Raw genomic sequence first — 72,089 nt, 5'->3', positions numbered from 1 at the left:
GTTTTTAGTGAAAGTAGCACAAAAGATGCAGTTGGAAGAGCATTTTATACAATCTATTAAGGCAATATACCAGAAACAAACAGCACAAATAATAGTTAATGGTAGTCTCACAGAAACTTTTAAAATTGAGAAAGGAACAAGATAGGGATTACCCTTGTCTCCACTATAGTTTATTTTAACTTTGGAAGTGTTGCTGAATAAAATACGGGACTCGGATAACATACAGGGTATTAAGATTAGGCAACATGATTATAGATTACGAGCATTTGCAGATGATTTGGTTGTAACTTTAACCCAACCAGTTAATTCAGTTACAGGTTTAATGGATATAATTAGGCAATATGGTCAAGTGTCAGGGTTTAAAATAAATACAGGGAAAACAAAGATGATAGTTAAGAATATGAATACAAATCAAAAGAACTGGAAAGAGTAAGAGGATGCGAGATAGTGAAAAAAGGTTAAGGAATCTTTATTACAACGTCAAATGGGAAATTATACAAGTATAATTATGAATTGTTATGGCATAAAATACAGATAGAGATGGATAAGTGGAAAAAATTACAACTGTCTTTGTTGGGAAGAATAGCAGTAGTTAAAATGAATATTCTGCCCAAGTTTTTATTTCTCTTTCAAATGATACCAATACTTAAAAAGGATGCAAATTTGCAGGAATGGCAGAAAGGCATTAATAACTTTGTTTGGGTAAGGAAGAGACCGAGAGTTAAATTAAAAATAATGCAGGATACATGTGAAAGAGGAGATTTGAAATTGCCCAATCTAAAATTGTACTTTGAAGCAGTTGCTTTGTCAGCAATTAGTGACTGGATTAATTTAACAGATGAAAGAATATTGAATATTGAAGGGTATGATTTGTTATATGGTTGGCATGCCTACTTAGTTTATGAGAAGAAGATAGATAGGACTTTTAAAAGTCACATATTAAGGAATGCTCTTCTGCGTGTTTGGAAAAAATACCAATATAAATTGAATGGCAAGATACCCATGTGGGTAGTACCCAGACATGTGATAGAAAATATAAGTATAGAACAAAGACAGGATGTAATTACTTATAAAGAACTTCTGATTACAGAAAGAAATGTACTACAGTTAAAGCCTTTGAATATATTAAGAGAGGAAAGGGCAATTCAAACCTGGTTTCAGTATGTAAAGCTGCAGAATAGATGGAAAAAAGATCAGAAAATTGGTATTACACGAAGTGAAGAAAATTTGATAAAACAAATCAGGGACCAGAGTCAAATGCACATAAAATGGTTGTATAATATATTGATAGAAATAGACTCGGAGACAGAGTTAGTTAAAGATTGTATGATAAAATGGGCACAAAATTTTGAGGAACCAATAATGATGGAAACATGGGAAAGGATCTGGGTAAGAAATGTAAAATTTACACAAGCTCAAAATTTGAGAGAAAATTTTTATAAAATGTTTTATAGATGGCATTTGGATCCCAAAAAGTTAGCTTGTATGTACTCAAACTTACAACCCAAATGTTGGAGATGTGATTGTGTTGATGCTACCTATTTTCATGTTTGGTGGACTTGTAAAAAAGTTAAAGCATTTTGGATAAAAATATGGTGGATTATTCAAAATATTTTTTAAAAAAGGATAAAGTTTACTCCACAGTTGTTTTTGTTAGGTATAATTACAGATTGTATGGCTATAGAGACTAATTTGATTCTGAATTTAATAACTGAAGCAAGACTCTTGGTGGCGCAGTACTGGAAGAAGAAAGATTTACCTACTATTCAAGAATGGACATTAAAAGTAGTAAATTTAGCAGAAATGGCGAAAATTTCAGCATGTCTAAAGGACCATTCAAATGAGAGATATATGTTAGAATGGAGAAGATGGATTTATTATATTCAAGGCAAATATCGGACTAAAAAATTTCAAATAGCTTACGAATGATCAAAGAGATTTTATAAAGTACTTAAATTTAGTTTAGTAAAAGGGGAGTTAAAAGTTCAAGAGGGGGATAGGAGGCTATAGATAATTAGCTTATGTTAGCTTATGATTGTCAAATGTTATACCCTGTATTTTGCTCTGGGAAGCCGGGGGGGGGGGGAGGGAGGGCAAGGGGAGGGTTGGAAGGGAAGGAGGGAGGGGGAAGGGGAAATGTTTGTAAAACTTTTTAAAACTTTTCAATAAAAAAAAAAAGATCTGCTTATCATCGGCTCATCATCCCAAAACTGACAGCGGGACTGAAAAGGTCATTGGAATATTGGAGCAATACCTGCGCTGCTTTGTCAATCAACAACAGGACAATTGAACAGAGTATTTAGCAATCACGGAGTTTGCTTTTAATAATTCCCAGCACACCTCCACCCAAACCACCCCTTTCTTAGCCAATCTGGGCTATCACCTGCATTTCTTCCCGCTCACGTTCCTTCCAGCAGAGGATGAATTCTTGGCTGAGTTACAGGCCATTCATCAGCTAGTGAAACGATATCTCAACAAGGCCAACGACGATTATAAAAGGGTCGCAGACCACTCTCAGCAGGCAACACCACCGTTGGCTGTTGGGGATCATGTCTGGTTGTCAACAAAGCATCTCCCCTCAGACCGGCCACTGAGAAAACTGGACCATCGGTTCATTGGACCTTTCCCTGTAGAGGCGGTCATCAATCCAATGGCCTACCACCTGACCCTGTCTCGGTCTTTGAGAATACCAGTGTTTCACTGATCCCTCCTGGTTCCCAAACAGCCTACTTGTCCGCTCCGTCAACTTGACCGTCCTCAACCAGCACCCCGTGACAGAGATGGATCGCTCAAGTACAAGGTCGTGAGCATTCGAGACTCCCGGTGGTCGGTTCCAATACCTCATTGAGAGAAAGGGGTATGGGCCAGAAGACTTCACATGGGAGGATGCGGCATCTGTTCATGCTCCAGAACTTGTTCACGCCTTTCACGAGCAGTTCCCGTCCCGACCGCATCCAGATCGAAAGACTCAGAGGAAGGGCCCTGCAGTGAGAGATAGTGTTGTGACCTGCCAGCGGCCTGCATAGATTGTTGCTGATCCTGACGACAAGGAGGCTTCTGGGCTATCTGCCAACTCTTGTAATACTCTATCTTATCTGTGGAATTTCGGGCAGGTTGTTAAGAACGTTTTATTAACAGCCTGCATTTGCAAAAGCCTGCGTTTTGAAGAAAACTGAGTTTTGTTCGGAGTTTGTATGTGCTGTGTTCTTTGGGATCCATAGCTGGGGCAGAACACTACTGGATCAGGTGATCCAGTTCGAACCGGGAGCATTTCAGCACTGGGAGAAACCCATTACACTGCAGAATGATCTAAGTTGAAAAACTTGGTATTGATTTATTTTCATTGGAAATTTTTGCTTATTTTTTTTTTCTTAGTGGCCATTTTATCTTCCTCTTTATAGTGATGCGAGGAAACAGGAGAAAGGTCATTTGCATAAGAAACACTTTACCAAAATGAATGATAGATCACAACCTATGTGTATGTATGTGTATGTATGTATGTGTGAAAACATTGATCTACTTGCATATTGACCATCCTGTATGTGAAACTTCATTTTGAACAAACCTTGCTATATGTTTTTTAAAGTAGTCTCTTGACTTTAAGTGTTGCATATACTCTGGAAATTGTTGTAATTGATTCTGTCCATTATAACTTGAAATATTCTAAGAATGTGCAACTTTTCTCAATAGATGGCTGCACTTAAATTTTGAGTGGCAATGGAAGGATAGAATTAACTAAACAAAATTTTACTGACTTTCTATTTAGATTTAATTAAATATTACATGTTAACATTTATACACCTGAAGTTTCTAAAGCCTTCTAAAGTATAAATAAAGTGATGTGACATTGGGGTGTAGGATTATCCACTTGTGTTCTAACTGGCTAATAGTGATTGAATATCTAGAAACATGCCAGTTTGCCTGTTAGAATATTGGCAGGCAAGCAGAGATGGAAGAGTTTTTTGTTTAGGTATGAATTTACATGACATGATAAAATATATAAAATTGTGCACAGCATGGAAAGAAAAGATATAGAAAGTTTTTCTATAGTGCTTGTTACAGAAACTCTGCGCCATTCACTAAAAATAAATGTACGGACTGTAAGCTCTGATTAAAAAGGTGTTTCTGTATAGCGCATAGTTAAATCTACAGCCATGAGATAGAGTGTTAGCCACCAGTTTAGGAAGTTTTAAGAAGAGAGAGGGAAAATTAATAAAGGAACAGGTATTCTTGGTGGTATTTATTGTTGGTATATCATGCATTTGATATTTATGTTAACCATAAAGTTACTATTTGCTATAGTCCATCATTTAAATGTCACTCATTGTCAAGGCAAAAGACTATGACAAATGAATTCACCTCTTAAAATTCCAAGTCCAACAATAACACTTAAATAATTATAAATTAGTCTCCTGAACTAGCTTCTGGCTTGCAGACTTCATATCTTAAATGGCACTTGAGATGGAATCATAGTGGAAGAAGGCTTTCTTTTTGAAATCGTAGTGGAAGACTATGTGATTCTGGAATAGATAGGTCTTTGAGCTGAATAAGCAAACCTCAAATGATCATCTAAATTTGTGTGACTGAAAAATCCTGATATTTGATTTTGATGAATTGTCTAGGTATGGGTAATATTTAATTTGCCTCTGGAAATTAGTTTTGAAACTAAGTAATAGAAAAGAATAAAGTATTTGAAAAGTTTTCCTGAATATCCCTCCTTATGGTGGGAGGGGTTTACAAACTGCTACACTTCGGACCCTTTGGACCCCTTACCATGTTCCACTCACGCCCTCGCTGGTAGGAGAGACTGAGCACCATTTGAGAGAGCTGAGGAATTTCCTACATCCCAACGGAGAGGATAGAACATTGCTCCCGATAACTTTCTGTAATGGGACCGGCCGTCGTGAGAGGATGGTTGGTTATTAGCCTCCGTTGGAGAAAAAGAACATTGGACCTTCTCCCTGTCATGAGAGGACAGTGGAGTCCAGCCCTATAAATGGATATTTTGTGACCTTATGCTCAGTTATCCCTTGGACTATGATAGACTCCTGGACTGGCCTTCCTTTCCCATCTTTGGTTCGGTTGATGCTCCAAAAAGCCAATCTTCTCGCGCTGCGAGACTCCCCCCTCTTGCAGGCCTGGCCCTCCACGTTATCGAGGGCCTATCTTGATGACGGGCTTTGGGACCCCGAGAGATGGCATGCAGCGAAGAGGGGGTTGAGGGGTTTTTTAGCTAAATTTTTAAGGAAAATTTTAAGGGGACCCGGGAGGGAGGGAGGGGGTTGTAAAAGTGGACCTGGGGGGGTCCAGATAGAGACCGTGCTGGATGATGGGTCAATTAGCTGCAGCAGAGGGGTCGTGAAAGGAAACTTAACTGGGAAGCAGGGGGACGACAGGAAGGGCTGTGTAATTGAAATAATGAGTGGGAGGGACAGGTATGACGGGCGCAGGGGGTCATATCAAGTGTCGGGGGTGCGCACACGCTGTCTCCGAGTGATTGCGCACTCCGGCCCCCAATGCGTGACTCGTGTCCTGGGTTGTGTAGAGCCTCAGGCCCAGGGTCCGCGGCTGATGTTGTGTAATGCCAGGTCAGTGGTTAATAAAGCCCTCCTCATTTATGATCTTATTTTGGAGGGGGGTGCGGACCTGGCAGGTATTACGGAGACCTGGTTGGGCCAAGAGGGGGGGGTCCCCCTTGTTGAGATGTGCCCACCAGGTTTCCGTGCATTTCATCAGCCAAGGGCCCAGGGGAGGGGTGGGGGAGTGGCGGTGATTATTAGGGAAAGTCTTTGTCTGAGGGAGACCACTGTTCCTCAGATAGCCGGATGTGAGTCCCTTTGTGTGAAGTGGGGCCGTGGGGTGCAGATGGGTTTGCTGACTGCGTACCTGGCTCCCTGCCACGTGGCAGCGACCCTGCCCGAGCTACTCGACGTCATTGCCGGGGTGGCGGTTGATACCCCCAGACTTATTGTCATGGGGGATTTCAACCTTCCATCCGTGGGTGAGGCGTCAGAGGTGGCTCGGGAGTTCATGGCTTCCATGACGGCCATGGACCTGACCCAGTTAGTTCAAGGCCCCACTCACATAGGGGGACACACTCTGGACCTGATTTTTGTCTCTGGTCAGTGGTTGAATGATCTTGGTAGAGGGGACTTAGATATCAAACCCTTGTCATGGACAGATCATTCGCTCCTTCAATTAGACTTTCCTACCGCTGGCCCCCACCACAGGGAGACGGAACCGACTAGATGGTTCCATCCCAGGTGCCTGATGGACCCCGAAAGGTTCCTGACGGAGCTTGGGCCGTTTCCTGAGAATCTAACACACGACTTGACTGAAGAGCTGGTGGCCGCCTGGGAAAGGGCGGCCGCTGGAGCTTTGGACTGGGTCGTGCCTTTGCGGCCTCTGACCTGATGCCGATCTCAATTGGCTCCTTGGTTCTCTGAGAAGCTGAGAGAGATGAAGCGTCGGAAAAGACACCTAGAGAGCATCTGGAGGACTAGTCAATCCGATTTCGACCGGACACAGGTGAGGTCTTATATCAAGTAAAAAGACTGGAATACTGAATGCAGAAAGTTTTGATCTTGAATTTGGATGGCATGCTTATTTATTTTATGACGACAAAGTAGATAAAGTATTTAAAAGTCATATACTTAGAGAATCTTTGATGAGAGTTTGGAAGAAGCACCGACTCAAATGGGATTACAAAATACCGTTATGGCTGGATCTTGGTCATACTATGTGGAATACAAATATAATGTCACTCGGGGGGTTTTTATATAAAGAGGTTCTTTTCACAGATGCGGGCAGATGGCAGCTGAAGACATTACAGACACTGTTGGATGAAGGAATTAATTTAACTTGGTTACAATATAATCAACTACAATTGAGATGGAAAGAGGACCAAAAAACTGGTATTATGTTGCATGAGGAAGAATTGGTTAGACATATAAGAGAGAAAGGTCCAATGCATATTAAAAGGCTTTATAATGTTTTGCTAGAAAGGGATTCAGAAACTGAATTAGTTAAAGATTGTATGATTAAGTGGGCACAAAATTTTGAAGAACCAGTGATGTTGGAAACATGGGAAAAAATTTGGGTTCAGAATGTTAAATTTACACAGTCGCAGAACCTGAGGGAAAACTTTTATAAAATGTTTTATAGATGGCATTTAGATCCTAAAAAGTTGTCATGTATGTACCCTAATGTTCAGCCAAAATGTTGGAGATGCGAATGTTTGGATGCTACGTATTATCATGTTTGGTGGACCTGTAGGAAAGTTAAGGCTTTTTGGATAAAAATATGGTGGGTCATGCAGAATGTTTTGAAGAAAAAAATTCAATTCTCTCCACAATTGTTTTTATTGGGTATAGTTAAGGGTTTTACACGGGGTGAAATAAAACTAATATTGTATATGATAACAGCAGCAAGATTGTTGATAGGTAAATATTGGAAGAATGAAGCTTTGCCTACTATCGAGGAATGGACTTTGAAGATGGCTAGTTTTGCAGAGATGGCGAAGATTTCAGCATACTTAAAGGATTGTTCACAAGAGACTTATGAATGGGAATGGAAAAGGTGGATAGAATATGTTCAGAACAAATACCAAACTAGAAAGTATCAAATAGCTTTTATTTGAAAATAATGTATTAGAAATATCTTAATGTAAAGAGAAAAAGAGGAAAAATTATATAGGGGGAGGGATGGGTTCAGGTTTATATATCAGTGTTATTAGTTATGAGTACATAATAGGGAAGTCTGGGGGGGGGAGGATTAGGGAGGGTTAGGGAGGACGGGAAGTTTGGGGAGGGAGGTGGGGGGGTGAAAAAAAGGGGTGAAAATGTAATTGTAAAACTTTTGCAATAAAAAAAAAAAAAGACCTACCTAGTGGCAATAAAAGCGGCAAAATCTAACCATTTTTCCGCTCTTATTGCATCTGCAGAGAACCGCCCAGCCGCCCTGTTTAGAGTGACCCATTCCCTTCTTCGGGGGGGAGTGTGGGAAGATCCCTTGCAGGGTCGGGCTGAGGATTTTGTGCAATTCCTGCACGATAAAGTCGCTCGGATTCGGGATGGCTTGGACTCCGATTGGAAGAGTCCACGGGAGGAGACGAGGGCAGGTCTTGAGAATGTTATCTGGGAGGAGTTTGATCCTGTGACTCCCGAGGATGTGGACAGGGTTCTGGGTAAGACTAGTGCCGCCACGTGTTTATTGGACCCGTGTCCCTCCTGGTTGGTACTGGCCTCCCGGGAGGTGACACGAGGCTGGCTCCAGGGGATTGTAAGTGCTTCTCTGAGTGAGAGTGCCTTTCCTGCCACCTTGAAAGAGGTGGTAGTGAGGCCCCTCCTCAAGAAGCCTTCCCTGGACCCGGCTGAATTAGCCAACTATCGTCCAGTCTCCAACCTTCATTTTGTGGCGAAGGTTGTTGAGAGTGCGGTGGCACGACAACTTCCCCAGCACCTGAATGAAGCTATTTATCTAGACCCATACCAGTCAGACTTCAGGCAGGGATACAGCACAGAAACGGCATTGGTCGCGTTGGTGGATGATCTCTGGAGGGCTCGGGACAGGGGCTGCTCCTCTGCCCTAGTCCTATTAGATCTCTCAGTGGCTTTTGATACCATCGACCATGGTATCATGCTGCAGCGGTTGAGGGGGTTAGGAATAGGGGGCACCGTTCTGCGGTGGTTCTCCTCCTTCCTCTCCGACCGTTCGCAGTTTGTGTTGGCAGGGGGACAGAGGTCGACCTCGAGGCGTCTCGCATGGGGAGTGCTGCAAGGGTCAGTCCTCTCGCCCCTCCTGTTCAACATTTATGTGAAGCCGCTGGGTGAGATCATCCGTGGTTTTGGGGTGAAGTGTCATCTGTACGCTGATGATACTCAGCTGTACATCTCCACCCCGGACCACCCCAATGATGCCCTTGATGTGATGTCTCGCTGCCTGGAGGCCGTGCGGGTCTGGATGGGGAGGAACAGGCTCAGACTCAACCCCTCCAAGACCGAGTGGCTGTGGCTTCCGGCACCCCGATATAGTCAACAGGTGCCATCGTTGACTATTGGGGGTGAATCTTTGCCCCCCACGGAGAGGGCTCGCAATCTGGGTGTCCTCCTGGACGCACGGCTGTCTTTAGAAGAGCATATGACGGCCGTGGCCAGGGGGGCCTTTTATCAGGTTCGCCTGATCCGCCAGTTGCAGCCCTTTCTGGACCGGGATGCCTTGCGCACGGTCACTCATGCCCTTGTCACCTCCCGGCTGGACTATTGTAATGCTCTCTACATGGGGCTCCCCTTGAAGAGCACTCGGAGGCTCCAAGTGGTCCAGAATGCGGCCGCGCGGGTGGTTATGGGCGCAACCCGCTGTGCCCGCGTGACACCCCTCCTGCGCGAGCTGCACTGGCTTCCGGTGGTCTTCCGGGTGCGATTCAAGGTGTTGGTTACCACCTTTAAAGCGCTCCATGGCATAGGACCCGGGTACCTTTGAGACCGTCTTCTGCCACCAATAGCCTCCCACCGACCAATCCGCTCCCACAGAGAGGGTCTCCTCAGGGTGCCATCGGCCAAGTTATGTCGGCTGGCGACACCCAGGGGGAGGGCCTTCTCTGTGGGAGCCCCAGCCCTGTGGAATGAACTGCCCCCGGAAATACATAAGATCTCCTACCTCCATGTGTTTCGCTGCGCACTGAAGACCCTGTTGTTCCGCCAGGCCGGGCTATCAACATAATAGTTTTAAATTGGGGTATTTTAAATTTCTGGGGTTTTAATTGAGCCAAATTTATTTAATCATTTTAAATTTTAATTGTTGTTTTGGCTTGTGTTTTTAAATAGGTTGTACACCGCCCTGAGTCCTTCAGAAGAAGGGCGGTATAGAAATAAAATTATTATTATTATTATTATTATTATTATTATTATTATTATTATTATTATTATTATTATTATTATTAGTATTAGTATTAGTATTATTAGTATTATTAGTATTATTATTATTATTATTTAATATACCAGCTGAATTACTGTACTAAATAGGAAACTTTCAGAAACATATTGGCTTTTCAATACCTTTTAATATATATTCTTTTTATCTAAAATATATTTTGTTCACTCATTTTAACAATTATAAAAACATGTAATAAGTTTTGGAGACTTTTCCTTAGATACTGAATATTGTACTAACTATGGGTTGTATACAAGTTGCTAGGTTGGAAAAAAATAAATCAGAGTCTTAGAGCCTTTGAGTAGGGAAAAATGTTCTGGCCTTGAAATTTAGAATTACAAAGATTACATATAAATGAAGATTTATATAGCCATGTATTGTTACGATCATTCTGAATTGCCACACTTTGAGTAAAAACAGATTTAACAAAGAAAAAAAATTGTGCAAAGTGACAATTGTAAAAACAGAGCTGCTATTGTTTGTCACAATTGAAAGCAGCATAATAAACCTTTCCTACCCTAAAGAATTAGCTGCAGTTCCTTAAAGAGTTTATTTCTCATCCACTTGACTCACCTACAGTATTCTACAATTCTAAAGAACATTATAGTGCCCTTTATATTTCTAGAGATGCAACTGTGCCCAGATCCCAAAATATTTGCAACAGAATAATACATTCCTGAATTATAATAATACAGTATTCTTTCCATATTTATTAACAGTGTCAACTTAACAGCACCTATTTCCTACTGAGGAAATGTCACTTGGAATTATTGTGGGGCTAATGTTGGAGAAGAATAATTTTAATTTGTTGAAAAAGTAAAAGCACCAGCCCTGACAAAGTTCTGCATGGCCTTGTCACTTGCCTTATTACTATGGCCATCACAACTCATACAGTTATAAAAAATAACGTAGTATTAGTTGCTGATTACATTATGTATGAACTGTCCAAAGGGAAATGTTCTATATTTCAAGGTGATTCCCTAATGGATGTCCTTCTTTCCCATAACAAGTTCCAAATATTTTGAATCCTGATATTAATTTGAAGGTTGCTGCTCCCTTTTTATTTGGTAGATGTCAGTAATAGAAGTTGATTCTCATTCTAATTTGCCGTCTGATTCAAGGTTTATCTGAATTCATGGTGAGGCCAATCCAAGTTTTTCATCATTATCAGCATTACGCAGTTGAGAACATATGGAATTGTTTGATCTGTTTCCTATACCTTCCCATTTTTTCATAAATCAGATTACTTTTGGGGGAGTGAAATTTCATCTTTCAGCAAACACTGGCAACTTTGGACCTACATGTTCCTTTTGCAAATTCAGTGCTACTCAATATACCACTGTACTGCCAAAGTTCTTTGTTGATTTTTTTTTTTTTTAGATTTCTGGAATGGACATCACAGTAAAACTCACTCACCTGTCCCTTTAAATTACATATCTTTCCCATACTTAATTGATATCATAGAATGAGCGACATGATACAATTTCAAAGTACAGATATTGGTAATTCAAACATCCTCACCCCTGCATATTCTGAAAGGCAAGAAGAGAGGAGGAAAATAATGTGATTTCCTTTTATATGCATCATGTCTGGATGGTATGCCTAACCTATATCTGCATACAACATGTTAATTAAGCACAGTTTTCAGATTTAAGCAAATTAAGTTCATTCAAAAGAATAAATGACAAACCAAACACATTGCCTGAAAGTGACAATACATTAGGCCATTAGCCAATAAACCACATTGTCAGGGTGCACTAACAGGCATGGGAGTCTAAGCTGTACTATCACTGGGTTAATTACTTTCACTATTGGGAACGGCCCTACGAACTTAGGTCCAAGTTTTTTACACGCCAATTTTAGCTTGAGATACTTGGTTGACAGGTATATGCTGTCTCCCACCTGGAAGGGAGGCTGGGGGGGGGAGCAGTGCTTGTCTGCCTGCTTTTTCTATGACTTGGCTGCTTCCACTAGAGCTGGCTTCATAGCTTGATGGATAGCAAATCCATCCATTCTGCCAGGGTCATAGATGAAGGTGGCCCTCAGGGCAGCTCAGGCATGGGGACAAACTCTATACTGCTGGCAATCTGGAAAGGTGTCAGTCCAGTGCTACTGTGCACTGCGTTGTTGTAAGCAACCTGTGCGAAGGGCAGCAAGTCTGCCCAACTGGAGTGCTGATAGTCCACATATCATCTTAAGTATTGCTCCACCATGGCATTCATATGTTCAACCACTCCATTCGTACTAGGATGAAAAGTTGAGCTAAGCCCCTGGGTCGATCCCATCAACCTCAAGAACTCTCTCCAGAACTTTGTGGTGAATTGGACACCTCGGTCGGAGATGATTCTACAGGGCATTCCATGCAGCTGGTACCCTTGCTTTATAAACATCTTGGCTAGCTTTCTAGCTGAGGGCAACCCCGAGCAGACAGTTAAGTGGGCTTGCTTCAAAAATACATCAATCGCAGTCCAAATGACTGTGTTTTCTCCACTTTCTGGGAGTTTGACTATAAAGTCCATGGCTATTTCCTCCCAGGGCCAGCACGGACTGCCACTTGTTGGAGAACCCCGGGGGGTTCCCCCGGTCTCATCTTCATGATTACACATGTGGTGCAGCTCTTGATGCAATCCTCCAAATCTGCCTTCCTCCTTGGCCACCAGAACTGTGTCCGGTTAAATACAAGGTCTTCCTTCTCCCACACTGCCCACCGCCTCTCAGTGTCTGTGAGCTTTTTGGACATGTATACACAGGGTTGCAGCTGGCTCTGGGGGTTTTGCTGCAAGAGCACTGCTGCCATGGCCATGTCACTGGCGTCAGCTTGAACGTCAAATGGCAGCTTGGGGTCAGGCTGCTGAAGGATGGGCTCCTTTATGAAGAGCCTCTTCAGTTTTTTTAAATGCTCACTGACAGTCCAGAGACCAAGCCAGTGGTTGGCTCGGCCGTGGTTCTCCCCCCCCCATTTTCAGTAACTCCATGAGGGGCAGAGCAACCTCAGCAAAAACCTGGATAAACTGCCTGTAAAAGTTGGCAAACCCCAGCAAAATCTGGAGCTGCTTGCAAGTACTCGGGGGCTGCCAGTCCAGCCAGTTTGACACTCAGTAGCCCAGGTAGTCTAGGGAGGTCTGGTGGAATTTGCATTTTGACAGCTTCACATATAGCTTAGCTGCCAGGAGTTTTTTCAAGACTTGGCACACACTAGATATGCTCCTCCATCGTCTCCCTGAAAATGAGAATGTTGTTCAGATAGACTAAGATCACCTTGTAGAGATGCCCATGCAGTACTTTGTTGATCAGCTGCATGAAGACGGTGGGGGCTCCCTGTAGTCCAAATGGCATGACTTTAAATTGGAACCTGCCTAATGGCCAGTTAAAGGCGGTCTACCATTCATCTCCCTCTTTGATCCACACCTGGTAGTATTCTTCCCTTAGGTCTAGCTTGGTGAACACATTATCCTTTGCCAGGTGGTTTAGCATGTCATTCATCAGGGGCAGGGGATAGGTGTTTTCCATTCACATGTGCTGATTCCACAAAAATCTATGCAAAGCCTCATCCCCCCGTCTTTCTTTTCTTTAAAAAATGCAGGGGCGGCCACCCAAGATTTGGCTGGCTGGATAAATGTCGATGTATTTTCTCAGCTCAGCCATCTCTCTGGGGATCATGGAATACATCTTCAGCTTTGGCAGCTTAGTAACTGGCACGAATTCTAGTTGGTGGGCCGGTGAGGGAGGGAGGGAGGTAAGGTGTTGCATTCATGTTTGTTGAATGCATCAGCCAGGTCCATATACTCCTTGAGCACCCAGGGGCAGCCCGGTGGCACATTGGTGGCAGCCACTACCATCTCATCTGGTTTGGGGCTGTTTGGTGGCTTTAACGACTGAGCCTTGTCCTGGAAGGAAGGTGACAGTGGCCACACTCCTATCCTTAGCTTTCGGTAGCCATCTTCTCACATGATGGCAGATCCCCACTTGTCCAACCAGACAAGTCCCAGAATAACTGATTCCATCATCTTTGGTGCCACTACAAAGTGTATGAGCTCCCAATAGTGACCCATTACCAACTGCACTAGCTATGTGACTAGAGTGGCAGGGGCTCCACCTATTAATGTCCCATCAACTTGCTCAAAGCATATGGGGCACACCTGGGCGCTGTGCCTTGTCACTTCATTCTTGTATTTGCCAGCTGCGCTTGAATTCTAAGACTTACGGTAGATGCTGGGCACTTTATCTCTAAGCTACTGTGCATGTCCACATTCTTTCTCACTTTCTTTTTTTTCTTTTGTTCATCTGCCAGAACTTCTGCCGGCAAGACAGGGAAGTTTGCCAAGATGTAATTAATAGCTAGTAAGATTGTTTTTTACTTCTTTATAATAAAATGTGTTTTATTAGAATGTATCTCGGGTTTATTTTCTTAAAGTATACTTCAAGGAAAACCCACGGTCCATCTCTAATTAAGTGCAATTACCCCAAAGGGAATGGGATTAATTGCCACCCTGACACGTGGTAGCAGAGGTCGGTTTGGAAGTGTTGTGACTCTGACCCCCGAGCCCATCTTATCAGAGGGAGAAGACTCTGAAGGTGAAGGAGAGGAGTTAGCCAGGCCTCCCTCTCCAGGACCCTCCTCTCTGGCAATGCCTCAGGTGTCTCCTGAGGGAGAAGAGATTGGCCAGGAGCCAGGTATCTCTGAACAGTTGCAGTCAGACAGTGATGGAAATAAGTCTTGGCTGGATCCACGCCAGCGTTGGAGAGACAAGCGCACACAGCAGAAAATCTCTGGCGGGCCAGAGATTAAGATGAGTCACTGGGCCACACCCCACAGGGGATAAAAGGGGGTGTGGTGGCCATTCAGGCTCTGTGACGGACAAAACTAAACAACTAGTGAGTCACATTGTATCTCTGAAACTACGTTATCTGCCTGCCTTGGATTTAATACGGACTGGACTTGACAATTCTTTGACTTTGTGTATTTGTTTTGGTTTATCTGATGGAGGAGGAACACCTCCCTCTGTGAGTAAAGTTCTTGGCCAGCAGCTACTGGGTTGCTGCCAATCCTGTTATCAAAGGAATTTATTGTCTGCAAGTTTTATTTAACTCCTGGATGACTGTTTGTGTGCATGTGTGAGACGGGGACAGAACAACGCCCTGCCAGACTTAGCGGATGTGGACTGTGAGCCCCCTCAGCACCTGATTCTGGACACCCGGGTTTTGTTGGCCAACCGGTTGGAGGGGCTTCAGGCGCATGCGCTGGTGGACTCGGGGGCCACAACGAATTTCATGGACCAGGCCTTTGTGGCCCATTTTAAGGTCCCCTTTGTTCTGGTAGACCCTCCGTTGAGGGTCGAGACTATCGATGGGCAGGAACTCATGGCGGGGCCCATTAAATTCGCTACCCAGCCTTTGTGCCTCGCCATTGGGATGCACGAGAAGGTGATCCAGTTCTACGTTACAGCAGACCTTCATTTCCCATTGGTCCTGGGGATGGCCTGGCTTCAGGCCCACGATCCTCAGGTGGCATGGTCGAGAAATGCCATCTCTTTCCCAAGTCTGCAGTGTGTCGACCACTTCTGCCACACATGTGCTGGCCAGGACGTCTCCACCCCTGCCGTCTCCTTGCCTCCTGAACTGATGCCCTTCGCCGACGTGTTCAGTGAAAAGGAGGCGGACCGATTACCCCTGCACCGACCCTACGACTGCCCGGTGGATCTGCTGCCCAATGTGCCACTGCCCGCGGGACGCCTGTATTCCATGTCAGAGCCCGAGTTGGCCGCCCTATGGGACTTCTTGGACAAGAACTTGGCCCAAGGGTTCATCCGGCCTTCACCCTCCCCTCTCTCGGCCCCATCCTTTTTGTGAAGAAGAAGACGGGGCATTTACGCCTGTGCTGTGATTACCGCTGATTGAATGCTATCACAGTGCGGAATCGCTACCCCCTGCCGCTCATCCCGGAGCTGATGGAGCAGTTGCGGGAGGCCTCAATATTCACCAAGCTCGATCTCCAAGGGGCCTACAACCTGGTGTGCATGCGAGAGGGGGATGAGTAGAAGACAGCGTTTGGCACCCGATACGGCCATTTCGAGTACACCATAATGCCGTTCGGGTTGACCAATGCCCCCGCAGTTTTCCAGCATCTGATGAATGACGTGTTCCGGGACTTGTTGGACTGGTTTGTGGTGATCTACCTGGACGATATCTTGATTTATTCCTGGTCCCAGAAAAGCCACCTCCAGCATGTCTGCCAGGTCCTGCAGCGCCTGCGGGAGCACCAACTCTATGCAAAGTTGGAGAAATGCCTCTTCTTCCAGACTTCCATAGAGTTCCTTGGGCACATCATCTCCCCCGAAGGCATTGCTATGGACCCATGCAAGGTGAAGGCCTTGTGTAGTTGGGAAAACCCTCGTCGGGTGAAGGACATCCAGCGTCTGCTGGGGTTCACCAACTACTACTGGACCTTCATCCCAGGCTTCGCCACCCTGACCTTGTCGCTGACCCACCTCCTTCGGAAGAAGGTCCCGTTCCAGTGGGGTCCCCCGCAGCAGCAGGCATTCAAGGTCCTCAAGCAAGCTTTTGTTATGGAACCTGTCCTGAGGCACCCCATGATCGTCTGTTCATGGTAGAGACGGATGCATCCAATGTGGCGATTGGGGCAGTGCTGCTACAGGCCCCGGTGGATGGCGGCACTCTTTTTCCCTGTGCTTATTACTCACAGAAACTCAATCCTTCCGAGCGCAACTGCACCATCTGGGAAAAGGAGTTGCTGGCTATCAAGGCCACGTTTGAGGCTTGGTGGCATCACCTCGAGGGGGCCCGACACCAGGTGGAGGTGCGGACGGACCATCGGAACCTGGAGCACCTCATGACCACCAGGAAGTTGAACCAGCAGCAGATCCGGTGGTCGTTGTTTTTCACCCATTTCAACTTCCACATCACCTACGTCCCAAGTGGCCACAACCAGAGAGCAGATGCTCTATCCTGCAAGCCGGAGTACTTCTGCACTAAGGATTCTCTTCCTCCATGGATGGTGGTGCAAGCGGAATCCTTGGCCGCGGTCCAGGATCTGACGGACTTGCGGGCTCAGGTGCTGGAAGCGCAGTGCCGGGATGACTGGTCGCAGCAGCGGAAAGTGGAAGTCAACCCCGCTTCCCATTGACTTTGGAGGAGGGCTTGCTGAAGCACCGGGGCCAGTTGTACATGCCCACCAGTCCACTCCGAGCCCTCGTCATGAACCAGTGCCATGACAACCCCGCGGCGGGACACTTCGGCTTCTTCAAAACTCTAAACCTGGTGACACGGACTTTTTGGTGGCCTCGAGTACGGCACGATGTGCACGCGTACATGACGTCCTGTGTGATGTGCCGACAGGCCTGCCTCCTGGACTCCTCCAGCTGCTGCCGACACCGGAGAGACCGTGGGGAGTCCATGGACTTCCTGACGGACCTGCCACCGTCCGCTACGTTTACGACCGTCCTTGTGGTGGTGGATATGCTCACGAAAATGGCACATTTTATTCCGTGCCGTGGACTGCCATCGGCCTGCACCATAGCCCGTCTGTTCCTGCAACACATCTTCTGCCTCCATGGCCTGCCGGACAGGGTAGTTTCGGACCGCGGGGCCCAATTCACGGCCCGCTTCTGGAAAAGCCTGATGGCCACGTTGGAGGTGCAGGTGTGCCTGTTGTTGGCGCATCATCCGGAGACTGACAGAGGAACAGAGAAGGTCACCGGCATCCTAAAACAGTACCTCTGCTGTTTCGTAAACCAGCAGCAGGACAACTGTGCCGAGTACCTTCCCCTGGCGGAGTTTGCCTTTAATAACTCCCAACACATCTCCACCCAGATGACCCCGTTCCATGCCAACATAGGATACCATCCACGGCTTTTCCCTTTGTCAATCTCAGATTCCCCTGTTCCCGAGACCCAGGACTTCCTCTTGGAACTGCAGGCAGTGTAGCAATTGGTGCATTGGCAGCTGATCCAGGTGAAAGAGGACTATAAACGGGTCGCCGACCGCTCTTGATGGGCAACGCCACCATTGGAAGTTGGAGATCGGGTGTGGCTGTCCACGAAACACCTCCCCACGGACTGGCCGGTGAAGAAACTGGACCAACGCTTTATCGGTCCCTTCCCCGTCGAGACGGTCATCAGCCCGGTGGCCTTCTGGTTGACTCTACCACGCTCCATGTGGCTCCACCCTGTTTTCCATTGGTCCCTCCTGGTCCCTGAGGCCCCGTCATGCCATCTCCGATGCCCGATGACGCCTGCCCCCCCAACCACAGTCGATGAGGATGACTCCACGACATATTTTTTAAAAATATGACAGAATACGACAGAAATTTTTTAAAATTTTTAAATGTTTAATTGGTTTGTGGTTTTTTAAATTTTGGGCCAAATTTATATAGATTTTAATTGTTTTTAATATTTGTATTTCATGTTTTTAATTCTGGCTGTGCACCGCCCTGAGTCCTCAGGGAGAAGGGCGGTATATAAATTGAAAATAAATAAATAAATAAAAATACGAGGTGGACAGCATCCGGGACTCCCATTGGCTGAAGGGGCGTTTTCAATATCTCATCGCTTGGAAGGGATATGGGCCCGAGGATTTCTCCTGGGTGGATGCTTCTTCCGTTCAGGCCCCTGACCTGGTACGGGCCTTTCACAACCAGTTCCTGTCCCGACCACATCCCGACCATCAGACTCGGGGGAAGGGCCCTGCTGTGGAGGATAGTGTTGTGACTCCGACCCCTGAGCCCATCTTATTGGAGAGAGAAGACTCTGAAGGTGAAGGAGAGGAGTTGGCCAGGCCTCCCTCTCCAGGACCCTCCTCTCTGGCAATGCCTCAGGTGTCTCCCGAGGGAGAAGAGATTGGCCAGGAGCCAGGTATCTCCGAACAGTCGCAGTCGGACAGTGATGGAGATAAGTCTTGGATGGATCCATGCCAGTGTCAGAGAGACAAGCACACGCAGCAGAAAAGGAGGCATGCCAGAGATTAAGCTGAGTCACTGGACCACATCCCACAGGGGATAAAAGGGGGTGTGGTGGCCATTCAGGCTCTGTGATGGACAAAACTAAACAACTAGCGAGTCGCATTGTATCTCTGAAACTACATTATCTGCCTGCCTTGAATTTAATACGGACTGGACTTGACAATTCTTTGACTTTGTGTATTTGTTTTGGTTTATCTGACGGAGGAGGAACACCTCCCTCTGTGAGTAAAGTTCTTGGCCAGCAGTTACTGGGTTGCTGCCAATCCTGTTATCGAAGGAATTTATTGTCTGCAAGTTTTATTTAACCCCTGGCTGACTGTTTGTGTGCGTGTGTGAGACGGGGACAGAACAGGAATTATGGCTTTTTTCTTAGCTAGTTACTTTAACTGATAAGCGAATAGGCTATTTAGGCAATTAGTTTTCGGTGACTGAGGAACGCTGATTATTTTTTGCAAATATGCTGAGAAAGAAAAAGATCAAAACAAAATACAGAACACAGTCTGCTGAAGAGATAGCTATCTCTGATGAAGAAGCGAAAAGAATTTTACACAGGCTTTCAACTTTTCAAACACTGCTTGCTTCAGCAACCAGACTGGAGGAAGGTGCTGTTGGAGGTGATGTTGGGGGAGCCGCTCTTGAAGAAGACGTGCTGAGATCAGTGACACCCACTTATGTTTCTTCATGCCCCCAGTTAATTACTAAAGAAGTTCCTATTGAAGCCCAGGAATTTGAAATGCTTGGTGCAAGGCCAAAGTTTTCACAAACGGCTGAGCATTTTTCCTCCCATACACAGAGAGAAGTAATCTATTATTCTCCTCAAAGCTCGAAGCTCACCCAGTGTGAACAAGCTATAAAAAGCTATCATGATCAAATAGAATTTTTTGAATGTGAGCTATACCAGGCAAAAATGGTTTTATCTATGCTTGAGTCAGATAAGAAAGAGTCTCATGTTTTTCAAACCACTAAAACCTCCATCTTGCCTTCTTCTCCAAAGCCTAAGACACACCCCCTAGAAGATATTGTGTCAGGCAAATCAGAACAGAGAGCTGTGTACACGTCACAATTGTCACATGACGTTCTCTCTTCTCAAATTACACATCATGCCACGAAGGCAGAAAAGTTATCTGAGCTGCCTGAAACTAAAGGTGCAGCACCATCTGCTGGCGAAAGTAATTTACTAGAAAAAGCTGAAATGCATCGCAGTTTGCAAGAACAACTACAAGTATTACATCAGATTTTATCACACATGTCCCTAATTCACTCAGATATTCAGACTGCAATGCCACAAGTGTCTCCACAGAATCAATATTCAGCACCCCCTGGTAGTGCTGGTGTCCTTTTAGATGGAGCACAACAATGCTTAATGCAGCAAAGGCAAATGTCTGCATCTCCAGCAGGCCATGTTAATATTGCAACTCAAGCACAAGGGGCAGCTGGAGCACAACAACCACAGGTGCATGCACAACACCCACAAATTCAAATACAGCAGCAGATTCCAATGCAGCAGCAAATACCACAAGTGTTTTTACCAGCACCTCTAATGCATGTTCCTCAACAGGCCTCTTCTATTGTTCCACTAGCTGGTGAGTCGAAATTAAAGCGATCAGGACAGAATTATAAGGCCTGGGTCAGTGAGATTGGATTGTTACTTTGTAGAGAAGGTACCCACTGTATGGTCTTTAATCCTCCTGTTCAGCCATGGACTCCTGCAATAAGAGACTTAGAGACTAAAGCTTGCACAACATTATTGATGTCCATGGATACTGAACTGCAGGTTACTTTTCCACCTGATGCAACAGCCCAACAAATTTGGGCCCAATTGGAAAATTGCTACAGGCCTGTTTCAATTGAATCTTCATGTTTGCTCATGTCTGAGTTCCATGGTTTGAGATTGAAACCTGGTGAACAAATTGGAGGACATTTAACCAAACTGAAAGGAATGAGAAAAGAATTGGGTGAAAGAGGCTATCTTATTGATTATATTCAAATGATCAGCATTATTATTAACTCATTGAATTATGAATGGAAAGATGCCATTACAAAGATTAATCAAGTGCCTATTGCTCAACGCACAGTGGACCATGTATGCAGACTTTTAACTGAAGAAGAAGCACTCATGTTAGCCACGCCACATTTGCGAGGACCATTTGCATCAAGAGCTCCAGCGAGGCGTCCCTTCCGAGGAAGAGCCTCTGTTCCAAGGATGCCAAGATGCTACATCTGTAATCGTGTGGGACATGCCACCCGGGATTGTCCCCAACGAGTTCCAGCTCCCGTCTTGTATCAGCCCCGAGGAACAGATTCCAGAGGAGGCAGACGCAGAGGCGGAAGACAAGGTCGTCGTGGTCCCAGGCGTGATCCACAAGGTCCACTCACCATATTGGTGTTAACCAACGATCCACAACCTCAACCAGAATATGACAGATGACTTATGTGGACTTTGGACAGTAGCGCAGCATTGCATATTACCTACAGAAAGGAACTTTTCACAGAGATGCACGAGCCTGAACCTGAACTACGTGAACTTTATTCTTTTTCAAATCATCCTTGTCAGGTCAAAGGAAAAGGATGTTTATGTTGAAGAGCTCGATGCATTCATTCCTGATGTTTATTACATACCAACAGCAAATAGTAATTTGATTAGTCAGGATCACTTGTCTAGAGTGTTAAAGTTCCAGGTTCACCACTTTGAAAAAGCAAGTTACATAGTTAAAAATGGAGATATTGTTGCTGAAACCATGTTAATTGGTGATGTTTATTACTTAAAGCCAAAGCCTAAATCACAAGTACAGGCAAGTATGCAAGCTCCAAAAGAGGAGAGCACAGGCCCAGAGAGAGATGCTCCAGAGAGAGATCCTTTAGATCATGTTAGCACTTATTTAGGTGTTCAGATTGACAAAACACAGAAGGGATTTAGTCTTTCACAAGAAGATAAAATCAAACAAATTTTGCATCATTGCAACATGAAGGATGCTAACACAACAAAGACACCCATGCAAACAGATTTTCACAACTTGACACATGAATCAAGTCCTGAGTTCGAGGATCAAACATTTTATCGTTCAGTTATTGAGTCACTGTTGTACATTAGTAATTGGACCAGATCCGACATTGCACTTAGTGTTAATCTCTTGTCTCAACACATACGTAAAGCAAAACAGTTTCATTGGACATGTGTTAAGAAATTATTGAAATACCTAAAACACACTAAACATATGAAGTTATTGTTAGAACCAACACATATTGATTATGCAGAATTATATTGTTATGCAGATTCTGATTGGGCGAGAGATAAGAAATCACGTAAAAGTACTTCAGGTTATATGATGTTAATAAATGGATGTCCTGTTTACTGGCAAGTGCGTAAACAGAATTTTGTTTCTTGTTCATCTACTGAAGCTGAATATGCTTGTATTTCAGATGCATGTAATTCTCTAACATGGTTTGGTTTTGGTTTTGGTTTTGTTTGATTTATATACTGCTCTACTCCCGAAGGACTCAGGGCAGTGAACAGCCACAAGATAAAACACATAAATACAAAATTTAAAAACAAAATAAAACCGAATTAAACAATTAAACAATTAAATTAAACTAAATTAAACTAAATTAAACTAATTAAATTAAATTAAACAATTTGGCCCAAGACAAATTTAAAACACCCCAATAATTAAGAACAGATTTAAAATTTACATTTTAAAAGGGAAAAAGGGAAAGTTAGGCCAGGCCAGCCTGATGGAATAAAAAGGTCTTGAGAGCACGGTGGAAGGTGCGCAGATCCGGGATCCTCCATATCACTGGGGGGAGCTCATTCCAGATAGTAGGTGCCCCCACAGAGAAGGCTCTCCCCCTGGGGGCCACCAGTTGACATTGTTTGGCCGATGGCACCCGGAGGAGCCCCTCTCTGTGAGAGGATACCGGCCGGTGGGAGGTTTGATGCTTTGGTCACAGATATCTGGACACGTTCGATCCGACCAATCACCATGATGGAAGACAATGAATCGGTGGTTTATATTTCTGAGTCACATTTCACAGGTTCTAGGTCCAGACACATTGACATCCGTTATCAAAACATAAAACAATTAGTGAAAAAAGATTTTGTTAAATTGCAGTATGTGTCTACACATGATCAGATTGCTGATATACTCAACAAACCACTTCCAGAGCTCAGCATGAGTCTCTGCGTAAGAAGATGTGCCTTATTTGATGGTGTACCTGATGTCCGCTCAACTGGCAAAGAAGGGGTTGTCACTGCATTCTTGTATTTGCCAACTGTGCTTGAATTCTAAGACTTATGGTAGATGCTGGGCACCTTATCTCTAAACTACTGCGCATGTCCACATTCTTTCTCACTTTCTTTTTTTCTTTTGTTCATCTGCCAGAACTTCTGCCGGCAAGGCAGGGAAGTTTGCCAAGATGTAATTAATAGCTAGTAAGATTGTTTTTTACTTCTTTATAATAAAATGTGTTTTATTAGAATGTATCTCGGGTTTATTTTCTTAAAATATACTTCAAGGAAAACCCACGGTCCGTCTCTAATTAAGTGCAATTACCCTAAAGGGAACGGGATTAATTGCCACCCTGACATGCCTATCCCTAGCTTCTGGATGGTGGGAAGGCTGATTAGGCACCTCGTGTACCCAGTGTCTATGATAGCCTCTATATCCCCTTGGGCTCCTGTCCTGGGTACCACTATCTGGGACTTTATGGCAAAGGGGCAGATGGTCATCGGGTCATCTTTGCTGGCCTCGCTGCTGTTACTGCCTGTGCTAGGCGGGGTTCCAGAGCCAGAGTTTTCCCCCCTTTGGTAGGGGGAAACCTCGACGGCCTGCCGAGCAAGTCTCCCTTTGTCCATTGATGCAGAGTCCTCTTCCCCTTGGGACTAGTGTGGGTCCGCGCCTGGGGGACGGGTGCTGGAGTCAAGCACTCAAATGCCCAGTGGCCTTGCAGGCCACATCTGAATCACTTAATGGTGGCTGTAGAGATTGGTCTCAGCTCGTCCACCTGCTTAATGCTAATTCAGCGTCCCAGAGCTCGCTTAGGTTTCTTCTCTGGTGAGGGTTTCCAATGTGGGTGATCTCATGGTCCATGGCCACTGCCACTTGGTACCACTCCTGTATGTGCTTGGAAAGAATAGGCTTGCCTAAGGTCCTGGTCCAGAGCCTCCTTGAGGTGGTGGATGAAGAGGCATTCCGGCCAGTCCCTTAGTTTCCCCACCACTCTTCGGAATTCCAATGCAAGTTCATTCGTGGGCCTGCCTTTCTACTTTAGGTCTTTGATTTCAGCCTCTTTCTCTTGTCCCTGGGTGGTATCTTCAAATTGGGTCCTTAGCAACTGTAGGAATTCATTGGTGTCATCCAGCTCAGGGACTCCTTCATTGTGCAGTTGGGCTATCCATTCAGCTGCTTCCCCATCCCTGTTGTCAGCAATGGCCGAGATCATCTCCTGGTCAGACTGGTACTGACCCCCGTAGTGGTCGAGGTGGGACCAGATCCAATTCAGGAAATATGGCAGATTTCCAGGGGTTCCATAGAAGGTGGCTCTGAAGCATGGGGGGGAGAGGCAGCAGCTGGAGGCACTGGCAGATGTGCTGGGGCAGGCTGGAGAGTGGGCGCTGGCATCCATTGGCATTGGGCCCACCCCTGACTGGGATAGAATGCCCATCCAGGGGGATCTGGTCTGCAGGAGGCAGACAAGGGGGTGGTTGGTGAGGAGGGCTACCTGGCCTTGGCAGACCTGTGGTTTCCCTCTGAATTCCTGGGCTGGACTGGCTCAGAAGTCCTGGCTGTTGACTGGTGATGACTCCCAGCTGAGCTGTCAATCTGGTAAACTGGACCTGGTGGGAAAGGCCTAGGCACAATCCGCTTTGCACTGAGTGGAAAGAGGTGGAAACCCCTCTCGGGGCTGTCATGTTCTCCATGCCAGGGAAGGTGAATGCCGGTTGGGCTAGCACCCAGCCAGGTTGGCTGCTTTGAGGGAGCTGAGCCATGCTGCTGACACTAAGCTGACCAAATCTCTCGGTGAGGCCAGCTAGAAATTGGCTTCTTAGAGGTGGCAGAAGACCCCACTCTCTGGATTCACTGAGCTCAAGGGGCTTTGTAGCCCTCCACTTGAAGCCCATGGTGCATTTTGCCCAGGCCAAGGTGATCTGGGGCTCCTGGAATGCTGCTCCACTCGCTATGTTCAGCTTGGCTCAGTATGGCTTTGGTGCGTCAAGCCCCTCACCAACTCTTGGGGTACTGACGATCCCACTCCATCACCCCACTGGGGAGGATCCACCTGAGCCAGTGGCCAGGATGCTTGTTCCTTGGTCGAGCGCCTTGCCAGAGCTCGGCTTCTGCTACCGCCACTTCAGCCACCGCGGCTACTGAGGGGTAGCAGATGCTCCCGCAAATGCTCCCTGAACTGTCTCCTGTTGCTCCTCTGGTGGTTGCGGTCCCGCCCGTATCAGAGGACTTCTCCTCCAACCTTCTCTCCATCTTCCCTGAGTCTTTGCACTACCTGATAGCCCGGGACTGCAACTGGAGCTCAGGACCCCAGACAGCAGCCCCGCAAGCGCAGGGAACTTCTTGGTCATTTTAAGGGTAGAGTCAGGTTAATGTCAGGGTTCCAATAACACCCCCAACAGAATCAAAACTCCGAGGCAAGGGTATTCCTCAAAGAACAGATTTATTAGGCATGTCATATTGGCACATCTGGGGAAACCCAACTCTAAAATTGTCAGAGGAAAGAATTTTATTTTGGTTTCAAGCCCTTTGCTAGCTCTACCTCTTCTCTTCCATTCCCACAGCTTGCCCAACCACCGCTATGGCAGCCCTGAAGATGCCAAGGAAAATGGCCCTAGGGCTGACACACATTTTGATCTGCAATGCTTGTGAATCTAACCTTTGTGTCTTGACTATGGGGACCTTGTTCTTGTGGATATGCATTGTAGTAAATGAGAGAAAAGGAAGAATATCGAGAAATGACAGTCTGATGTAGATAAATTATGTGTGTGTGTGTGTGTGTGTTCTATTTCTGCATTTTAAGCTAAATGATACCAATATATATATTTTAAAATGCAAAAACTTCAATCCACAAAAAGACAAGGGACAAGCATTGATATGAAAATATATCATATACCCATCCTTTAAAGACCTGTTTTATACAATTCTCATTTCATATGAATATAATGGTCTGGGAATAAGACAGAGCTTGATGACTTGTTAGAAGGACAATATCTGAAAGATCTGAAGTGTATCAATGAAACATCTATATCAGGGATGTCAAACTCGATTTCATTGAGGGCCGCATCAGGGTTGTGTTTGACTTTGAGAGGGGGCAGAGTGGGTGTGGCCAGCGTGGGTGTGGCCACCTTGATGTCACTTGTGTTGCGGGTGCCTGTGGAGGCCCGAGCACTCTGCGAGTGAAAACAGGCCCCCAAGCTCCATTTTCAGCTGGGATGGCCTCCTGAAACCCTCTGCTAGTGAAAATGGAGCACATGGCCCTCCTGAGCTCTGTTTTTGCTGGCAGAGGTACCGCAGACCAGTCCTTCACTGTTTCCAGGGTGGCCCCATGGGCCAGATCTAAGCATCCCGTGGGCTGAATTCGCCCCCAGGCCTTGAGTTTGACACCCCTGATCTATGTGGTAGAAGTAAATATTATGAATTATGGATTTTGTATTCATTCTGTATCATGACAGTTTTTTTAGAAAACAAAAACCACATCAAACTCTTCCAAATACACAGATGAAGAATAAGACATCAAATCCTTGCCATTATAATTTCATTTTCATTTTTTCCACTCTAATTGTAAAGTGCATATGAAGACTTGAGCTTATTAATGCATACTTTATTTGTAACACCAATAATAATATGAAATAAGTCACATTATTAATGTGAAATCAAGGTAAAATGCTATCCTCTTATGAATTAATGTGAGATGATTAAAAAAAACACGGTCAGTTAATTCAGTCATTCAAGCATACATATTGTAATTTTTGCATGGATAGTAATTGCTATATTGGATCCAGGGAATAATTATTCTCTTTGCATAGAGGATAATGAGATATTGTTCCTGTAAACCTGCATATATTATACTGTCAGAATATATTATAAAGTTGTGGTCTTCCAGATATTGCTGATCTGTAGTAAACATGGTTAGTAGTGAAGGATACTAAAAAGTGTAGATCAGCAACTTGTGGTAGATCACAAATTCCATGCTGCTGATATATTTTCAGCCAACTATGAAACCAAAATTATAAAAAATGTGTCATGATATCACAATGCAAGATTAACTCTTTCATCCTTGTATCATGATGTTGCAAACAAATGTGTAAAGGGCATAGTTTACATACATATTCTATCAATTGCCTGCCTCTGTATGACCATGCTATTATATATATTTTAGCTATTATCACATTTAGGAAAGAAATAATATGTTTCAATGGATCAGTTTTTAATCTATTTCCAATCCCTAATCCTTGACTAACCAGTTTAAAATCAACATTTGATTATCTTCTCTTCTGCCTGCTTGAAATGAAGATTATTGACACAAAGCATTGTAATTGGTTCTTCTTCAAGCTATGTAATATGAGAGTTTTAAAAATGAGTCAAATAAAATGTCCAACCCCAGAACATCTGGAATAACAAGTGTATATTTGCCTTATTCCACATAAAATAAAGTTTAAAATTGCACTTCCTTCTCAGTATTTTTGATATATGTTGTATATATTTGTATGGGGAAAGAAAGAAAGAAAGAAAGAAAGAAAGAAAGAAAGAAAGAAAGAAAGAAAGAAAGAAAGAAAGAAAGAAAGAAAGAAAGAAAGAAAGAAAAGAAAGAAAGAAAGTTGGAGGGAAACAACTCTGCTGTCAAAGTGTAGCTCTTTTTTATTCTATTAGAATATCTCTTTTGAAAGTTAACATGCTGTGATTTTGAAACCAGGTCCTTTTCATAATCTCTCACAAGATGGTACTGTATTATAATGTAGAACTTTGCATTTGTGTGTGAGGTGTGAGAGTAATACCCAGAGGATGGAAGCATCTCCCATCTAAACAATAACAGAAAAATGCTTTAGCCATCTCTCTCCCTTTTTCTATTGTTACATGTGATGTTGCTTTCATTCTTTTGTGCATTGCAAGATAAGAACATTTTAAGTTATTGATAGCTGTACCAGGGTTTTCTTCTTAAGAGTCTTTTTTTTGTCTCTTATTTTGACAGAGAAAGGAAGGAGGGAGGGAGGGAGGAAGAGAGGGAGGGTGCAGAGGGACAGAGGGAGGAAATCTAAGATCCATTTTGTTTTTATTCCCAATATCTTTTTTTTAAAATTTGATTTATATGCCGCCCTTCTCTGAAGACTCAGGGCGGCTTACAATGTGCTCAGCAATAGCCTTCATCCTTTTGTATATTTATACAAAGTCAGCTTATTGCCCCCACAAACTGGGTCCTCATTTCACCTACCTTAGAAAGGATGGAAGGCTGAGTCAACCTTGAGCCTTGGCGAGATTCGAACCCTGCAGTAATTGCAGGCAGCTGGTCTTAAGCAGCTTAATAACAGGGTGCCTTAAACCCTTGTACTACCAAGGCTCTTTGATGGGAAGCCAAATGAATTGCAGAAACAAAGGCAACACAGGTATGACAGGGGTTACCAATAAGAAGCAAATTTTATGCCAGTATAATTTTGTGCATTCAAGAATGGGTGACAATCACTGTAACGTGGCAGTAGAGAAGTGAACTGAGACAAGCATTTGATATACACTGCTTATATAAACAGAGAATTCCACCCCCACCTCCACCCAGAAATTAGAAAAGTGATTAGAGACTATAGCCTTCGGTTTAGAAATTGATGAGAAGAATTAAGATGAGGTTCAATTCCAAAACTATCTATTTATTTTTGCTTTAGGGAGGTAGCAGTGAATACTACACAAAGGCTTGCTTGTGACAAAGATATGAGGGATGAGATGAGGCAAGGTCAAAGCCAGTAAAAAAGAATAGACCCAAGCTTCAACTTGCAAAAGAGAAAACAAACAAGTATCAAAAAACATTTGCTTTTCTTCTTTTCAGATATAAAAAGAACAATAATACAAAATCTGTCAATTCGTTTAAACAAACTGCCATCCTAGAGAGAGGCAGGTTTGGAGCTTGATCCAGGAAACAGCATACACTCACACAATTATTATCCGCTTATGACATGTACAGATTGTCCTAATTTATCATGGCAGTTTACAAAATAAAACAATGAAAAAAACACCCCAAAAGATGCATATTATTGAAAAAAAAACCTCCAGAAAAAAGAAATATAGTCCAATAAACCAAAACATCACACAAGGTGTTTCACACAGTCTAGCCTGGGGGGAAAGCTAGGTTTGAAGGGCTTCTTTAAATAAGGTTTACAAATTTCAGGGTTAATGTTATTCTAGTGGGCACCATGACATAAGTATGGAAGTGGAGAGTCCATGGTGTTCTCGGAACTTGATTGTTTTCTTGCAAACATTTTATTATCCAAACTAGGTAACATCATCAGTGGTCTGATGTTTGTATTTTTAGATGATAAACAGGTTGCTTGGAATATGATGATAGCTAGCCACCCATTCCTGATAGTAATTTTTAAAAATATTTGTAATTTACTTTACCACCCCATCACCATTAATTTGAGAGCAGGAATTTATTCAAGATACTTTGGTGTTCCATTGTAACAGGCAACATTTAAAGAATCAAACAATAGCACCAAAGAAAGTATCTTTTAGCTCCTAATATTAGGTCTAAAAATCATGTCTTTTACTTTAGGAAATCAGATCCTACTGTAGATGTCTCAAGATCTCTTATTCCAATAACTTTTTCCAAGACTTCCCATTCCTTTTTCTTATTCCACTACTGGAAACCTGCTTTCCTGGTAACATATAAAACAGTTATGAAGAGCTTGCCTCCCTCCCCTTTCCCTTGAGTGCTTCTGACACAGCTCCTTCATCATTGTTGCTTATGCCCTTGCTCTGCCAGCAATTGGCGTTAATTTTGTTCTAAGAACAGTTCATCTTCTATCTCTACCTTCAAGCCATAGAGGCAATCTATTGTAATTGTAGCTTTTATATCATCTTGAAGATGCCCTTCACCTTGGCTTTACCCATATTTCTTTGTTCATCCTGTTTTCCCATGTGATACCAACTTAATATCTTTCCAGCACTCTATGCAGTTCAAAGCTTGTGCTTTTTTCTTATCTCGGCAAGTGGGAAAGACATTTAATCTATCTCTAGTTTATATACAAGATTGACACAACACAATCCAAAGTGGCTTCTTGAAACAAAGGACAGGAAATAGATAGCTATTAATATATTGCTGAATAGTCCTTCATAATAGGGGGGCAACTTTTAATCTGTGGAAAGCCACAAATTGACCCTTTCCTGTAGATAGAGAGAGAAACTGCTATCTGTGCTATTTTTAACTTTACAGAGGGGTTTTCAGGCAATATTCATTTGTAATTAAAACAATAAATTACTGGAAAAAATAAAAAAAAAGTTTTTGGCACAATCCCTTTCACTAGATACCTGAGAAAGAAGCACTTATAATATAACCATGACCATTGTTAGCAGAGGAAGAAAAGTTAATATGGGAATTATGACAGAAGAGATGATAGGCAAACAGTGGTTACTGGCAACCCAGAAGTTAGGTATGATATTTTCTTGCATTGATGACCTATACAGACACAGATACTACAATAAGAAATGTTATTTTCCATTTAATCCATGAAGAAAACATTAAAACTTCTTATGATGCAATTAATTTATTTTTTCAATGGAATTTCTGAATTCTAGTTCAGAGGTTTTGCAATGAAATTCTTTTTTTTTTTTCAGAAAAAGATACTCAGTGTTTTGGAGAACTGAAATATTTTTCCACTGGTCTGGGGACACTGCCGTTTCCAATTTGTGTTCATTTATCTCTTATGCAGAGATTGGGAAGTTTGTCCAACCTAAAATAAAGTTGGATGATAACATCTATTACACTGGAAAATAAACAAAAAGATACCATGGTCATTTGATTTTGTGGGTAATAGTCCTGTTGTCAGGAGGACAGTGCTGGCATCCAGGTGTGTTGTAGTTTCCTTCTAGTGTTGTACCACTATCAGCTCAACTCACATATCATCACAGCACAAATATGATACATGATGTTTTTTAAATGAAATATCTTTATGAAATTCATTTCATCCTCAATCCACAGTGGAGGCATTCAACAGTTGTAGTTTTAAAGCAGTGTTTTCTGTCTTCTTCTGATACAATTTTTTTTTAGTGATGTGTTCTACAGTGATTCTGTCAACTGTCCAACTAGTGAACCCAAAATAAGGAAAGACTCTTGGGAGCTTTGAATTCCCAAAGGTAAAATTTTATTGGATACACCATTTTGGTACTGAAGAATAAAAATCAGCTCTGTTTTTCCTGCGGAAATGCTCTCAGCATTCTAAGTCCCCCTTCTCATCCCCCAGTTCATTGACAAATTGAAAACTATTAGGGTAGGGGTGTCAAACTCAAGACCTGCAGGCTGGATCTGGCCCACCGAGCTGTCCTGGAAACAGTGAAGGACCAGCCCACAGCGCCTCAGCCTGACCCAGCCAAACCGGTGCTGATCTGCAACCTGGTGAAGTCCATCCAGGCCAGACTGTGGCCAGCCTTAGATCTGTGGTGCTGCCTTGGGCCTGCCCCCTTGGTGTGCGCACAGGAGGCAGTGAGCACACTGGGCCTGGCGTCCCTGGGGACTGCATTCTGAGTGCTTCCTTTCACCCAGGGCGCCAGCCCTCTTGAGTTGCCGCCTCCTATGTGCATGCCTAGGGGGTCGGGCCAAGGCAATTGTGCAGATTTAAGACTGGCTGCAATCCAGCCCAGATCCCAGACATCAGATCGGCACCCCACCCCACGTGGGAAAGCCACACTACCAATCTCTCTCCCCGCCCTATTCCCTTCCTGAGTGCAGAGGAAGGAAGAAGATGACAAGGAGATGGAATGGGACCTTTAGAACTATGAGGCTTCTGCCTGCCAGGGGCGATGGGCGATGGGCGATTGCAGGGGCTTTGGGGGGGATGCAGCAGGCAAGTGGTGGTGGCATGTGGCTTCTCGCAATGTGAGGGGTAGGGTAGAAGCAGAACTGCCCTCTCCTCATCAGGCGTGGAGGCAATGGAGGGGAGGGTGGACAAAAAGGGAAGCCACTCCTCTGCAGTTTTTTTTTTTTACCTACCAGAGGCTCTGGACAGAGGCTTCTCATTTTGATCCATCCCCCATAGTTGCCTCTACATGCCTCCCCCCATCTCTGTTGGGCCTGGATGACCATGGCACTGATGGGAATCAGGCTTTCCCCGCTTTTGTTGCCTGCTGGGCCTGGGAGTGCTCTACCACCCCTACTTGGCCTTTCTAGCTGGCCACTTTGCCTCCTTCAGGCTGGGTGGGTCTGCTGAGTGGCAACAGCATCAAGGGGAATATACTCCATGTGCAAACCAAAGGCAAGACCCGTGAGGGGGCTGAGGAGAAGATGGCCAGCAGCGACCTGCTCTCCAGCCACAAGCAAAAACAAACACGCAAAGGCCAGTGAGCATGTGATGGCCAATGATTTCTGACACCAGCTGCCCCACCCCCTGTGTTGCCTCATGGCGGAAGCACCCCCACCCCACTCCTGCTTTGTCTTGCCTCACCTCATCCTGTGGGGCAATCCTTCTGCCCACTGTCCCACCTGCCAGACCCCTAGATTCCCTCCCCAATACCACCCAGCCCACATGAGTGATGTTGAGATGGCTATGCCCACTCAGCCATGCCCACCCCGGTCATGCCCCCACCCCCACCCTGGCCCCCCAAGGACAACCACAATGCTGATGCAGCCCACAATGAAATTGAGTTTGAGACCCCTGCAAAATTGAAAGCTGTTCAATCTTGACAGATTCCTTGACAATGTAACTGATATCACATTAAGATGTGAATTTTACATTATTGTTTTTGGCAAGTTTAGACTGATACAATCTTATCTCTTTCTTCTAGTTACTGGGCATAGACCTCTATAGCAATTTTGACTTGGGGCTATAGCAGATTTCTGGGTTTTGCAGATACAACTCTTCACCTAATGCTTGATTGGTGTTTTATAAAGTTTTGATCAGACATTACCCAAGCTCCTTGGGTATTATTATTTTAAACAAATCATCTTCATCCTCATAAATAACCTGAGCAGATATAGAGCCATGGTGGTGCATCTGCTAGAATGCGGTATTGCAGGCTAACTCTGCTGTCTATAACAGCTTAGAGAGGGCTGTAAAGCACTATGAAGCAGTATATAAGTCTGTGTGCTATACTATATAGTTATACTGAATCAGTGACTGTTACTCATGTAACTTAGGTTGTTCCAAGCACCTGTGAATTCTCATTCAACATCCAATCTATGTAAAGGAGAGTACTTGGTTGTTTTCCTGCTACAGGTGATCGTCAGTGAAAGATAAATAAAACTGTTAATTTTGCTTAACCTTTCTGTATTAAAATGATAAAGACAATAATGTATAGTAACTTTTTTATTAAACCATCAAGGAAGAACAGTCATCAATTTATGATCACAATTGAGACTGGAATATCTGTTGCTAAATGATATGGTCATTAAGTGAGTCATGCTCAATTTTATGACCTTTTTTCCATAGTCGTTAAGTGAATCTGACTCCCTCCCTTTACTTTGCTTGTTGGAAGCCTCTTGGAATGGTCACAAATAACAATCATGTTACCCTGGGATGCTGCAACCATCATAAATACATGCCAGTTATGAAGTAAAAAAGGAAATAGTAATAATGCTATCATAGAAGGATAAAAGAAAAGTAAAAGAAATTGCAGAGAAGTCTTCAAATCATATAAGTCAGGCTAAGCAGAAGATTTTATTTTGCCACCACTGATATTATTAAACTTTTAAAGAAAGTATAGTCTTTCACCAGTTAAGATGTTGGTCAAGAGTTGGGGAGACTCTGGTTGAGTCCATCTTTAGTCATAGAAATTCACTAGGTGTAAGGGTCTGCCTCTCCTCTCTGTTCAAGAAAGTAAAGATTCTCAAAACAATTAACATTTCAAAAGGAGCCTTTTATTGAAGGAAAGGGATTGCAGGACAAAAGAAGCAGGATCTAAAACTTCCTGTGCAATTTAGTTAGGATAAAGCAGTTAAAAACCCCTCCCCTCAGTCCAATGTTGAATAAGCCAATCCACAGGTGTGAAGTTGTTTTGAGAAGCACAGGCTGAAAAGGTGATAAGAAGTTGTTCCCAGGCATCTCTTGCTGGAGGCTTCAGAACTGAGACAAAACAGATGGCCCACCCTCCTTACATTCCCAAGAAGGTAAATCAAAGTACAGGATACAGTACATAGGCATCAAGAAAAAGGCTATAAATTATGGAATGCACCCAGGCCCTCTCCCCACCAGGATGGCAGCATCCCGATAGGGATCTATAGGATCTGACACTAGGTTACTTTGTACTAATTATATTTTTTCAGACTACTCTAACTCAGTGGTGAAATCTAAAAATTTTCCCTACCAGTTCTGTGGGCATGGCTTGGTGGGGTGGGGGGTCCTGTGATTGAGTGGCGTGGCCAACTTGATGTCACTTACAGCCATGCCCACTCAGTCACATGAACTCCTGACCAAGCCATGCCCAGAGAAACCAGTAGGAATTTTTAAAAAATTTCTATTCTGCCTTTTCCCTTTTCACGAGATGCCTGCAGCTGCAGCCTCTTTTTTTCAGTGTGCCTGGAGGCACTTCTTGCACCGAAAGATGCAGCAGCTGCAGGATTCTTGCACGCAAAAGTTACCGGAGCCGCTCCCCTTCTTGAACGTGGCCTTGCCCTGGAGCTGCCGCCCGCTTGCCACCCACTCTCCCTTTGCCACACGGCATGTCCTTACTTTCCTCCCGCGGCTGGCTGCCAGGGAAGGCAAGTGCTGAAAGCTGCAGTGGCTGCAGGCTTCTTGCAAATGAAAGTTACCAGAGCTGCTCCCCTTCTTGAATGTGCCACTGCCATCACCATCCTGTTCCATGCGTTGGCCGTGCAAGATCACATCCAACCTGCCTCTGATGGATGATGAATTAAATAAACAGTGTGCACTTGTGTGGCTGGCGCATGAAACAGGGCAGTGATGGTGGCAGCACATTCAAGAAGGGGAGTGGCTCTGGTAACTTTTGTTTGTAAGAAGCCTGCAGCCACTGCATCTTTCAGCACTTGCCTTCCCTGGCAGCCAGCTGCGAGAGGAAGGTAAGGACGCGCCACGTGGTGAAGGGAGAATGGGCAGCGGCTCTGGAACAAGGCCAGAGTTGGGGAATGGTGCATTCCCCACCTGATCGAGGCAGGCGGCGAGTGGGGGGTGGCTCTGGGGCCTCGGGGAATGGCGTGTCCCTGGGCCCTGACCCCCAACTGAAGGCAAAGGGAGATCAGGTGGCAAATGGGTGGTAACGCCAGGACAAGGCCGGAGTCAGGGAATGGTGCATTCCCTGACATGGTCAAGGTGGGTGGCGAATGGGCGGTGGCTCAGGGAATGGCACATCCTTGGGCCCTGGCCCTTGGCCCAAGGTGAAGGGAGAGCAGGTGGCATGCATTGCTTACCTTTGGTGAGCTGAGTGGGTGAAGCGACTGGCGAGGCAAGTAGCTGGGTTGTGTGGCAAAGGGAACTTATATAGAGCGGGGGTGGGGGGGGGGGGTTTAGCAGCCGGAAGCCCCGAATATCCAGAAGTGGCAAGCAAGCTGGAAGCGGCGAGTGGGTGAACAGGTGAATGGGCACATCTGGGCGGGGCCACCAGGGATGATTGCTACTGGTTCAGTGAACTGATGCCAATCATCCCTACCAGTTCTCCCAAATCTGTCCTAACTTGTGGGTTATTCTAATGAGAGACAAAAAAATTCTGGTGGAAAAAAAGATAAAATTTAAAGGGTTGTTTAATGAATGTAGAAAGAGAGAAATGGTGCTGATAGTGGCAATTCTTGTAGTTTAATTAATATGCTATCTATCAAAACTTACATTCTGCTAAAAATAGACTCCTAATATGTATGCTGATGTTTCCACTTTCCAGAAAGTAATGGAAAATACAATGCATTAGCAGCAACTTTTATCTATGAACCACATTTCTAGGCCACCTAACTTCAAATGACGCTGGAGAATTAATATTTACAGAAACAATAAAATCAACAAGAAAACAAAATGTCACCTTCCTAGACTAAGATAGGTTGACCAGGCTAAGAAACCAATGCTATATAGGTCAAAGATACAGATAATAAATATAGTAATAGAATCTTGCAAGTCTAAAAGTGCTTCTCTGTTTTTTTCCCTTTATTTTTGCATGAACTGGAAAAAGACATGTCTGACAGATTTTCTCAAGTTATTTTTTTAGCCCAAGTTCAAACCCCACTTATATGATTATTGCCTTGGTAATCGCTCTTCCTTTTTTTCCTTCTGTGAAAAAGAAAGGATTAAAAAAGGGTGATCAGCAGCTAGATAGATGCACTGATTTACAGCAGCAATGAGTGCACCATTGGAAAATCTGAAGGACCAGGAAACATATTGTCCTAGAAAAAAATCTATGTGGCTTCTAAGAGTTGACACCAATTTAATAGGACAAAATAAATCAGCCAAGGAGAGGATCTTATGAAAATCTGGGAGATTCTTCCGTGGATATAAAATTATGGAATGGATCATATAGCAAAAACTGAAGAAGTCAATTAAACAGCAAGATATTTATTTGTTTATTTATTTATTTGGAAAATTTATTGACAGCCCATCTTATCACAGGGTAACTATGGGCAGATACCTCAATCCATGGTAATGGATGATCTCATCCTGTCAGATCCCTAAAAGTGATATTGCCATTCAAGTGAAGGAAGGGGGGATGTGGATTCGATTTACTAGCATGGCCTGTGTCATCAGATATTTTACAACCTATATCCTGGCGCCAAGGAAGCCTGAGATTCCCTTTACCTGCAGGAATTTATATGATAGCCATGTGGGTTGTCTCACTTTAAAGGGAAGTGGTGGGAATGCATGTTTGTTCGGGTTCTCAAAGGAAATAGTAAAGAAAACATCTTCACACTTGTGTATTGGCTGAAATCTGCATTCTGACCTGAAGGGAGGGGTCTCTACCACTTTAATCCTACTGCTTTGCCTAAGGGCATTCAGATTGTGCTTTAGCTGGATGGTTTTCACTTCTGCTTAATAAAAGAATCCTTTTGAACAACTACGTTTCAAGAGTTCATACTTTCTTAAGTTGGAAGGAGAGGCGATCCTTACAGAAAGCACAATCTGCAAAACGGTCAACCCAGAGAAGCAATCTTTGCTCTACTGAGGGGACCTTGCAAACCATGTCTGAACAAAGCAGAGAGCTGGGAGAAACCGATTGCTGGAGAGAGACAGCAACCGCCACCCAGTCGGATGCCTGTCTCGGGCAACCCATCAGAGAGGATGAGGTAACCCTGGAGAATCCTGAAAAGCCCCGCTGGTCGATTGGCATCGGGAAGAAAGATGGCTGGGATGAGAGAACCAGAGGAGTCACCCTCAACCGTGGCAACCGAAAACCGGGGTGGAAACTGGAACTAGAAGCCCTTACTGACCAGGGGGGGCTGACCAAAGCACCCCTGAGGGAGGACTATCTGAAGAGGCATATAACCCAATTGGTGATGGAGACTTTGGAAAATCTTAACATCCGAAGGGAGCCAGGACAACAACCAAAGAGCACTGAAAGGGCAGCAGTCATGGATGATGCCAGGGGAGGCACCCCACTCCTGGAGGCCGCCTATCGAGCAGATGGTGCAGCAGCTATGGGAGAAGACCCAGCAAACCCTCCCCCCCAGGCAGCACGCACACCGGCGCCCATTCCCAATCAACCCCGGGCTCCTCAGCTGGAAAGAGAAACTCCCCCTCTTGGGGTGAAGTTTGATGGGAATCCGCAACAATTAGGATTCTTTGTGGCACATGTGCTCACCTACATGCAAGAGTATGGGCGTGATTTCCAAACCCAAGGCTCCCAAGTGCGAGTTGTGACCCTAGCCCTAGAGGGTGCCGCAGCCAGATGGATGGTGACCCTACATAATGCCAATGCACCAGAACTGCGGAATTTCGACCATTTCATGATGGCCCTGCGACGTCGGTTTGAGGACCCACTGGCAGATCGCAAAGCACGTGACCGCATTAAGGTGGTAAGGCAGGGGAGACGGCCAGTAGCAGAGTATACTGAAGAATTCCGGGACCTCGCGTGTCGTGTGCACTGGCCGGAAGATATCTTGGTGAGCTGTTTTAAGGACGGACTGAGTGATGATCTATACAATGCCTGCGTGGCCCGAGGGGCACCAAATGACCTACATGAATGGTATGTCACTGCCGAAGAAGCTGAGATCGATATGGCCAGAAACCAGTATCGAGCGGGGCAAGCATGGAAGAAATCCTCACCCCAATGGAAGCAAGAGCCCCACAAACCACAAACTGCATTCTCCCCGAGATCTTGAGCCTGTTTCAAGTGTGGAAAAGAAGGGCACCGAGCTGCAGAGTGTCGTTCGCAAACACCCGCCCGGAACCACCCACCAGGGGAGGGTCCTGGAAAACTAGGTCGGCGTGGGAAGGAGACTGCTCTGAGGAGCAGGGAGGCCATAGAAGTCCCATCCCCTCCCCTCTTTGGGGAAGAAACCCTGGCATCTGAACAGGAGGAATCACACTCGTTTGGAAGCGATCCAGATGATGAGCCACTGATAAGCAAACCAATTAAACCGCTTACCCTCCCCTTAAGACTATTTATCCCAAACCAGGACAGGGAGATAAGTATCCCCACCCTAGTGGATTCGGGGTGCACCCGTTGTTTGATCAGCCCAACCTTAGTAGGGAAGTTAGGGATTAACGTAAGGAAGCTGAAAACCCCCATTGCTTTCTGCCAACTAGATGGGTCAATAGCAGGAGGGGAGCCAGCTTCTCTGGCCACCGTGCCTCTACATATAGGCATTGGAAGCCACGAGGAAAGGCTTACCTTTATAGTGGCACCTGGCATGGAATGGCCGTTGGTTCTGGGCCTTGCATGGCTAAAAAGATGGAACCCACAAATCAATTGGAAACAAGGCATCATAAAATTTCAGAGGAAGGTGACTTTTGCTGAGTATCCACATAAAGGACTTGAGGGGGCAGAGAATCGAGAAACAGCCATGCCTGGTCATGCCACACCAACTGAGGGCATACCCATAGAATACAAGGATTTAGCTGAGGTTTTTAGCGAAAAAGCCTCAGATGAGCTCCCCCCCCACCGTGCCACTGACTGTGCAATAGAAATCCTACCCAGCGCGAAACTCCCTAAACCCAAGATGTACAGCATGTCACCGAGGGAGTTGGAAGAGCTGAGAACATTCATTGAGAAAAACCTAGCAAGAGGTTTCATCGAGCCAGCCCGACCAAAAATTGCAGCCCCAGTGTTGTTTAGAGAGAAAAAAGATGGTTCAAAACGCTTATGCGTTGACTACCGAAACCTTAATACTATCAGTGTGCAGAACGTGTATCCTCTCCCCCTTATGAAAGATATGTTAGCACACCTCGCTAAAGGGAAAATTTTTTCAAAGCTAGACTTAAGGGAGGCTTACTACCGTGTCAGAATTAAGGAAGGGGATGAGTGGAAAACGGCATTTAACACCCCCCTCGGCTGCTACCAATTCAAGGTGCTCCCCTTTGGGTTACAAGGAGCTCCTGCAGTGTTTGTGCAGTTAATAAATGAAGTGCTGCATCAGCATTTATATAAGGGGGTTCTGGTCTATTTGGACAACATTTTAATCTATACCGAGACCAAAGCAGAACATGTAAAACTAGTCAGGGCAGTTTTAAACAAACTCCGTGCTGCCAAACTTTATACCAAACTTTCCAAATGTGAATTCCATCAAGAGAAGATTGACTATTTGGGATACCGCATTTCACACCAGGGGGTTGAGATGGATCCTCTAAAAGTGCAGGCTGTACTTGATTGGGACCCTCCACGCACACGTAAACAGTTACAGAGCTTCCTGGGGTTTGCCAACTTTTACCGCCAGTTTATCCCTGCGTTCGCTCAGATTGCCCTCCCCATCACCAAGCTCTTAAAAACAAAGGGGGAGGACAACCCTAAACCAAAGCAACCATTGAACTGGACTATGGAATGCCAGGCAGCATTTGAAAAACTTAAACGGCTGTTCTCAGCAGAACCAATTCTACAACACCCGGACACGGAGAAACCATTTGTCATACAAGCAGATGCCAGCGATGTGGCAATAGGAGCGGTCCTGCTTCAGAAGAATGAGCAAGACCAACTACAACCCTGCGCTTACACATCCAAAAAGTTGAATGAGACTGAGCAAAGGTGGGCTATTTGGGAGAAAGAGGCGTATGCAGTTTGTTGGGCATTGTTAACCTGGCGGCACTTCCTAGAAGGCAGTAAGACCCCTTTTGAAGTCTGGACTGATCATAAAAATCTAGAAGCCCTAAAGACCCCAAGGAAACTCTCCCCAAAACAAGTACGATGGGCTCAGTACTTTAAACGGTTTGATTTTACTCTAAAATACCTCCCAGGGGGGGGAAACTTTCTGGCGGATGCGCTATCCAGAAAACCACAATACATTCGTGCAAGGTCAGACGTAATCAAACCTATAGTACAAAACAGTCAACTAGCCACTAAAGTAGTCACCAGATCCCAGGAAAAACAAGAAACAGTGACAGACAATGACACCACCCAAAATTTTAAACAAGCATTGGCCACTGATGAATGGTTTTTGAACAACAAATCCAGCTGTCTGATGAAAGAAGACTTGGCTTGGGTGGGGGGGGAAGTTGTATGTCCCTGCAAGCCAAAGACTATGCTTAATGGTACGGTGCCATGACTCCAAATTAGCTGGACATTTTGGGTTTGTGAAAACTTTACACCTGATTAAAAGACAATTTTGGTGGCCATCACTAAAAAAGGACATAGAAAGCTAAGTAGCTAGATTCCCCATTTGTGCAGCAACAAAAAGACGTCAGGGGAAATCCTCAGGTCTATTGCAGAAGGTAGCTGAACCTTCAGTGCCTTGGAGAGAGATTGCTATGGATTTCATCGTAGAATTGCCAAACAGTGAGGGAAATACTGTTATTTGGGTTGTGACAGACCTATTTTCAAAACAGGCACATTTTATACCCTGCCAAAAGATCCCAACTGCTAAAAGTTTAGCCAAATTATTCCTAATACACATTTATTGACTTCATGGTGCTCCACAAAGGATCATCTCCGACAGAGGGGCTCAATTCACCTCCAACTTTTGGAGGGCGTTTTTGGGCTTACTTGGTACTGGCCAGGGGTTGAGCACATCTTTTCATCCGTGTACTAATGGCAATTCTGAAATTTTGAACTCGGTACTAGAACAATATTTAAGATGTTTCATTAATTTTCAACAGGATAACTGGACCGAACTTTTGCCTTTTGCTGAAGTTGCGTTTAATAATGCTGTCCATTCAAGCACTGGTTTTACCCCTTTTAGAGTAGCAACAGGCCAGGATTTCAGCCCCATGCCTGAACTACCCACAGAAAAACCCACCATCCCCTCACTTAAGGAGTGGATGGATAATTTGCAAAACACGTGGCCAGTGGTTAGATTAGCCTTACAGGAAGCTAGAGAAGCTTTTAAGATTCAAGCTGACAAGAAAAGGATGGAACCCAAACCTTTTCATATTGGAGACAGAGTATACTTATCTACAAAATTCTTGAAATCATTACAACCATCAAAGAAACTAGGGCCAAAGTTCATTGGACTTTTCCCCATCACTAGAATCATCAATCCAGTAGCAGTTGAACTACTTCTTCCAAAGACACTCAGGCAGATCCATCCAGTATTCCATATCAGTTTACTCAAACAAGAAGTAATCTCATCCCTCAGACCACCTGCATCTACACCACCTGTTCCCATCATGATTGAAGGTGAACAACACTTTGAAATCAAGGAAATCCTTGATTCTAGGATCCACAGAGGGAAAGTCCAATACTTAGTTGCTTGGAAACATTTACCATCAGCACACAATGAATGGGTCGCTAAACACCACGTTAGGGCTCCAATCTTACTGAGAAAATTTCACTCCCAATACCCTAACAGACCTTGTTGATATACTATCATGAAATCTTGTGTATATTTGTTTTTTCTTGTTTTTTTTTACAGGTGGACCCTTTTGTTTTCTAAGGAGGGTAGCATGTCAGATCCCTAAAAGTGATACTGCCATTCAAGTGAAGGAAGGGGGGATGTGGATTCGATTTACTAGCATGGCCTGTGTCATCAGATATTTTACAACCTATATCCTGGCGCCAAGGAAGCCTGAGATTCCCTTTACCTGCAGGAATTTATATGATAGCCATGTGGGTTGTCTCACTTTAAAGGGAAGTGGTGGGAATGCATGTTTGTTCGGGTTCTCAAAGGAAATAGTAAAGAAAACATCTTCACACTTGTGTATTGGCTGAAATCTGCATTCTGACCTGAAGGGAGGGGTCTCTACCACTTTAATCCTACTGCTTTGCCTAAGGGCATTCAGATTGTGCTTTAGCTGGATGGTTTTCACTTCTGCTTAATAAAATAATCCTTTTGAACAACTACGTTTCAAGAGTTCATACTTTCTTAAGTTGGAAGGAGAGGTGATCCTTACACATCCAGCGATTTCATGTAGATGTTAAAAAGGATTGGAAAGAGTATCGAGCATGCCACAAGATAGTGACTGAGAGCTGGATCTCTCACTTCCTATCAGCACAGATTGGGACTGACCTTGGACAAAGGAGATGAACCAGTACAAAACTGTGCCATCTAGTCCCAGCCCCCATAGACGCCCCCAAAGGATACATGGTCAAAGAGAACAAGAATGGTTGTAGTACTCCCATCCTGCTCTTGCAAGAGATCATCAACAAGTGTGACCAATGCCACGTTGAACAATGTTGAAAAGAGATGAACAACAGAAACTGGAGTAATATTCTTTTCTTTTATTTTATTTTTATTGAAAAAGTTTTTCAAATACAGATTTTTCCCCCTTTTCCCCCCCTCCTCCTCCCTAACCCCCCCTCACCCTCCCCACCCCCCCATGGCTTCTCCAAAAATAAAATCCAGATTGATATCAAATTATATGATACTTTACCATCCTTTTACACCCCCCCCACATGCTAACCATTTCTTTCTAACATTGTTATTATATCCCCCCTATACTATACATTTCAAAGCGATTTTCAACTATAAAACTATATAATAAATCCTAATTTGACATTTATTCAACTCATAATCTATCCATTTCCTCCCCCATGCATATATCTCCTAATTCAAGTCTTTTACGTATATTTATATCTAAACATAACATCCCTTTTCCTAAACTAAACAATCAGTAACCTAACCCATCTCCACCCATTTTCCTACAGGTCTACCATACATAATATTTTTAATATCTTTGTTCTTCTGTCCACACCACACAACTAAAAAATATTTCCATATATGAATAAAATCCTCAAATGACTTTAAATTTATAGTCCATATAGTGTCTTCTGTAACGTCTTTCAACTAGATTATTAATTCCATCGCCCATATTAGGGTAACATCAGGTTCAGCTTCCAACAGTATATTCGGTATCTTCCATTACCATCTGCCCCCATCAATAATAAATATTTTCGTATATAAAAAACCACCCGAGTGACTTTATATTTATATTCCATATGGTATCTTCTGTAGTGTCTTTTATCTAGATTGTTAATTCCAACCACCACATTGGGGTAACAACCAGATCTTCTGCATGCTCCAATCCCATAGTTCTCTTGCGTTATAACTCAGCATATACGTAATCCATTTTTCAAAGAGTCCAAAATAGAAAGTTCCAATCCACTCAATCAGAGGCCATCTTCCACATCCCAAAAGCACCAGCACTGCAGAGATCTGTTATTCTTCTCAAAATAGTCTAAGTCAATAATTTGCCTCATCTATATTTTCATGTATCAGCCATCTATAAATCCCGCTTATTATATTTAATCGTCTCCTAAGTAACTGGCATTAGACTGTTGTTTAGTTTAAAATTTTTTAGTTTTGTAGGACCTGCTTCTTCTTTTCTTAACTTTTTGTGGTTTAGATCTCCATCCTAGTTGCCTTTCTGGGACTTGTATATCAGCTGATTGAGTTCCATGCTGGTCTGTAACTTGATAAGACATCACATTAAAATCCAAAGCTGCCTCTCTTATATTTATAGGTAATCCATCTATAACCTCTGAAGGAGAATCCAAAAGCGGCTCATCCAAAAGGGCCTCTATAACTTGTTGTTTTTCCATTACCTCCATCTCCATCTGCTTAGCCTGAGTTTTAATCTCTTGTTCATTTTGCTTTTCTTTATTCCCCTCCTGTGTTCCTAACACTGAAGGCACACGTGAAGATGTTAGATCCATTTTAAGAACCTTGTAGTAAAATTCTTCCGCTTTTTCAACAGTATTTAGTTGATATCTTTCTCTTGGTATCTCAATATTATACCAACTGGAACATCCCACCTAAATGGGATGTTTTGTTTCTTTAGCTCAGTCACCAAAAATCCAAATTCCTTTCTATCTTTTAACATCTTAGGCGGCAGCTCTTTATATATCCAAATCTTCCTTCCATTCATTTCTAGAGTGGAGTTAAAAGACTTGTGCACAATATCATTTCTTATTCCTTTATCAGTAAAGTAAATCACCACATCTCTAGGCAACTGCTTTTGCTTTGCCACCCAGGAATTAACTCTGTAGGCCTTATCAATCTTACAGGATATATCTTCAGGACTAACCTTTAAAATCACAGCCAGAATTTCAGCAGACATCTTTCTCAAATCATCTCTGTTATTTTCCTGTAGTCCCCTCATTCTGACCGCAAATTCCATGGACCTGTATTGCATCATTGTAACTTCTTTTTCAATCCTTTGTTTTATATTATCTACATTGTAAGTCTTGTGATCAGCTTCCTTTATTTTAGACTTTACTTCTGAGCTATTGTCTTGAATATTTATCAAATCATTTTCAATTCTTTGTATTTTATTGTCCAAATTATAAATCTTATCATCAGCTTCCTTCATTTTAGACTCTAATAAATTGGTATCTTTATCCATCTTTATAACTATTTCTGAAAAAGTTTTGAAAGCTGTTACAATCTGTTGTTTCAAATTATCATACTTTCGTTGTACCAACTCTTTAATTTCCTGCCTGAATTTTTCAAGATTCTGGTTCACAATCTCATCATGTCTTGCCATCTCCTCGAAAACAAATTCCTTTAGGTCTCTAGAGCCATTCTTCTGAATCTGCCAGCTCAAAACTTGCTCATATGATTTGTAAATGGGGGAACCCCCCCCCCCACAGCTTGGTTGTCTGGCTTTGTCTGTTTTAACGCCATCCTGCCCCACAAGCAAACTCTTTTTTTAAAAAAGAAAAAAGGACTTTTCTCCAAGCAATATCAATATCAAGTCTCCAGGAAGAAACTTAAAATAGAAATTTTTCTCTTCAATTCTAGCTAATGCTATTGTTTCAGATACTTTGTAACATATTAAGCTATTCAAACGGAAGGACTTTTGCTTTCAGCTTTCTTCTTCTCAAGCCTCAGCCAGTCACCATTTTAAAAACTTTCTTTCTTCACTTTTAAAATCACTCATAGGATTTGTTAGAAATACTTGCGATTTAGGGTCCCAAGTCCAGATTTCATCCTATTTGTTCAGACAATAGATTGTTAGATTTTGTTGATTGGGTTGGTTCCATCGCCTGGCTCTGCAAGAAGCAGAGTTCCCCCGACGCCCGGAGTAGCGGCGAGCTGTATAGGGAGCCACATTCTGCTTCCTCCCCAAGAGTAAAAAAAAACTCTGGGGAGTTCGCAGAGGGCTCTACCTGTCCTCGTCGGCTCTATCTCACGTCTCCTTAAGGAGACAGAGTTTTTCAAGCTGTCTCTCAGCTGTAGAGATGGCTCTTTACAGGCGGCGAGGCTGGCGGTCCCAAAAGACCGTCCAGCAGCGGCAGAAACCAAACCAGAAGCCTAGTAATATTCTTTTATAACTGTCATCATAATGGATCACTTAAGGGCAATAAAAGTGGCAAATGCAGCATTTTAAAAAAATAAAGTGATACCTGTGGCTTTGAAGTAATGTATGATTTTGTATATGGAGAACATTTGATAGAGAAGTCGGCTACTTATTGCCAGGGAAGGATAAGACATGAAGTTGGTAAAGTCAGACACAGAGCTTTCCAGAGCTATTCCAGAACTATTGTATAAACAGTGAGCACATGCCTTCCTAATTCAAGGCCATGAAGGAAGCAGCCAATTTCTGAAAGAGAAGCCTTTTGGAAAAAATGTAAGAAAAATGCTTAGAATCTAAACCTTGGAGCACTATGCTGCATGTAGGCTTTGAGTTGTGTGAATTGCAGCAGGCAGATCTTTGAAACTTCATTATTTTCTGTAATGTAACTAAGCTAACCATATTATGTCTTTGAGCTTCTGCTAAAAGCAAGCTCCTGAATAAGAGAATAAGTGTCTGGGGAGTTGAGATGCACTGTTGAAACTGGTGAGAGGTATGACAATAAAAATTGTCTACTCTTACTCCCAGCACTGTATAAAAAGAACCTGCAATTCAAGACCAAGATCAAACAATGACTACAAATCTTGCAGATCAGTAACAGTTGATCAATTTGCCAATTGATTTCTTTTTCTCATTATCAGAATCAAATTGTGACCTATACAGATTGGTAAACCAACAAGGAGGGATATAATCCTTCACAACCTGCAATTTCCGTGTTGGTTTCAAGTAAGGTGTTGCTGGAGTAATTTTACTACTTCTTTACTGAATATCCCCTTCCCTTCCTGACAAATAATGTAATATAGGAATTTTAGTAAATTTATAACTTTACTCAGTATGAGTTAAAAAGTGACCTGAGGATTTTCATACTGACCAATTTCAAATAGCGTTTATGATTGGACTGGTGTTTGGAAGAGAATATTCAGTCCCAGCCTCTAAGTCATTAAATGTCAAGGCATCTACAGTAGAAATTAAGTAGAGCTTAATTAAGTCATTCTTATTATTTTTCAGACTTAGATAGGTTCTGAAACACAAATTCAGGCTCTAACACATTCACATTAATCACATGTAAATATGGTCTTCCCACATGGCTTACTAACTCCCTCTCTGGGTTATCGTGATAATCCCTTATGTATGCTGTATGCTGCACCATTTCAACTCACTATTGACAGACATCAGTCTTTGCAACTTTGTTTAATCTTTCTACTTTGGAAGGGACTGGCTGCATGTTTACAATCCACATCGATGAGACCAGAATAAAATTTCCTTTAATCACTAATGTGGAAATTCATAACCCAAAGGCTTTATATCTCAGTGTTCATCACCCTGTAGCAGGATCTCAAATCTTACTTGCCAAATAAGTAGACTAAGCTGAGTGTTAAAAAAAATGCAGATCCTGCCTCCTCATTAATTCCATAACCACATTATCATCTTAGCCTCACAACATTCTGCTATTCAATACTGAATTATAGAAGAATTTGTTTCTCCACCTACTTTTTTTTACAGAAATGTTCCTAATCTTTTTTGTTAAGTGGGAAGACTTTTATTTAGTCAATGAATTCAGGCTCCTGAATCTGCAACCATTAAGAATCATTATTCTCTCCTGACCTCTTTTAACAGCTGAAGAAGGCACACATGTTTATCAAATTAAATTTGTGATGGATGGAAGTACAATATGATTTGTATGGACATGATGATAATTTGTTTTTGATTCTTGTTGGGAAATATGAATAAACAATTGTAACTATTCTAGAACTGGAATGGGGAATGTATTTGACAATGAAAGTAGAAGCCTTATAAATGCCCACACCTTTCTGCTATCTGGTGTCAGAAAGAGGCAAAGATAAAGAGGCAAAAGATAAAGAGATCAGAAAGGGAGGATATCTCACCAGGTTAAAGGGAGGAGATAAAGATCTACTCTTCTTGCCATCCTCATTCCATAGGTAGTAAAAATTTGAAAATTACGATATGATCAGTTCCAGCTGATGAAGAAATGACCTGTAGTCACCCAAACCAAAAGTGGCGAGAGGAAGTCATCTGACACCTCCAAGCATAGAAAGGAAGGAAGAGAGAGAGAGATGGTACAATACATGTTTTCAAGTGAGACAGAAATGTTACAAAGAATAAGGAGGTGCCTTCCAACCACCAGGTTGTTGACTGAAGCCTGAACTAAGGAGGAAAAGACCTAAACTTTAAACCTTGAAGAAGACATAATTTTAATTGTGTGTATTGCAGCTCCTGAATGTCTATACTTATTGCTCAAGCTGGCAAAAGATTGGACTAGAAAGGGATGTTTACATTGTTGTTTGAATTTCCAAGCATATCTTCTCCATCTTGCTTTGCTCACCTGCAATCATGTATCCAATCCAGTTGAGGTCCCTACAATTTAAGGAGTTATTGAGAACATAATGACAATAATTATCTTAAAAAATTCAAAATTGTTGGAATTGTTTCAACACAATTAGTGGATATTTATATCATGTTTGCCGTTTCAGGCAGGAATTGCAAAAGATATCCACTTCTGAGGCAAGAAATACAAAAAATTATGTTGTTAAACTTAAAATAGATTTGGCATACAGAAAAAGGCAAAGGACCCTACATCCCTCTCCCCAAAATTAAGAAAAATATGAACATGACTCAACCCTTCCAAGACTGAGTGGCTGTGGCTTCCAGCATCCCGACATAGCCAGCTGGTGCCATTGCTGGTTATTGGGGGCGAATCATTGGCCCCCACGGAGAGGGCTCGCAACTTGGGCATCCTCCTGGATGCACAGCTGTCTTTAGAAGAGCATATGATGGCTGTGGCCAGGGGGGCTTTTTGTCAGGTTCACCTGATACGCCAGTTGCGTCCCTTTCTGGATTGGGACTCCCTACGCAAGGTCACTCAGGCACTCGTCACTTCCCGTCTGGACTACTGCAATGCTCTCCACATGGGGCTCCCCTTGGGGTGCACCCGGAGGCTCCAGCTGGTCCAGAATCTGGCCGCGCAGGGGATTATGGGAGCGACGGGGCGCTCCCATGTGACACCTCTCCTGTGCGAGCTGCACTGGCTCCCAGTGGTCTTCTGGGTGCGCTTCAAGGTGTTGGTGACCACCTTTAAAGCGCTCCATGGCTTAGGGCTGGGGTATCTACGAGAGTGCCTTCTGCCGCCAATAAACTCCCACCGGCCAGTACGCTCGCATAGAGAAGGCCTCCTCAGGGTGCCGCCGGCCAGACAATGTCGGCTGGCAACCCCCGGGGGGAGAGCCTTCTCTGTGGCGGCACCTGCCCTCTGGAACGACCTACCCCCAGAGATACGCATGATACCAGACCTCTGGATTTTTCGTCAGGCCCTGAAAACTTATTTATTTCAACTTGCTTGATCCCATCCTTTCGGTTTTAATTCGAAATTGATTTTAACTGGGTTGTTTTAAATTGTGGGCCGAAATTATTTTATATCTTTTAAACTGTTTTAAAATTGTATATGCTATGTTTTATCTCGGCTGTTCATCGTCCTGAGTCCTGTTGGAGAAGGGCAGTATAAAAATCAAATAAATAAATAATAAATAAATAAATAAATAAATAAATAAATAAATAAATACAAGGACAAAAAGACAAAGATCAAGATCTGTATTTTTGCATTAAAAAGGCCATTGTCAATTTTCATCCTAGGGGGGAAAACATTATATATAGTAGTAAAATGTGAGGGAAAAAACTGATACAACTGCTCTCCAGCACAAGGAATGTCAATTTATGTCACCAATTTATAAACAAGATGAAAGAAGTCTAAGATAAAAAAAATATACATGCCTTACAAATGTAAGGAAGTTACTATCATTTTGACCTTTGAAAAAAACCTATGGTCAGCTACCCTAGTACATTACGTAGTTCAGTACAGCTGAACACAGTTCAACATTTTTATCATATTTTAGATAACACATTATAGTCTGTAGCCTTGACCAGATCATTCATAAAGAATGTGACAAAGAAGATTGAGGGCCTGTCATCCTTGCATTCTTTATTTCACATTGTTCTTCCATCAAACCAATCTCATAAATGTATAATATTATGTAGACTAAAGAGATAAAAAGTCATTTCTCATGAATTATCTTATTCAGGCTGAAAAGGCAAAATACTTTTGATTAAAATAGCTAGCATGAATAAATGTATCAATAACATGCTTGGAAACCTGCACTCTTGTGGAGTATGCTGTTTTCTCATTACAGGTTTAAGTACCTAAATATGTAGCTAGGTAATCACATGCTAGCAGAAGTTAATAAACTACTTTCCAACATTTACCCAACTCCAGCATAATACATGTAACTTCCACTCCAATCAATCCAATCAATCAGTAAATATTCTTAAGAAAATTATACTCCTAGGCAGGGGTAGAATTCAATTTTTTTTACTACCGGTTCTGTGGGCGTGGCTTAGTGGGTGTGGTGTGACTTTGTGAGCATGGCAGGGGAAGGATATTGCAAAATCTCCATTCCCACCCCACTCTGGGGCCAGCCAGAAGGGGTATTTGCCAGTTCTCAAAACTACTCAAAATTTCCACCACCGGTTCTCCAGAACCTGCTGAATTGCACCCCTGCTCCTAGGTATTGGATGTATACCTAGATGTGAGGATCATATAAAGTGGACCAAATACATTGCACAGTCAATTTAGATTTTCAATTCATCAGTATCTGATATTATACTACTAATATTAAGAAATTGTTAAGAATCCAAGAAGGCCAACAATTTAAAAAACATATTTTTTTAAAAAACCAGCAATATTTCAAACAAGTTAGAACAAATATAAATGTCTAAGGAGATTCTTAGGTCATGGTTGTCCCAAAGGTGCTTTTTCCAAAAGGCAATTGTATTTTCTTGCCTTTTTTTCCCTTCAAAAATGTTTCATCTCATCCAAGAAGCTTCTTTAGTTCTAACTGACTGTTGGTGAATGGGCCATTCTCCTATTCTACCATTTGTAATATCTTTTCTTTGCTCATAGATGTTACACTTAAATTTATTTAGTTGCTTTGTTAGATGCTCAGGTTTATGATTAAAAGTAGACAATCTGTGACCTGAAAAGTAATAATTTCAGAGATATTTCCTTACCCATACATAGAAACAGAATGACGAAGGGCAAAAAATCATTGGCAGCAAGAATTACCTATAACTTCTGAATTGGCCCTTGCCTTGCCCTTGCCTTCTATTTACAGTTTATGATTTGTACATTTTTTGATCTATATGGTGTCTGAGGTCTGTAGAATGGCACTAACACAGATTCTGTGTTATTCTGTAGCAATAACAAAATTTCTGAATAAATTTTACATATCAGTAGTATCAGGTACTGGTGAAATGAAAATCTAAATTGACTGCAATCTATTTGGTCCACTGAAAATTACATCCCAATATGAAATTCACATTTTATTAAAATAAATAACCAAATGTAAATTAATTTCAGTGGTATGAGTTTGCATTCTATGTGTTCAGAGATTTAGAAGTATAGTATAGTGTGAAGTGATGTACAACTTTACACACACTATTTCAAAGTCTATCAATTGTAAAGTTAAGCATGTCTTCTAAGTCAGGGGTCCCAAACCCTTGGACCGGGGCTCACTATCGGGCCTTGAGCTATTCGGAATCGGGTCGCGAAAGGGGCAAGCATGTGCACATCCTCACTTGTGTGCTCCATTTGCGGGAGCTACCGCTTGTGCAAATGAAGCTGCATGCACGTGGATGCTTGCCCGTTGCTTGTGCGGAACCATCCCCTCTCCACCCCTGGCTGGTCCACAAAGCCAGAAAGATTGGGGAACTCTGTTCTATATGTCACAACAGGATGGAAATTTGTTTTCATTCCCTTTATGATAATTATAGTTCTGTGAGCAAATATGTAAATATTTACACTTTAAAAATTAATATGAGTAAAATATTATAAGAATGACATGTCTGAGAAGAGTACTTTGCAATATTCTAGTTCCAGAATTGAATATCTGTATTTTTTTAGGATATTAAATTTATGGATATACTATTAGTTTTTATTTTACTGGTAAGAATATATGAAGTGACCATTTTAGAATAAGAAATGTCCATGTTCACTAACTATCTGGCAAGTTGCCACAATTGTACTTCTATACAGCAACAAGAGTCGATTCCCTTTCATTACATAAGCACTAGTATCCAGTAAATTTACTGGAAAACCTTAAATGTGTCAGTTGTGTTTGAAAGTTATTCAGACAATAATAATGCAGACATAATGGAATGCAAATAGGAATTTTTTCTTTCCAAAACTATATGAAGAAGGAACTTGAAAAAAGGCAATGTATAATCATGATCACTTTTTCTATGAAAATATTGTCTTTTTTTCCAACCAGTTTATATCCAAAAAGACACCTTTTCTCTAGCTTTACATTATGTGTAAAGGCTCACATGCAAGCCTAAATCAGATCGTGGCTAATCAGAAGTGTGGAAATTGCCAGGAAATTATAAACCCAATGACAGAGACTAGATGACTCAGACCCCACTGATAAAGATGCAAAAGATACTTTTATTGTTTGCTGTATAAACATCACATGGAATTCTGAGAAAGCCCAATTCTCAATATATAAGCATATTTGCTCATATTTGCACAACTGCCTTGAAAGGATACTCTAGGTAATCTAGCAAAAATGAGCTGCTCCAAATAGCCATGATTTATAAAATTTTCTCATTCCTATAGCAGATTTTCAGGATTCCAAGCTGAAAAAGAAGACACATTGGCTGTTTCTTTAAAAAAAAAAAAAAAAAGGACTATGAGACCAAGGATGTCTTCAAGGGAGAGAGATATACAAAAATACAAGGTAGTTAGAGTGAAGGACCAACTTCAGCTCTGCTTGAGTGATTGGTCTCTATCAGGAACAAAAGAGAAGTGAAGGTTGGTTTATTGGCAAATATAATCATTTCATTCTGCAAAATGAATGCAGATGCAGATAAATTCTCATCCATGACCATTTTCTATAATGCTGGCCAGAGTGAGGGAGAACAATGGCAAGAGAAGTTCTTCCTACAGCACCCAACAAATATGTGGAAAACTAGTAGAGCAACAAAATTTCTCTAGTTCATGAGATTTCTGTTCCCATTAGTATTTTCCAGTTATGATTTTATCCTTTTTCTTCACAAACAATGCGTGGTGATTAGATAGTTTGTCTGTTAACAAAAGTAGCAGAGTTCAGAAATATTTTTGCTTTTAAACAAGTGTTAAACAAGAGTCACCTCTTCATGGATTACTGCCTTGTCGTGGCAAAGGGGCTTGCACAGCTCAAGAAAGCTATGAGCTATGCCGTGCAGGGACACCCAAGACGGACAACTCATAGCAGAAAGTTCTGACAAAACATGATCCACTGGAGAAGGAATTGGCAACCCACTCCAGTATCTTTGCCATGAAAACCTCATGGACAGTACCAAAAGGAAAAAAGCTATGACGCCGGAAAATGAGCCCCTCAGGTTGGAAAGTGTCCAATATGCTACTGGGGAAGAGCAGAGGGCTAGTACTAGTAGCGCCAGAAAGAGTGAGGAGACTGGGCCAAAGCCAAAAAGACACTCAGCTGTGAATGCATCTGGTGGTGAAAGGAAAGTCCGATACTGTAAAGAATTTTTCTCCATAGGAACCTGGAATGTAAGATCCATGAATCAAGGCAAGCTAGACATGGACAAACAAGAAATGACAAGACTGAACATCTACATCTTAGGAATCAGCGAACTACAATGGACAGGAATGGGTGAATTTAATTCAGATGACCATCAGGTATACTACTGTGGGCAAGAATCCCTCAGAAGAAATGGAGTAGCCTTCATAATCGATAAAAGAGTAGGAAAAGCAATACTGGGATTACAATCCCCAAAATGACAGAATGATCTCAGTTCGAATCCAAGGCAAACCATTCAATATCACAGTAATCCAAGTCTATGCCCCAACCACTGGTGCTGAAGAGGATGAAGTTGACTGGTTCTATGAAGCCCTACAGCACCTTATAGAATTAACACCAAAAAATGATGTCCTTATCATCATGGGGGATTGGAATGCTAAAGTAGGAAGCCAAAAGTTAACTGGGATAACAGGCAAGTTTGGCCTTGGAATACAAAATGAAGCAGGGCACAGGCTGATAGAATTTTGTCAAGATAATACGATGGTCATAGCAATCATTCTTTTCCAACAACCCGAGAAATGACTCTACACATGGACATCACCAGCCGGTCAACACAGAAATCAGATTGACTATGTACTCTGCAGCCAAAGATGGAGAAGCTCTATACAATCAGTAAAAATAAGACCAGGAGCTGACTGTGGCTCAGATCATGAGCTTCTTGTTGCAAAATTTAGACTTAAATTGAAGAAAGTAGGGAAAAGCACTAGGCCACTCAGGTATGAACTAAATCATATCCCAAATGAATATACAGTAGAGGTGACAAATAGATTTAAGGTATTAGATCCGACAGACAGATCTGACTGAAGAACTATGGACAGAGGTTTGCAACATTGTACAAGAGGTAGCAACTAAAACCATCCCAAAGAAAAAGAAAGGCAAGAAAGCAAAATGGCTGTCTGAGGAAGCTTTGCAAATAGCTGAGAAAAGAAGGGAAGCGAAAGACAAGAGAGAAAGATACACGCAGTTGAATGCAGAATTCCAGAGAATAGCTAGAAGAGATAAGAATGCCTTCTTAAATGAACAGTGCAAAGAAAAAGAAGAAAACAATAGAATAGGGAAGACCAGAGATCTCTTCAAGAAAATTGGAGATAGGAAGGAAATGTTTCATGCAAAGATGAGCATGATAAAGGACCAAAATGGCAGGGACCTAACAGAGGCAGAAGAGATTAAGAAGAGGTGGCAAAATTACACAGAAGAACTACACAAGAATGATCTTAACGTCCCTGATAACCACGATGGGATGGTCACTGAGCTCGAGCCAGTCATCCTAGAATGTGAATTCAAATGGGCCTTAGGAAATCTGAGCAACAACAAAGCTAGTGGAGGAGACAGTATTCCAGCTGAGCTATTCAAAATCTTTGCTACACTCAATTTGCCAGCAAATTTGGAAAACTCAACAGTGGCCACAGGATTGGAAAAGGTCAGTTTATATTCCAATTCCAAAGAAAGGCAATGCCAAAGAATGTTCAAACTATCGCACCATTGCACTCATTTCACATGCTAGTAAGGTTATGCTTAAAATCCTACAAGCTAGGCTCCAGCAGTATGTGGATTGAGAACTACCAAAAGTACAGGCAGGATTTCAAAGAGGCAGAGGAACTAGAGATCAAATTGCCAACATACACTGGATCATGGAGAAAACTAGGGAGATCCAGAAAAACATCTACTTCTGCTTCATTGACTATGCTAAAGCCTTTGATTGTGTGGATCACAACAAATTGTGGCAAGTTCTTAAAGAAATGAGAGTACCAGACTATCTTATTTGTCTCTTGAGAAACCTATATGTGGATCAAGAAGCAACAGTGAGAACTGGACACGGAACCACTGATTGGTTCAAAATTGGCAAAGGAGTCCATCTGTATATTGTTGCCCTGCCTATTTAACTTAAAGCATATCATGAAAAAGGCAGGGCTAGATGAATCAAAAGTTGGAACTAAGATTGTCAGGAGAAATATCAACAACCTCAGATATGCAGATGATATCACTTTAATGGCAGAAAGTGAAAAGGAACTAAAGAGCCTCTTGATGCAGGAGAGTGCAGGAGAGTGATGAAGAAGGAGAGTGCAAAAGTTGTCTTGAAACTCAAGATTGGCAAATCTAGACAGCATACTAAAAAGCAGAGACATTACCCTGCCAACAAAAGTGTGTATAGTCAAGGCTATGGTTTTCCCATTTGCAATGTATGGCTGTGAAAGTTGGACCATAAGAAAGGCTGAGCACCAAAAAATTGAGGTCTTTGAAGTATGATGCTGGAGAAGACTCCTGCGAGTCCCTTGGACTGCAAGGCGAACAAACAAGTCAGTCCTAGAGGAGATCAACCCTGACTGCTCTTTAGAAGGCCAGATCCTAAAGATGAAACTCAAATATTTTGGCCACGTAATGAGAAGGAAGGACTCAATGGAGAAGAACCTAATGCTGGGAAAGGTTGAGGGCAAAAGAAGAAGGGGATGATAGAGAACGAGGTGGCTGGATGGAGTCACTGAAGCAGTAGGTGTGAGCTTAAATGGAGTCCCGAGGATGATACAGGACAGGAAGGCCTGGAGGAATGTTGTCCATGGGGTTGCAATGGGTCGGACACGATTTCACAACTAACAACAACAAACGAGAATCAAGGGTGCTGGATAAGAATAGAGGTTAGATCCATATAGTAATGATGTTAAACTTTAGTTACTCGTTCTCAGGCAATCTTATTTCACTGAGTTGTGAGGATAAATAATGTAGTCTTTCATGTGGATAGGGTAGCTAGTATAAACTAATCTGCCTCAAGTTAATCTCTGAAATATTAACTGTATTGCCTTTAAATTTCACATTCAACATAAATTTAGGAATCAACCATATAAAATTAAAAAGAATGTTAAACAGTTATATTAGGTAACTAGCTTTTTTAATAAAACAAAACAAACTAAAATTAATTTATTTCTTCAGATCGGGTGTTGGGGGGGGAGAGAAAAGAATGTGTCAAGATCCGCGATAGCTCGACACATCGGGAATAGGAAAATGTACCAGGAGATCGGAGAATTCATCTACCATCTATGGGGGAACCCCGGACATTCCCGATGGACGTCAGAGGGCTGCACAGATGGGTGGGCATGGAATTTACACCGGTGGTGAGGGTGAACGATGAGCTGTCACTGATTAGGCGGATGGGCACCTTGCAGCCGGGTTAGGCGGTTCCATGTCGGGGGAGCGACCTGTTGGTGGCAGGAGATACAGATGGCAATGTCATCAGAGACACGACAGGCAGCTATGTTCCTGGAAGAAGAGATGATTGGCCGGGAAGCTACTGCGGGTTATTTAAAGAGCGCTGGGGGATGGCAGATCCCAGCGCCGACTTCATGTAACTTGCTGTTACACTCGGTGTTGACTATACCCGACCTGAGAACAATAAACCACAATTCAGCATTTATCCGATGTGAGTGAGGTGTGGTTCTTTGGAAGTGCCAGGGCCGGGGAGCACGCCGAGAGAAAGTCGGCGCTGCCTTCTCTTTACTCTTCCTGCATGCCTGCTGTGACCTGGTGGGATGGCGGAGGGGTTGACAGAAGCTGCTCCGGAGCTGGAGGAAGCCGCCGATGAGACAGTGCTGGAGGTGGCCCTGGAGGCACAGACTGATAGCGAGCCTCCTGTGGTATGCCCGAAAGAGAGGAAGAGCCAACAGGGGGAAAACAAAATGGAAGCGTCGGTCCCCAATGGTGTGAAGTCAGCGTCCAGCGAGTGGTGGCATAGTTCAGCCCTTACCGGGCCTGTGATAGCTAAATCTCTTCCCTTTTTAAATATGTAAATTTTAATCTGTTTTTAAATTATTGGGGTATTTTAATTTGTCTGGGCCAAATAATTTAATTTGATTTTATTGGGTTTTTAAATTTTGTGTATTTATGTATTTTATTGTTGGCTGTTCACCGCCCTGAGTCCTTCGGGAGTAGGGCGGTATACAAATCAAATAACTAACTAACTAACTAACTAACTAAATCCCCAAACCCCCACCCAGGTGATATGGCATTCCAGGGTTGGAGGGAGAGGCACTGGATGGAAGATGAGGAAGGGGAGTGGAGTTACTCCACTGGCCCAGGAACTACAACATTAGATGTCTTGAGGGAGAGGTTTGGGGAGGCAAGCTTCCAGGACGCCCCCTCATGGCAACCATGGGCAACAGGAGTGGACACTTCGGTTGCCTGGCAAGGAGGGGGGAAACCCACAGAGGAGTGGACCCTCGCTTCCATTTGGCTAGTCCAAAATTGCATATCGATAAAAGGGTTAGTCGGTCGCAGGCAGCAGACCATCAAATGACTGCACCTGCATCTATGTTATTAGGAGACACTCTACGTGGGATAGACCAGGACATACATAGGGCCCAGGGCCCACCTGATCATGGTCAAGCTGGCCCATGGAATCAGAGTGGTCAGCGTAGGGCTGAAGGGAGGGACACCCAGGAGGCCCAACCTTTGCCTAGGCCAGCCCCTGTATGGGTGCCGGGGTTGTGGGCCCCACAGCAATTCTGGGGCCCTCCACCCCTTCAGGCTACTTTCGACGGTAATGCGGATAGAGTGTCACTGTTTTTGAGTCAGACAATCAGCCATATGGACTTGTATGGGCATCTCTACCCCCGCAGTGGTCCATGGTGGTTGCTATTACCAGTGTATTAACAGGGGAGGCAGCGGAGTGGGTCACTGACCTCCACAGTGACCATGCAAACGAGCTGGTGAATGTTGGGATGTTTTTGGAAGCTTTGCAAAATTGTTTTGAGGACGACACCAGAACCCAGTTGTTGCAGGGGGATCAGTAATAAATTCGAGGTATGGACTGATCATAAGAAGCCCTGCAAACCCCCAGGAAACTCTCTCCAAAGCAAGTACGTTGGGCGCAATATTTCCTACAATTCAATTTTGATTTAAAGTATGTACCAGGGGGGAAGAATTTTCTAGCAGACGCCTTATCGTGACTGCCTCAATACAACAGCAAGAGAGAGGACGTTGTCCAAGCCATGATACCCAGACATCAACGGGTGGGGTGTTCACATATTCGAGAACCCCAATTGTCATGGCATGAGGAATTACGAATAGCACTTTGCAAGGATCCATGGGCTGGCAAGCATAATTCATTGCTGACGCACCAAGACGGGCTTGTCTGGATGGGGACTAAACTGTACATTCCTAACCCTTTGCGGCTTTCAGTGTTACAGACAGTGGTGGGATTCTGCCGGTTCTAGGGGGTTCGGCTGAACCCTTTGTTAAATTGCTGGCTCACCCCGCCCCTTGCCCCGCCCCTCCGCACCACTATTTATTGCCAATAAATAGTGGTGGGCGAGGGGTGGGCGAGCCAGCAATTTAACAAACGGTTCGGTGTTTTTTTGTAATTTTATTGGCCCGCGGAGCTTCAGCATAGGCTAATTAGCCCCTTGATTCTATCGGCCTCCCGACTCTCAGCTGATTTGCTCTCAGCTGTTTTGCTCAGTGCTCTGCTGCTTGCTTGCAAAGAGTGCAGATATTTTCCCCCCTATCTATGCTGAAAAACGAAACTGAAAGTAAAAGTCTGCTTTACTGTTGCTGCAACGTTGGAAAATTAGGCAGGCAGATTTCTTTTCTTTTTCCTCACCAAAAAAGGTAGGTGCAAACTACCTTTATTGGAAAGGTAGTTTTCCCTAAAGAGGTAGTTCCTCTTTAGGGAAAAAGAGGAGAGTTCAAGATTTTAAAACACAAAAGAAAAAAAGCTCTATTTAAATAGGGAATTGTAATAATTGAGATACTATTAATTGTATATTGTGTTGAAAGCAGAAATGGTTAAATTGAGGTTTGGAGGAATATATGGGGGAAATTATTTGGTTTATTATTATTGGTAAATATAATTAATTGATTTGTAAGAAATTGGATTGCATGGAAATAATTGGAATAATCATGTTCATATTGATTAATATACAAAAAAGATAGTTATATAACTAATTGATTTATATTAAAATGTTGAATTTGTATTAAACAACTGTATTACATAATTACATAATTAACCAATGTGAGGATGGATATAAAAATAGATGACAATGGGAACGGGTATAATATAGAATAGAAGGGAAAAATTGAATTTGATTAAGATTAGAGATGAGGATGAATATTGTTTTTTTTTTAAAAAAATAGATAAGGAATAAATATGGCAAAAAAGAAATATATAAATTGTAAATTTAATTGAAATGACTAAACATTGTTTAAATTTGTGAACTGGCCAAATACTCTGTTCAAAGAAAATACATTGTATGTTTGTATGTGTGTTTCTAATTATTGCTATTTATTCATATTTATTCTCTTTTATTCTTTAAAGTTTAACAATTCATTCTTTATCTTAATATCTTAATATTTGTTTGGGGTTGCCTTTCTTCCATTTCATCTTTTTTACTGTACAGCAATCTTTCTCCTCAAACCTACCACTTCTCTCTTTTCTTTCCTTCTTACTTTCTCTTCCCCCCCTCTTCTTCTCCTCCTCTCCTCCTCCCTCTCTTACCCTCACTCTTACTCTAATTTCCCTTCCCTTCCTCCCTTCTCTTCCTTCCCTGTCTCTCCTTCTTTCTTCCATCTCTCTTCTCCTTCCTTCATCCCTCTCTATTGCTGTATCCTTTTGTGCATATGGATTACTCAGAGGGCTGAAAAAGTTATTTTTGACTGGTCCTCACACTTTTGACCAGTCCTAGAACTTACGACTGTCCTCACATTTTATGTTTTACACCCTATCTTGTCACCACAGTGAAGAGAAGTAGTGGTGAAATGACTGACACGGTTGTTAAGAATGCCGCAATGGGCATAAATGTGAGGATGGTCATAAGTGCGAGGACTGGTCAAAAATATGACGACCAGTCAGAAATGACTTTTTTCAGCCCTCTGAATAGTCCCTATGTGCATATGGACTAGTCAGAAGGCTGAAAAAGTTATTTTTGACTGGTCCTCACACTTGTGACCAGTCCTGGAACTTACGACTGTCCTCACATTTTACATTTTATGCCCTATCTTGTCACCATGGTGAAGAGAAGTAGTGGTGAAATGACTGACACGGTTGTTAAGAATGCCGCAATGGGCATAAATGTGAGGATGGTCATAAGTGCGAGGACCAGTCAGAAATGACTTTTTTCAGCCCTCTGAGTAGTCCCTATGCACATAGCCATGCCCACCCGGTCATATGACCAGCTAGCCACGCCCACCCAGTCACATGACCACCAAGCCACACACCCCCAACTAAGCCACGCCCACAGAACCGGTTGTTAAAAATATTGAATCCCACCATTGGTTACAGAGGTTTCATGATGCCAAACTGGCTGGTCATTTTGGCTTTCTTAAAACACTACACCTGACGAGACGCCAATTCTGATGGCCGCAAATGCATAGTGACATTAAAAAGTATATTAGGAACTGTGAAGTGTGTGCAATGGCCATACTGTGACCTGGGAGAGCTTTAGGGTTATTACAGTCCATAGCGGAGCCCAATAGACCATGAGATGAGGTCGCTATGGATTTTATTGTGGATCTTCCTGTCAGTAACAGAAACACTGTCATATGGACTGTGATTGATCTCTTCTCCAAACAGGCCCATTTCATCCCCTGTAGTGGATTACCCTCTGCCGGGAAGTTGTCTAGGATGTTCATACAACATATATATCGATTGCACAGAGCTCCTCATCGGATCATATCAGACAGGGGTGTTCAGTTTACAGCCAAGTTTTGGCGTAATTTTGTTTCCTTGATAGGGTCCATGCAAGGCCTAAGCTCAGCCTTCCATTCCAGTACCAATGGATCTGCAGAATGGACTAACACCATGGTTGAACAGTACCTACGGTGTTATGTATCCTATCAACAATCCGATTGGGTGGACCTCTTACCCTTCGCTGAAATAGCATATAATAACACCATGCATTGAGGCACAGGGGTGATGGGTAGGAAGTTCACTGCAATCCCCGAACTAGACAAACAGAACCAAGAACTGATGTCCCCAGAGGACTGGAGTGATAGGATAGGAAAAATGTGGCCACAGGTGAAAGCCGCATTAAATACATTAAACTGAAAATACCTAGCAGGAAGTTGGGGCTCCAGTACCTTGGCCCATTCCCAATCACCAAAGCAATCAACCCTGTCACCATGATTTTATGATTACCACCCCTTTTGGGTAAAATCCACCCGGTTTTCCATAGTAGTCTTTGTCACTGCGTTATTTTATTTACCAGCTGAGCTCATTATTTCTGGACTGTCAGACTCTCCGTAGCTTTGCCAACTTCTTATCAGTAAGCTACGTGTTTCCGTATCCACCCACATTCCTTCTCACACACTCTTTCCTTTGTTCTCTTTCCAGAAAGGTCCGGCTCAGATAGCCGGCAAGAATTACTTTCAAAAATGTAACAATTAACTTTTCTTAGTTAGTGAGGTGTTTTATTTTCTTTATAACAAATAAATGAGTTTTATTAGAAACCTTTCTCGCGTTTCTTTTCAGATTATTGCAACTTGGATTAAGCCACGACCCATCTCCTCTAAACCAGGGTAATTAGTCCCAGAGCCAAACATGGGATTAATAAATGCCCTGACAGTCTTTTAAAACCTGTTGACACAGCTATGGAACCCAAAACTCCTCCCCCTGGTCCGGTGAAAGAGGATCATTATGAAATAGATGATATTCTCGATTCTATATACAAAAGAGGAAAACTCACGTACCTAGTGAAATGGAAAGGGTACCCTTTATCTTAAGCTTCCTGGGTGCCTGATACAAACCTCAATGCCCCAAAAGGGGCCTGGTGGCTCAGCAGACTGAAAGCATTGTGATTAACACCAGCTGTCTGCAATTACTGTAAGTTCGAATCTCACCAGGCTCAAGGTTGACTCAGCCTTCCATCCTTTCTAAGGTAGGTAAATTGAGGACCCAGTTGTGGGGGCAATAAACTGACTTTGTATAAATATACAAAAAGTATGAAGGCTATTGCTTAACACATTATATGCCGCCCTTCTCCGTCTCCAGAGAAGGGCAGCATATAAATCAATTTTTTTTTAAAAAAGTACTTAAACGATATCATCGGAAGTTTCCCCACAAACCCAGGTCCATAGATATGATATCATAACAAACCACGATGTTAATCCTTTCTTCTGTTTTCTTGCAGGTGGATTCCTGGTAGATGGGGCCACCTGTCGAGATCCGTGACAGCTCGACACATCGGGAATAGGAAACCACACCAGGAGATCGGAAAACTTGCCTACCATCTATGGGGGAACCCCGGACATTCCTGATGGATATCAGAGGGCTGCACGGATGGGTGGGCATGGGATTTACACCGGTGGTGGTGGTGAACAATGAGCTGTCACTGATTAGGTGGACAGGCACCTTGCGGCAGGGCTAGGTGGTTCCATGTTGGAAGAGCGACCTGTTGGCAGCAGGAGATACAGACGGCAATGTCATCAGAGACGCAACGGGCACCTATGTTCCCGGAAGAAGAGATGATTGGCCGGGAAGCTGCTGCGGGTTATTTAAAGAGCGCTGGGGGATGGCAACTCCCAGCGCCGACTTCATGTAACTTGCCGTTACGCTCGGTGTTGACTACACCCGACTTGAGAACAATAAACCATAATTCAGCATTTATCTGATGTGAGTGAAGCGTGGTTCCTCGGAAGTGCCAGGGCTGGGGAGCACGCTGAGAGAATGACTGAATTTAAGATCACCAACAGATGAAAACACTTGATGTTAAAGCTATGCTAATTTACAATCAAACTGAAAGTATTGGCTTCATATGACCTTCATGAAAAATACACCCTATCCTACAGAGTTTATTGACATTATATATATATGAGTAACAGAATGGGGAACAGGTGACTCTTGACAGAAATTTCTGCTTGCAATGGGGTTTTAATCTGTTTATGTGCAACTGATTGAATGATAAGAATATGCATCCCAGTATAAAAGAGATATATTTAATTAGGAAGTAGACAAGGCAAAATTACTTCATTAATTAGACATTTAAAGAAAATCAATTGTTAAAGCATAACTGGTAACAAAACCATCCTCCAGGCATATTAGGGACATGAACAATTACAATACTAAATAAATAAGGGCCAGAACTTGAAATGATATGATTACTGACCATTTTTTTCTTCACAAATTTATAATTCCTCTATGTGAAAAATGTATTCTACACATGTGTGTGCTTAGGACTGTAGAAATGTCACCAAATGGGAATATTTGTGTAAAAGAAAATGAATACTGGGTAGCAATAGACAATGGAATTTGAAATTTCTGTGTATAGGAATCCACTGGACTGATACATCTCAACAAGAGAAGGTTTGCTTCCTGAGCAAATATAATCATTGAGTCCATTTCCTATTATTTTTCCATATAAAGAAGAAAATCTCATAAGGATATCTCTTTCTTTCTCTCTCCCTCCCTTTTCCCTGCTTCTTCTTCTTAGTTTCAGGCACTAAGTTTAGGTCATTACTCTCTCTCAGCCAAATCTATCTGGCAGGGATGTTGTTGTAAGGAATAATAAAAGAAGAGAACTCTGCCCTCAGCCCTGATATTTTTAAAAAAGAATATAAATCTAATAAAACAGATAAACTTAAATCTGAAACTTATAGTTTATTGAATAAATTCATTCTATAAAGTATATATTACTAATATAATTCAAGTTAAATTATGCCAAAACAGTTTTCTTCACAGTAATAAAGAATAAGAAAAAGTAACAAAGTGTAAGTTTAAAACTTGCATAGATCTCTCAGGTAGTTATTGATTCACAGAACTTGGTCCTAAATTGTCCATCTTAAAATTGATAAATTGCTAGTGACTATTGTGTTTCCTGCCCCAAATGCAGTCTGCAGCACTTTGATTCTTTGAATCCCTTTGAAAATCTTCTTTCTGTATTTATTTTCTTGATAGATGTTCACAGTGGGAAATGCCTGTATCTTGTTGAAATCTTTTTATGGCCTTCCTGAAAATAGATGTTACTTTGTTTCACTGACTTTGCCCACAAAATGATGCTACAAAATGTTAGTAGACTTGATAGTGAAGGGTATATTTCTAAAATACATTTAATGAGTACTAAAGTTTTTTTAAAAAATCTTTCTTAGATTTTTGTTGAAGACAAAAATCATTTGAAGAATGAAGAAGTGAGCTGATTCAGTGTCATGTCTCTTATAAAGCCTGTTCTCTGTTTATCTTCAACAGCAAAATGAAAACCTGGTTTTCAGAGATATTAGAAATATGTTGGGGTGTGTGTGTTTTTGTTGGGCAATAATATTTAAAGTAAATTAAATAACAGAACAATAATGTAATAATTATTGGAGGAGATGTTATATTTTCTGGGAACCATACTAAAATGTTTGCAGTAGGTCAATCTATAGCAAGCATGACAAAATTCATGCTTTTAATTCAAAATGGGTCATTTTAAATTGAAACATTGATGCCAATATTTCTTGACCAACTAAAATACATCTATAAAATAAATAGGAGCTGAAAAAGAATGCTTATATTTTCAGTTGCAGAAAGTTAATTATCATTACAACAAATTATGCTTACAAGACTGGTCTAAGGTATTTGAAAAGATTGTTACCTGAAAAAAGTAGGGTAAATCTGCAGCTTTGAGACAGGAGTAATTGAATTTTGAAATAATTTAGCAATTTCTATTTTTCTTTGCATGAGCTACATACTTTTCACTTTTTCCTCTCAAGTACCTGGAGGAAAGATGGAACAGTGTACAGATTGATTTATATATTTATTTTTAAAAAGCCCTGTAGAAAAGTAAGTAACTCAGAAGAAGAAGAAATTCCAAGTTTCTGTCAATTGGGAGGATCTAGCCCAATAACTCTCAATACAAAGTAGTAATTGTTGCAGTTTATTTATCTGTAGTCATAAATATATCACAGGCCTAAGTATACACTAGTAACTGACCTATGTCCTTTCTTCTCAGGTATATGGCTGGAAGATCTGGTACCCATGTGGACGATCCTTTTGTACCCAGTGGGAGGAGTCAAGGTAAGGTGGGATTGTGGGAGTGATGGGTTGTGTAGTAGTGTTAACCCTTGCTAGACCATGGAGCAATAGGGGCATATGTAAGTTAGACATATTACATGACAAAACCCCCTCTAAATGTCTAACTGGTGGTGAGTACATGGCTTCTGTATATATATATATATATATACACACATATGATTTACATGTAGACACATAATTTTGACATAAGGTATACATGTTGTTTGTAACATGCATTGTTGTAATGGCTTGGTGAGTATGTCTGCTGTTTGCTCCTCGGTGTCGCAATGTATGGCCTTGATGAAACCGATCTCTGAGAGTTGCCTGATGTTTTGCATTTTATATCTATGTGGCGTGAACTTTGACCAACGGCGTCGGCTTTTGATATTTCGATGACGGCTTTATTGTCCTCGTGGATGACTATAGGGTACAACGGTTCTGTCCAAATGTCATTGAGTAGGTCATCGAACCAGGTTAGGTTGTTGGCGGCTTTGGACATGCAGACAAACTCTGCCTCAGTGGTGGAGGTGGCCACTAGTTTTTGTTTACCTGTATACCAGTATATGGGGCTGTTGTTGAGGAAGAAAATGTATCCAGAAGTGCTTTTCTGGCTTTTGATGTCCCCTGCCCAATCAGCATCTGCGTAGCACAAAAGTTTTGGTTCTATGGATATGTCGGGTTCAAGGCATAAGTAGGCATCAGCACTGTATTTTAAATATTTGAGTATCTTCTTGATGGCATCCCAGTGGTAGACTGTGGGTTGGCTGACATGTCTGGATAATAGGTTGACTGCTAATGCAATATCGGGCCTTGTCCAGTTAGCTATGTATAGTAGTGAGTCTATGGTAGACCTGTATAATTTGTTATCTGTGAATGGCTCTGCTTCATTGTACATATTCTTTAGGAAGTCCGGTTGCATGGGGATTTCGCTGGGTTTGGCTTCTGACATGTAACATTTGTGTAACAGCTCTATGATTTTCTCCTTTTGGGAGAGTCGGAAACCCTTGTCTGTTTTGATTATGTGGATCCCTAAGTACTTATCTACTGTCCCCAATGATTTTAGTGAAAAATGTTTTCTTAGTTCAGCAGCAAAACTATCACATTTGGATTTCTGTTTCCTTATATACAATATGTCGTCTACGTAAACAAGGACATTTTCGATTGACCCTTTTTCCCTTTTTATGAAGAAACATTTGTCTGCTGAGGTGGCTGTGAAACCCATTGATTTGAGGGCCCTGGCTAGGCAGTCATACCATCTTTTGCCTGACTGCCTGAGACTGTATAGACTTTTGTTTAGGAGCCAAGTGCTACCTTTCCCATCATCAATTCCTGGTGGGGCCTTGACATAAATTTTCTTGTCTAAATCGGCATGCAGATATGCTGTTTGTACATCGAACTGATATACCTCTAGTCCTAGTATGGAAGCTATTACTAGGGGCTCTTGACACTCTCGGCTCTGACTGTGGGGGAGTAGGTGTCCATGTAGTCCTCTGGGTATTTTTGAGCAAAACCTTGGGCAACCAGTCTTGCTTTGTATAATACCTTATTATCTTCTAGTGGTTTAATCTTGTATACCCACTTAGTCCCAATTGGTTTTTTATCTTCCGGTGCTTTGGCTGGTATATATACTTGTAGGTCCTTGAGGCGCCTCATCTCCCTTTCCATGGTTTGCTCCCATTTTTCTTTTTCTTCTTGAGGAAGTTTGAGTATTTCCTCATATGAGTTGGGGGTGATGTTGTTCGTCTGTTTGGAGATGATGTAATCCTCGAGTTTCTTTGGTGTTTTATTTCTGTTTGCTCTGACTGGCCAGTCCAGTGGTGTGTCTGTCTCATGTAGACATTTGGCTTCTTTATCTGTGAGTTTGTCAAAGCTTAGTGTGGGGTGTCCTTCCTTCCATTCCTCAATCTTGAGTCCATGGTGTTTGGGTTTGTGGGTTTTGATTTCCCCAGTTTTGTCTGCGTCCTAGTCCCTTTCTCTCTGCTTGTGTTTGGATATGTCTCCCCCAAAGATGTCATTGGAGTGCAGTTTTGACCAGTTGGAGTGTTCATGAAAATCTGCTGATCTTGACACCACAAATTTGTTGTTGCTGTCTATGAATCTGAAGCCTTTTGTTTCTGGTTCATATCCCATGAACCTTAGTCTCTTGGAGACCCTGTTTCCTTTTCTTCTTAACTGTTTGGGTATATGGACATCTGCTGGAACACCAAACACTTGCAGATGTGGCAGGTTGGGCTTCCTTTTGTGCATCATCTCATACAGTGTTTTGTCAATTATGTTGGACCATAGTCTTTTTAATGTGTAATTTGAATAATGGAGAGCTTCTGACCAGAAGGCTTGGCCCATCCCTGCATCTTCTAGAACACATCTCATCATGGTTTGGAGGATGCCATTTTTGCATTCTACCACACCGTTCTGGAAGGCCGAAAATGGGGAGGAGGTGAAATGCAGTATGTCGCGTTCCTTCAACCATTTTGAAAAGTCCCTGGACATGAACTCGGAACCACGGTCTGTCATTATCTGTCTGACCCTGGTATCATGTTGAACCTCCACCCTCTTATAGAATTCTTTGAATCTCTGGAACACCTCGTTTTTGTGTTTAAGTGTGTGTACAAAACCGTAGCGGCTAAAGTCATCCACAATGGTTAAGAAAAACCTCTCCTTGTACCTGATAGACGGTTTCAGTGGCCCTACCAGGTCCATGTGTATTAATTGAAAAGTGGAGTCAGTGGTTCGCCCTGATTTCTTTGGTCTCGTCCTAGCCTTGATTTTTGAGCATTTACAGACAGAACACTCAAGGTAATTTTCACAACTCTTTACTTTCAAACCTTCAGTACATTCAAACATTTTTTTGATGACCGGGAACCCAATGTGGCCTAGTCTCCTATGGAGGAGGTGAGCGCAATTGTCATGGACGGGTTTCCCTAGGGAAATTGTGTCACCTCCGGATAACTTACAACTGGTGGTCTTCTGATTGACCCCCTCTGTTTCTCCGTTCTCCCTTCCCTCACTGGCCATGTTTATGTTTACGCACTGTTGATCACCCTCGTTCGGTGTGAAGTATGGTAGGCCATCCTGTACTGTTACTTCTCTGATGTTTTCTCCATTGGTGGACATGTACACCCTACCTTCCCTGAATACCACCTCAATGTTAGTGTCCTGACTTAACTTTATGATGGCCAGTATGTTGTATGGTATTTCAGGTACAAATACCCCCTCTATTTCTCCTATCCCTGGGTGTGTACGCTCTCTTTTCCAATTACTCTGGTGTTGCTGTGGTTGGCTACCTTTATCTTGAAGTTCACCTCAGTAAAAGTGGTGAATAATTTGGCATTGTATGTTGTGTGGTTGGTGGCTCCTGAATCTATGAGCCAGATATCCTCCTTATCTTCCTGACTGAGAGTTGGTCCCCCGTACCTAAAACCATACACAGAGCCCGTGTTGCTGTCTCGGGAGCTGTCACTGCGCTCTCTACCTCGCCTGGGGTTGGGAGACCATCTGCGTCCTCGTTCCTTTGTGGGTCTGTGGTCTGGAGAGTGTCCCCTTTGGTATCTTCGTCCAGATTCAGGCCTTTCCCTGCACTCATTATACCCCCTGTCCCTGGTATTTCTGGGGCAGTCCCTTTTAAAATGGTTCCTGGAACCACATGAGAAACATTCAGGGATGCTATTTATTCTGTCCTGAAACTCAACCCTTTTTATTGGTCTGAGGTCTTTTCTGGACAGGTGGTGGTCCCTTCTTAAACTACCTTCAGCAATCAATCTGTTGGTGAGACTATCTAATGATATGTGCCCTATGCTCAGGCTGTCTAACTGTGTGACAAAGTTATCCCAGCTGGGATCTAGCAAATTTATGATTATACTCATCATGCTTTCTTCTGTGATGGTCTCACCTCTCTGTAGTAATTCAGCCCTGGTGGCATTGAGTTTTAGTAAATGCTCACTCATGGACACCCCTGGCCTGAGTCTGGCAGAGTGAAAGTCTCTTGATATTCTTGTGGTGGTGGCCCTGCTCCTACTGTAGAATAAGCCATAGAGTTTCTGCACAACCTCATACACAGTCAGGTGATTACCTATGCTGGGATACATGGTGGGTGATATACTTGCTAACAACAAACAAAACGCTTTGTGGTGTATACAATCAGTTTCAAAAGACCATGGCTTATTGAGTGGCTTAGAAGTCAGAAAAAGTACATTCTCCCTCATAAATATTATTTGGAGTTGTTGGCTCCACTCCAGGAGATTTTTCTCATCTAATTGAAGTTTGGGGAAGCCATTGGGTAAAGTCACAGAATTGTAAGAAATGCTACTTACAAAAGGCAGCTGTCCATGGTCCTGGATGTGTGGAAACTCACAGTAAGGGACTGGTATACAGGCTGACAAGTTAAAAAAACAAGCAGTCATTTTTTTTTCCTTCACTTCAAACAGGGGGAAACTGAGTATGTGTGAAGCTCATTCTCTGCTGGGATATGTTGGGTGAGGAGCTCACGGCCGCGGCTCCTGAAGCTAGGCCCAGCCCTGCCAGGGGAAGGTCGGACTCACCCCTGGGGGCCCAGAGTTGAGCAGTGGAAGTCCGGAACTGGTCCTGGGCTGCGGGATCGTCATCAAGCGTCGGCGGGAGGCCCAGAAGACTCGTATTCGCTGGGTGGGGCCTCTGGAAGATCAGCTGGTCAATGGTCATGGCGAATGGCTCTGGTCTGTAGACACTGGTCGTGGGACGGGACGGGAAGCCCGGCGGAGGCTTCGGTGCTGGTGAGTGGTCCGCTTGGCCCCTGGGCCTCGGGTCTTGTGTTGGTTGGTTCGCAGTGCGCCATTGGGCCGGTGTATTGATGGTGGGTGGTGGCTGGTTGGTGGCTGGTGTTGCATTCCTCTGGCGTGTCGCGGTCGGTGTCTCGGCATCGGTGGGCACTTGGGTGTTTCTTTGGAGGATCGTTCCGTGGTTCGGAGGAAGTGTGGGTAGCTTGTAAGTGGGGCCGAATGCCGTCGCGAGATTCTCAATGGCCCTTTCTATTTCGAGCTCGGTAGGCGAGCTCCTGGTGACTTGTTTCCGTTTTTCTTCATTATTTTTGGATGGCCCCTTATTTGTTTTGAGTTCGGGGCTAGTTCGTGCCAAGAGGTTTGAATCCAGGCCTCCCATTGGCTGTTGGTCATTCAAAGATGGCCACCTCAAAAAGGGCATGAAAATAGACTCGGCTGCTTCTGGTGCGCCGGGTTGGGATGGCTCCTCTCTTACCGGGGTGGTGGCTTCTTGGGTTGATTCCGGTCCTTTGATCACTGCTCCACAGCTTTCGAGTAGGCTCTGGAGGTTCGCGATGAGGTCCTTGTTAGTGGCAGGCATTTCCATTATTTTCAGTATGGCTTGCCTGAGGTCATCATTCTCTCGTGATGTGTCTCTGTAGTCATCATTTTCTTCTTCCCGCTGTTCCTCACCCTTGGATGGCATGCTCAAGTCGATGGTCTGCATGTTTCCAGTCAGGGTGGTCTTTGGTATGGCTCTGGTGGGTGTTAGTTGCACTGCCATCTGCCTGGTAAAAGCTCTGGTATTTATTCTGCTCTTCTTCTTTGAGTACACAACTTGCTCAGACATGGCTGGGAGTTATGGGCAACCATCCTCAGCTACCATTTGTTAATTGGGAGGATCTAGCCCAATAACTCTCAATACAAAGTAGTAATTGTTGCAGTTTATTTATCTGTAGTCATAAATATATCACAGGTCTAAGTATACACTAGTAACTGACCTGTGTCCTTTCTTCTCAGGTATATGGCTGGAACTGATCTGGTACCCATTTGGACGGTCCTTTTGTACCCAGGGGAAGGAGTCAAGGTAAGATGGGATTGTGGGAGTGATGGGTTGTGTAGTAGTGTTAACCCTTGCTAGACCATGGAGCAATAGGGGCATATGTAAGTTAGACATTTTACGTGACAGTTTCTAAGCAGAATACTTCTGTACATTAGAAAAGTGTTAGAAATACTATATTATTATAGCCCTATTATTAAAATTAGATCTAGAAGATATTAGAGTTCATGATAATCATGGATTCCACCAAGGAAACAAATTGTACATAATTTCTCTAATACTGTAGTGACTTAAAGAAGGTGTTCCCTAATAGGATTTTGAAGTTTTATATAGCATTTTTAATATTGAGTTCCAGTGAATCACATATTATTAACAATTGTAGCAATTATCACCATGATGATAAAATATAATCTCACCAAAAAGTACCAAACATTATTCTGACTGTCATGGTTGCTTATTGAAAGAAGTCCCATTAAGTGACCTTTCTGTCAGACAAACAGAACAGAACAGAATAACGGAGTTGGAAGGGACCTTGGAGCTCTTCCAGACCAAACCCCTGCTCCGGCAGGAAACCCTATACTATTTCAGATAAATGGTTGTTCAATCTCTTCTTAAAACATCCAGTGTTGGAGTATCCACAACTTCTGGAGGCAAGTTGTTCCACTGATCAATTGTTCTAGCTGTCAGGAAATTTCTCCTTAGTTCTAGGTTGCTTTTCTTCTTGATTGGTTTTCATCTATTTCTTCTTGTCCTACCTTCAGA

The sequence above is a fragment of the Pituophis catenifer genome, unplaced genomic scaffold, assembly GCF_029215685.1.
Source record: "Pituophis catenifer annectens isolate HBS135680 unplaced genomic scaffold, rPitCat1.0.hap2 SCAF_4, whole genome shotgun sequence".
Taxonomy (NCBI): domain Eukaryota; kingdom Metazoa; phylum Chordata; class Lepidosauria; order Squamata; family Colubridae; genus Pituophis; species Pituophis catenifer.
The sequence above is the reverse complement of the archived record's forward strand: the minus strand, read 5'-3'. Positions refer to the sequence as shown.